At 34.0% G+C, this 72,089-nt stretch overlaps 2 protein-coding genes across 4 annotated transcripts; both read right to left on the minus strand.

The window, feature by feature from the left end:
* Positions 1-11,810: 11,810 nt before the first annotated feature.
* On the minus strand, positions 11,811-13,136 carry LOC113708271 (uncharacterized). Its single transcript, XM_027230734.2, has one exon. The coding sequence runs from the start codon at positions 13,134-13,136 to the stop codon at positions 11,811-11,813; it is 1,326 nt and encodes a 441-aa protein (XP_027086535.2).
* A 10,745-nt stretch (positions 13,137-23,881) lies between these two features.
* On the minus strand, positions 23,882-49,735 carry LOC140014755 (ABC transporter C family member 2-like). 3 transcript variants are annotated; one of them, XM_072066009.1, is made up of 29 exons: positions 49,409-49,735; positions 48,134-48,535; positions 47,039-47,217; positions 43,302-43,341; positions 42,482-42,638; positions 41,989-42,103; positions 41,795-41,875; positions 41,620-41,644; positions 40,667-40,723; positions 39,520-39,585; positions 39,086-39,160; positions 38,650-38,757; positions 37,208-37,342; positions 36,377-36,483; positions 36,205-36,298; positions 35,513-35,680; positions 34,797-34,937; positions 33,576-33,779; positions 33,344-33,442; positions 33,087-33,239; positions 32,279-32,664; positions 31,324-31,504; positions 30,771-31,094; positions 28,873-29,629; positions 27,774-27,895; positions 25,563-25,808; positions 24,934-25,354; positions 24,391-24,506; positions 23,882-24,280 (listed from the first exon to the last, which is right to left on the minus strand). In XM_072066009.1, the coding sequence occupies exons 2-28, from the start codon at positions 48,464-48,466 to the stop codon at positions 24,409-24,411; spliced, it is 4,872 nt and encodes a 1,623-aa protein (XP_071922110.1). In that variant the 5' UTR covers positions 48,467-48,535; positions 49,409-49,735; the 3' UTR covers positions 23,882-24,280; positions 24,391-24,408. The 3 variants fall into 3 exon arrangements, with proteins under 3 accessions (XP_071922110.1, XP_071922111.1, XP_071922112.1); XM_072066010.1 differs by lacking the exon at positions 49,409-49,735 and adding an exon at positions 48,628-49,237; XM_072066011.1 differs by lacking the exon at positions 49,409-49,735 and adding an exon at positions 48,734-49,075.
* Positions 49,736-72,089: the final 22,354 nt, after the last annotated feature.

Genomic DNA, 72,089 nt, shown 5'->3' on the forward strand with positions numbered 1-72,089 from the left:
ATAAAAGCAAGAATATTAAGGTCATAAAGTAGTGTTCAAGTGGTGTATTCAATCGGTAGCGAACGGTACAAGTCGGTTCACACCGTTTTTCCTTAACTCGCACGTACTAGGGTTTTCACTTATAATTCACTAACTTATTATTATTACTTCTAATCACACACTTTTTCTTATCTAAAACTCACTCTTAACCACCAAATTCAGTACACATTCCGTACCAAGTAATCACACTACCGAAAGACGTAAAAACCCTAATTTACCCGAACTATAAAACGAAGGGTAAAACTCTTAAATCTCTTATTCATTACAACTATTGAGTGAGTAAATGAGTAATAAAGATGTTATAAAGTAAGTTAATCAAAATAAGAGGGAATTTTAAGAAAATATAAGCGAATTTTCCAGTCGTCACATATGGGGTCCATAGGACACCATCTGTAAAATGTCATTGGTGAGTAAAATTTACCCATCCATAATTTTGGGTAATTATATTTAAATTTCTTTATTTTATTCTTATTTAATGCTTCAATCTAGAAAATAGGTATTCTAGCAATTGTAGATGAATCCTTTTCCAAGTCCAATAATAATATAAACATAACTGCATTAACGTGTAAAATCTAGAACTAATGATTAACCAACTTGAGGAAAAAAATAAAAATCATGTAATGGCACGTTTGAATCAGAAACTTGACGAATTGTTTTGTCATCTCTTATTGATTGTTATATGTTATTTTTTGTCATTTAAGGCCTCAATCTAGAAAATAGCCTTTTTTTAGTAGTCGTAGATGATTCCTATTCGAACTTTATTTGTAATCTGAACATGGCTGCATCAGCATGTAAAGTCCAAAACTATTGACTAACCAACTTTGGACAAAAAATAAAAAATTATGTGATGACAACTTTTAATTGGAAGTCTTACAAAACTAACAAGTATTCAATACAGGAAGTACATATAAATCGGTAAAAATAATTGGATATTGGAGAATCAATCACTTCAAAAATTCGTATGTTCTTACCAACATATCTGTTAATGGGACAAAAGAGAATGGATTTTGAAAATTTGAAGATTTCTAAGGACCATTACTCTCAACTCCTATCCCCCAATTATATCACAAAGGAAATTTCATGTTTCAACCTTTAACCATGTAATTTTTTGGGGGAAAAAATCTCTTCATGTCCAACGCTAAAAAAGCCAAGTATATTATACAAAACTTGATGTGTTTTTTGTGAGACCTCGAAATTTTACTTGTCTTTATAACTCTTATTTGAACTTACTTGCCTTAGATTCTTGGTTGTTTTAATGGTTGAATTTGAGCCAAGAGAGTGAATTTTGTTAAGAAAAGTTTCATAATCTCAAGTTGTTAGAAAATTTAGAAATTTTCGCAGGAGGCTCTGCGTAGCTTTGGGGAATTGGCTATAACTTCGTATAGGAAAGTTGGAATTGAGTTCCGTTTGTTACGTTTTAAACTAGACTCATAGGACTTCTTACGGTGTAAAACTCAGAGTTTGATTCAATGTCTAGAAATTCTAGGAAATTGGCAAAGTTGACTGAAAATTCTCCCCTGCACAAGTAAACATAGGAATGTTGTAGTAGCTTATGGCTCAATTTGGACCAACTTATGAACTAAATCTCTTAGAGGTGTCTTCCAAAGATTATTAGTATTTGAAATCTAGTTTTTAACAAGCCAAGTTGTATGAATTTTTGATAGTTATAACTCAAGTTATGATTTTTCTAAAGGAAGGGCATAGGTTAGGGATTTTTGTGCATACTAGGGTTTTTGGTGTTTTTTTTTTTTATGCATTTTGGTAGTGTGATTGTGAGGACTTGTAAAATCCCTCATATTTTCTTAAAAATTCTATTTTATTTGGAATCTATTAGTTTACAATAGCTTTACTATTCATTCACCCCCTCAATAATTGCAATTAAACATAGAATCAAGGGTTTTTCCTTTCGTTTTCTTGTTATCGTAAATTAGGGTTTTTGCGTCTTTTGGTAGAGTGAATAATCGGTGAGGAGTGTGTACTCAATTTGATAGTTAAGAGTGAGTTTTAGATGAGAAAAAGTGTGTGATTAGAAGAAATAATAATAAGTTAGTGAATTGTAAGTGAAAACCCTAGTACGTGCGAGTTAAGGAAAATAAGCTTGAACCGACGTGTACCGTTTGCTACCGATTAAAGATATCACTTGAACACTACTTTATTACCTTAATCACCTTGCTTTTATTTCAGGTAATCACCCCTAAAATATCCTATAAAACAGCCACCATTTTTTACCAAAAGAAAAGGAAGAAAGAAAAAAAAAACAAGAGGACCAATGGTGGCTTGACAAGTGTTGGCTAACCAAGTTTGACCAACAAATTTCCTATCTTCTTAACATTGTTTTGGACCAAAATTCCTGCACTTTTTTCTTCATTGTAGCCGTGAGTTTGGAGAGGGAAAAGAGAGGAGAGAAAATTCCATTTCCACCATAACAACCTTGCTTGAATCTTGAGGAAAGTAAAGTGAAACTTGAATCCACTCCAATTAATTTTTGGGAAAGCTTGGAGGTGAGCTTGGTGGAACTTTTGGGAGGAAGAAAGTTCTTGTATCACAACTTATTTTGGGGGTTTTGAGGTGTTATGGCTGTCTTCCTTTTTCTCTTCCTTAATCTTGTTTAAGTTTGGATAGAAACTCATATTCTTGGCTAATGATGGCTATTTAAGTAGTTTTGATGGATGTGGTGGATTTTTGAGCTAGGGTTTAAGTTATTCAGTTGTATTTCTTGTTGTTTATATAGCATATGATGTTTATAAGCTTGGATAGGGAGTTGGGATAGTGGTTTAAGACATGAATGAGAACTTTAAACCTTGAATTCATCAAATTTCCAGCTTTAAGATTGAAACTGTCCTGCTTCTGACCTGTTTAATTCGTCCATGTTAGAGGCCAAATCAGGCTTAGATCAAAATATGAAAGTTGTAGGAAATGGTGTTATATAGCTGTCTGTAAAATTTCAGCTCAATCATAGTACTGTATCATGTGATATGACAAAAAATACCCTTGATTACCAAATGTACTGTTTTGCGGACAGTTTTGAGATTTCACATTTTTAGCTTCGTTTTTCACTTTGATCCGTATCAAATCAGCCTTTGGTCAAAACATGAAAAGTTTATCCCATGTTTCATCTTTCCAACGCATCTAAAACGCCTCAATCGGAATTTTGTAGTTTGAGTTATTGTCATTCAAATCTAGTGTTCACAATCAGACTGACATTGAAATTCGGGATCTATAATTTGCAAATTCGACCTAGATTAAATGTGACCTAGGTTGACTTGTCTTTATTAAAGTTATAACCCTTTGTCTTAATTTCGAAATGGTATAAAGTGTACCCCAATCCGATAAACATAGCTCCAATTGTGACCAAAATGCTATAAGATGTCAAATCTGTTGTTTAGCCTTTTGTCTTCAAAACTGATTTCCGGTTGTATTATTAGACTTGTATTATAATTGGATGATTTTGGAGCCTAATTAAAGGGCTATGGTGGTAACATTGCTTGTGTGTGACTTTGGGGCTGATCTGAGAAAAATAATGAAGTCATAAATGGTTGGAAAATAGGTAAATACAAAAGGCGTGCTGCCCAAATTTTCATTCGAGGACTAGACGTGTGCACTTGTAGTTTGAGCGAAGAGTTGGGGTTGAATTGAGTTTGAATTGTCTAGGTTATTCAAATCCTCTTTCATGGAGGTATGTAAGCTAGAATTTGGCCGAAACTTGTACCCTTGGAAAAATGAAAGTAACGACTAATAGAAATACGTTTTTCTCATCACTTCGACTCAAATGGTGATTTCAAAGTTTAATCGCTTCAAAATTTCAAAGTTTTAAGAGCGAGCATGAGTCTTCTAGAACATGATAAGTAATATGAATATTCTCCAAATGAGTTTCAATTACTTGATTTTCGTTAAACGAAACATTTACGTGTCGAACCTTAGTTGAGTTTCAAAACTCTTAAACGATATTTTATCGCAGATTTGGACTCCCAACAAGAAATAATACCTGAACGTGATCCTTAGAAGCACTACATCTTTGGTGAGTGCTTCCAAATACTTGATTGAACATGACACTTGATTAAATGCTTGACCATTGTGGCCAGATGATATTTGATTGATTTGGTCGAGTAAGGGTGTACTTTATCGCACTTGCCCTAATGTGATATGTACGTGTTTATTGGTGCAATTGACTTGATATACTTGTGCTTGATTTGTAAGTGTTGGAGCGGCAGCATGTACTACACTCAATCCGAGTGGGAGGTGCCTCTCATTCCTGTCTCCGTACTTTAATTTTGATTCGGTTGATTGGAGATGTTATCTCATCGACTTCTTGGAGACCCCAAACCCCACTGGCTAGTTAATCGAGTCGAACCGGCAAGGGGCTGGTCGATTAGATAACAAACCATGGGTATCTAGTGTTGTCGAGTGGAGTGTTATCTCCTCGACTAATCGGTATGCTCGAGTATTACCACCAGTGTTTATTGAGAATTTTGGGCCCAGTAGGGGGTTTGGATGGTGGACGGAGATTGTAGCTAAGTGGTGCTCTACTGGACTGGTTACTTTGCTTGAAAGTTGACTGGAGTGTCAACTAATACTTGATCAAGCTCTGGTGAAGCAATGGGAACTTGGCTCCTGAGAGCCATCCGTATCCTTATACTTTGAAATGATTATTACTTATTGGATTATTGTTTCTTATGAAAAAACACTTTACACTCGCTCATCTTGAGATTTGCTACTTGAAGTGTTATTGCTCATTTTCTTGACTTGTTATGCTCGCTATTTTCCTATTCTGATACTTTCGCTTTTAATTAATGGTCAACTTGCTATTTGGAAACTCACTGGATTTTTAGCTCATTCCACGCCATTTGTTTTCCTTACAGAGGATACGGGCGAGGCGTGAGACTTGTACAGACTAGCGTAATCTAGTTTTTCTGAATTTTGTAATTGTACTCGTACTAGTCGCTCGATTAGGGTTGAATGTATTTAGAAATCCAATCTTTTGATGTATTTGGGGTTGTATGGATGTTTGAGACAGAGATGAATGTAATTGTACTTTCCAAAGTTGGTAACTGTTATTTCCTTTATTATTGAGGTTGTACCCAATTTGAGTTGGAGTGAGTGAGTGAATCCTAGTGAGAGTTGGGCAGGCGGTCCGCAAAACCCTGGGGTACGCCTTAGGGGGAGGTGGGGTCGTCACATTTTTTATATATAGGCTTTAAAGCCAATGAGGTCAAGAGAAAACCTTGGAATTTTTAAAAGAAAAAATTTCTTCATAGCAAAATAACCTTTGAGAAGGATGAAGGCCAAATCAAAGAAGATTTTTAATAAAAGAAGATTTTAATTGCCGTGGTTATGTCTTTTTTTTTTTAAATAGGGATGCCATCCCTTAATTTATTTATAACCGAAAAGAGTACAGCGAATTAGAGGAGGGCCAAACCTGACCTCTGTTAACCTAACCTGCCGTGGTTATGTCAAAAACAATGCATTTATGTTCTCAAGAATTAAGTATAAACTCCATTAACAAAATTTACCAAGTATCATGTACATAACAGAGTGAACATTTTGGTTCAATGATATTCTTAAACTAGGGATTAAAGGATCATTTTGTAAATATTATTATTTGCTGTATTTTCTAGGTAAAGTTTGTCCAAATTTTAGCATAGCATTAATTTTCTTCAAGTTCATCTCGAATTTGATAGATTAAAATGACTATATATGATGGTTTTTCTAGTGCAATTGTAAAAATAAAACAAAATGCCATATTAATATATTATTGTAGGATGAAGTTCAAAAATTCTACTCTAGCATGTTATCTAAAAGGGCACATTTACATATGAAAACCAGCAACTCTATGGGGACAGTAAAACAGGAATTAGTGCAAAAGAGAGACAAGTGAATGAGGGCTCTAGCTCTTATTAACATATTACGCTTTCTCCTAAAGAAGTAGAAAATGGACACTAGATTAAGAATATTTTGTTGGATGTTTGTAATGTGATGATCATTTAATCATGAAGTGGGACTAACAAACTCATTTAAAATGTCAAAAGGGAGTCAATATATCTCTTAGTACTACCAATATATTCTTAACCAAAACATCCAACAAAAAGTTCCAACCAAAAGTTCCAGAACACCTAAGAATAAGTTTACCCCTATTCTATTTCCTATGTTTATGAATTGCATAACTCCAAACTGTAGTTATTAGCTTGATTAAATGTAACGAAACTTGGTTTCCCTCTTATTGTATTATTAGTAACTTATAACTTATTTGTTTCAAATAATTCCTACCTATATTAGGGTGGTAAGTTCAGGATGATGTTAGCAGTAGAAATCTCATCAACTAACTGGACAAAACTGTTTCATAATCAAGAGGAATCATTAGAAGAAAACTAAAGAAAGGATTTGAGAAACAATTAAATTTGGATTTCAACTAAATTGGCGGATGGCTTCAACATATAATTGCAAAGAATAAAAGAAAAATAATAAGTACCTTATGATTACATCAATTTGGCCTTGGTTATCATTTTTCTGATTGGTGGAGACCATTTGTGAAAGATTCAGCATACACCCGTGATGAGCATGCATTGATGTGATTTATTTCTCATTTCAAATTGTGATACAGCATCTTACTTACCATGAGAATTTTTTTTTGCTTTCGTAGTTCTTATTCTATACTTTTGATGAAATTAACTAGTTTAGAATCTTTATAACGATAGAAATATTCAGACTCTAGACGTACAGCCAAAAGTGGAAGAAGTTTAGTAATGGTTTGGACCAGTCAAAGAGATGATAATGCTGCTGATGGTTGGCAATGAGAAAAACTGACTAGTAAGGGAAGATTAGGCTGTTTGTGTTATTCTAGAATTATATTTTGAACAGGATTCTGGCCGATAGTGGACTAAGAGGAAGATGAGAATACCAATTTGCAGTAAGGTAGATTAGGCATCACAAATAAAAAGGAAGAAACATGATTATATTATATAGTAATAGATTTTAAGAAGTCCAGAATCTTAGTCTCTCCCAACACTCCCTACAATCCCTCTAAGACTCAATCCTCTATTGAGAATAATATCTTAGGTATGTCTAGCACCAATGTTTTCAGAATCGGACCGGATCGGCCGGTTCAACTGGTAGGATCACGAACCGGACAAGCCACCGGTCTACAGCTAAAGCCGGATGGTAACGAAACACCACTAGAAACCGGATGACCCAGACGAACCGTGAAAAACCGCTTAGACTGTGAACCAGCGATTTTTGAAACTTTTCGAAAATAATGTCCAGATTGAGGCCACCAAGAATCAAACACCAAATCTTGTGATTACAACAAAGAGTCCTTACCATTAAATCACAGCCAGCGGACGAAATTGTTTTGTGTAGATATCTACTTAACTTATGAAGTGAAAAATTAAAAATACCCCAGCCCTAAGCCCGTAACTCCTAAGACACATTAGACTTATTTCTTTTTAATGTTCAACTCTCTCTTTCTCTCCTCTTTTCTTTTGTCACTCCCTTTTTAAGTAAAACTCTTTAGTTTTAATTTATTGATATTTTCTTCCATCTTTTAATTTTGTTTTGTCCATTAAATTGAAAAAATTAAAAAAGAATTATTCTCTTTAACCCTAAGACTAATTATTAAATACCATAATCATTCACTTTTATCTCATTTTTCGTTTCTTATCAAGTTTGCATTTCTATTTTCGATTCTCTTAACTTCCTTCAAACTCCAAATTTCTTTTTTTTTTTAAATTGCAATCTCTAAATCCCAAAAACGTAAATTAAAATTTAAACTCACAATATCTAAATTCTCATAGACGTGAATTTTGTATAATTTCAAAATATTGTGGTAGTTTTGGGTTGGATTTAAGATTATTTTTTGGTAGATATAATTGAAATTGAGATGAAATTTATTTGTTTCAACTTATAATTTAAAAAATTTATTTCTGAAAATCCAAGTTATTCAAAAATAGTAAACTTTTCATCATATAAAGTTTTAAATTAGCCCAATACATGTCTTATTTTGTGCATATATATATATTTATATAAATTATTTTTTTAAAAATTCATTGAACCAAGGTTGAACCGGTCCGACCGGTTGAACCTTGATCCGAACACTTCACCGGTTCAATTAACGGTCCGAGTTTTAAAACATTGTCTAGCACTGATGATGATTTAGGACCGTACCTGTGTTTTCCTATTATTCTTAAACACAGCTATCCCTAGTCCTATAAATATTTGCTGGATAAGGTGAAACATAAGTTAAAAGGATGGAAACCGAATCTTCTCTATAAAGGCAGTTACTCAGAAAGATATAGAAATGACAAAGGGAAGTATACGTATGTTGGGGCACCAAGTTGTGAAGCAACACTCAAATCATAGAAGAATGAAGGTAAGTACAATTCAGAAATGAAAAATTGCAAGTGATTGGCATATTTGATGCAGAAGAAAAAGAATAACTTGATCACTAATGTTCAAGAAAAATGTATCCTTAAAGATGACACTCGTATTGATAGCATACTAAAACCAAATTTCTAATTGTGTAAATTTCCATCAATGTGATGACAAAAACCAAGGATTTTAGCTCCTTGATCTAATAAGTAATGGGAAATAAAGGTACATTATCTATTATGCAAAAAAATCACGATGACTCATCAGTTCGTAATTGTAATTCAAGAGGTAGTCAAAGTACTTCAACAACTTTTGCCATCATAAAAGCAAAGCACCTACATGGTATTTTCTCATACATGTTCATATGCCTAATTGAGGGGTAAAACATCTTTTATTGCAATCTCGAAGTGACTAAATTTTTCATCAAATGAGTTGCTCTCACTAATTTTTCAAAGGTCATTGTTCAATCAACAGCTCAAAACATAGTCCACATTGTTTAGAAGCAAAGAGATAAGAGATTAGTTTGCCAACCACAACTCTGTATCTTTTAGACGCAGGAATAGCCACATTCTGTTGTTCTGATCAGTGAAGAAAACCTCACAAGATCCTAATTACTAAGGGCAATGTATGATAAGGGAAAACTAGTACTAGCACAAAACAGATAGAATTGATGTGTAAGGAACACAAATATTTAATTTGGATATACAGAACATTAAACCACAGCCACTGTAATAGAAGCTTGGAAGCAATTTACAAAGGTAAAAATGATTACTATACAGCTATCGTAAGTTTCGAGCTTATTTTATGTATTAGAGCCCCAATGCAGAACTCGTGCTCCTTTTCTTGGGTACTCTAAGGTGGTCTTAAGCACAAGTCTATGAAGGCTGACTCCAGCAATAGTTTCGTGTAGTTACTTGCCAAGTCGGCTAGGGGTTCATTCAGTATAAAAGAAATTGTGAAGCCTTTGCCAATAAGCCACAGAATACCGCAGAGAAATTCATAAGAACAACAATTCGTAGAGGTTTAGAATCAGTGGTCATTAGATTGCTTTTTTTCTCAGTTGTAAATTTTCTGCTACTCTCATGGTTTATCCCTAGTGACTTCTGATGAACTACAGCAACTACAAAACAAGCAGCGTAACAAAATATTGTGAACAAGCAGGGTAAAAAAAAAAAAAAAAAAGCCTAGAACATGTTCATGCCAAAAAAATTGTGAAGCTGTCAGAAGAAGAAAACTGAGTTCATTGGCAGCCGTTACACCAGATCATGTTGACCATGTTAGGGTCTAAACAAAAAATAATGCACCTGGACCAGCCCCCCTGCAACCGAAGTAAACACAAATTGCTGCTTTGATTTTCAGTAAAAGTGTGACAGGCACTGCAATTACTTATATGAAAACTTGGACAATTTGAATTCAGTATGAAGACTTTCTGATTTTGTAACCATGGTAGCAAGGATAAGAAACTCAAAATTTAATCACAATGCAAGCAACATCCATCAAAGCAAATGAGATCAACAAAAACATGCAAAATCCCTATGACTAAATTGAAAATGCATGAGCCTTGAGGCACGTTTCCTATGAGGATGACAGTAGCTATATCAGAAGCTAGAGAAAGCTGGCCAAGTATTGCCAACAAAAGTGATGTCTTTCCCTCTTCGGTGCTACCAACAATTGCTACTAAGCTACCACTTGGTACATCCAAGTTAACATTTGACAATATAGGTTTCTCTGCCCGGTATCTGTGGGAAATGCAAACAACAAAGGCAATAGGTTTTATTTGTAACTTTGCATTCAGGCCCAAAGAACTCTTAATTTCATCTTTTACATGGCCCTCTCCAGAGCCTTTCATAGGTCAGAATCATTGTGTTCGTTGGAAGGATCAACTTTAATCTAATTGTTCATACAGAACAAAATTAAGATGACATACTAGTGAAAACTACAAGATTTGGTTAATTCATTGAATTTTGTCAACTGTTCTAATAAAGCAATGGTTTTGAGTTGTACATGCTGACTAGCACAACACCAATCCTAAAGCTTTCATTAGATAAGGGCGTGCAAAGTCTAAAGTAGGCTTTCATGGCCAAAAGTATTCAGGATATAGGACTTAATAAAGGTTACACGTATGGCCCAAGTAAGAGAAACAAAAGAAGCATTTCTCGATCTTTCAAACAGAAAAATGGCCATATAATAGATAAAGGTGACTGGAGGATATAAGCCAAAGTAAAACTCCACAATCTGCTTCTACACCTATCTGGTTAAGCACACACTATAGAGCAATTATAGAACCTTCCTTGTTTTCATGGGTGGAAGATCTTCCTGCTGCATGATCAATATAAGAATATTGCCTCTCATTCCTAATGCAAGAAATAACAACGAAGGAAATCAATTTATGAACATGTCCATAAGCCTAAATCTTTTATCAGATAATCAAAGTGAATTATTATTAGACATTAGACAAGCACTTTTCTGCACTTTTCTTGTAATAGAACTTATCTAACTAGAGTAATTCCTGTAAGAGATAACACATCATGGTGTGTGCAAGGGCAACTGAAATGACCTAAGGTTCTAGCCTTAAAATTCAAAGAGTAGTGTTATCTAACAACTCTAACAACAGATATTTACTAGTCTCTTAGAAAGATTCCAGGGACTCAACTTTCACCCCGCCATACTACAAAAAGAAAAACACAAGCAATGAAGCTTAATACTTACGAATCTGACATACTCCGGCAAATAACCCCCCCCCCCCAAAAAAAAAAAAAAGAAGAAGAAGAAAGGCACACACACATGTATAAAAAAACATGAACTAGAAAATTTCGATGAAATAAGAACATTCCTGATTGTATCATCGTTTCCATCTCCCTCCAAGGCTAAGTTCACATAACTAATAACAAATTTGTAATTTGCATTAAAAAATCCTTAACATCTATGGCTTGAATTATCTCATAAATCTATGTAAGGTTGATTATCATACCAATAGTAGTGTTTTGATCTGTCTGAATTCATTTTTCACTCCTTGTGCTATTATGGTATAATCCTCTCAACATTAAATTAAACAATTGCATCGCGCTTCCAAATCTTACAAACAAATTCCACTTCCTCAAATTGTTTTGAGTCGTTACTTGCTTCAAAAATGTTGAGTCTTTATTAGCTTCACTATCATCATAAATGTTCTACGTGAATTATGTTGCAAAACGAATACTACATAACATGAAAAATAAAGAGTGAAATGTATACGACAAAAATTAATATGCTCATAACTCAATCTAGTAAAGCAGATGCTATGCTTTTGAATCATTAGCTGTAAAACAGCCAATAAAGTTTATTTACATCAACGTTGTGTGAAAAATCAAAAGCAAGACAAAAAAGCCAAAGACCCACAAATACTATCCAACATCATTAAACCTATACTCTTATGCCCTCTTCTTCTTCCTCTTGATCATATCACAAACAAATGCCTTCTCCAGCTTCTCCACCCTCTGAGTTAATGTATTCAACATCCGCATCTGCACTTCATTCCTCTCATTGAGTTGAGTCATCAACTTCATCATTTTTTCATTCTTCTCCATCATCATCTCCAGCAGTTCCCTGTTCCTCTTGTCATCACCTCCCCCATACTTTCTTCCTTCATTCCCCTGTTTGGCTCTGATCACATCCTCCATTTGCCTCGTCTCCAGGCTTTCCTCCACACATTCACTCAAAGCAGGAGTCCTTTCACAGGTATCTTCTCCATTATCCTCCATTGGTGAATCAACAACTTGGACCTCACAGCAATTCTGGTTTTTAATATTCTCAAGAGGCATTAGTTTGTTAAGACGGGCCTCTACATCCACTTTCATTTTTGAATCAATTCCAGCATCCACCTTCTCCACATCCTCAACACGATTGCCTTCCTCAGCAATCATTTCTAAATCGGCCCCAACATCATCCTCTCTGTCTCGTTTCGGAGCCCCTGATTCTTCATCATTTATCAAGCCGTCTGAAATCTTCCCCTCACACAATGGCTCCTCATCTGCTCCTCCATTATTTCTTTCCTCTGTGCCTTGACCAGACCCATTATTCCCAAAATCAAGAACATTACCATAATTTTGGGGAATTTGATCCTCAGAACCATCAAATTTTTCTACCGAATTCCTTGCAGCAGCAGCAGCAGGAGCTTCATCTTTGATCTCAAGAACCTGATATTCTGGTTGTTGATCCTTCTCAGCGAGGGTTTCAGATTCAGGTTCAACTAAATTAACATCAGCCGACGTAGAAGCAGCAGCAGCTGCAGCAGCAATAGCATCCACTCTTTCTTGCAGCGCAATTGCCTTCCTAATCACACTCTTTCTACAATCCCTAACCCCAGAATCCACACCGCGAACTGAATCCAACCTGAATAGCAGAGCCATCAACATCTCATTCACCTTCAACCTCTCCTTCCCGTCCTTCTCCAGCAACTCCACCTCCTCACTTCTCCAAACCCTAGCTTCGATCTCATCCACTTCCTTCTTAATCGCCATGATCTTCCTCATACTTTTCCTCACCAGAAAGCCCCTAAAGACCTTCTGGATTTTGGATGCCGACTTGGAGCAGTCCGGGCCGGATTCCGACCCGACAAATTGGACCGGGATCTGAACCACCTTCTGACTCCTGGTCGCTGACTTCGCCTCCTCCTCCTGAGGCCGGACAGGGATTCGAAAATTTCCGACAGAGGGCTTTGGCCGTTGCTGGCTTCTATAAAAGGGAAAAAAATCCATAGTATAATGGCAACTTTTATGATTTGGAAATATTTTGCTACTGAAATTTGGGGATTTTCGGTTTTAGGATTTGAGAGAGGGCTTTGGGCTATTTATACTGGTGGTTAGGAGGGAAAAGAGGAAAGATTTGAAATTCCAGAAGTTTCCTTGAGACCGAAGAGATTTGGGGCCTTCGGGAAAATTCTAGGACTGTGTGGAGTTTTCTCAATTCTGTAATATATGTAATTCTATTTGGCGCCTGCACGGCCAAATGTGTGCTCTTGCGTCATGTTTAGATTTTCGAGCAAAATGCAGTTTAAGTCCCTAGTGTTTGGGAATGTATCAATTTGGTGCCTACTAGTTGATGGAGAACACCTTTAGTCCTAAAGGATCAGTTTTGGCTAATTCATGACAATTAACATGTGATTTAGCCAATTTGGATGGAAGGAAGAGTGGCTTTGTGCCTGGTACCTGCCAATATTTCAAAAACTTGGGCAAGGGAAAAAGCTTTTCTCCATTAATTTTTTTATTAAATTAAGTTTTATTGATCTAAACTTTGAAAGTAAATCAAAAGGAAAAAATAAATATGTACGAGCAAAGTAAATATGTTTGAGCAATCTTGTGATAAAAATAGTCTAGGTTATTAAGCTTTAATGGCAAAGAAATTATTTTCAAGTGTTACAACTTTAAAATTCGAAATATGATTCCCAAAGTCCTATCTTTTTAAAGTTTTAATTGACACTCCAATCCATGTGATTCATATAGTCCTAAGAACAAGATAAATAATTTGTCTAAAACTGAACTAGATTTCCTTTAAAATGCAATTCTACGTAAAATTTCATGATTTTCAAAAATTTTCATATGGAACAATAAAAAGTTAGAACTAAATTCAATTTCCTGAAAATTGAGCTATGTATAAACAGTGTTTTGATTCAAGGAAATCGTACTTTTTAGCCAAAGGAAGAGAGTCAAATGGAACTCCATTTCTTCGACATCAATTTCATGCAAAACGAGTTATGTAAAATTTCCCGATTTCTAGGAAATTGACTTTCTCTCTGTTCTTTTCTTTAGAGAATGTTGAAATCAAAAGTGATTTCCTAGAAGTTGAGTGTTGTGTAAAACTCAACTAGATTTCCTAGACCTCGAGATCTATGCAAAAAAATATATATATATATTTCCATCAAGTTTTTTTAAGTAAAAACCTAATGGATATCAAGCTTGATGTAATTGCACAAATTATTGGAAATCAAGTCCTGTTTCAAATTTCTTTTTTTTTTTCTAGAAATTATCTTTTCCTAAAGTTCATCTTTAAAAAGGAAAAAAGAAAACGTTAGCTGAACTCAATTTTGGTAACAACACGTTCCGGTTAGGGCTGCAAACGAACCGAGCCGCTCGCGAGTGGCTTGAGTCGAGTTTGAGCTGGCTCGAGTAGAAATCGAGCTCAAAATATTAAGCCCGTTAGCTCGCGAGTCAGGTATATATATATATATATATATATTTTTTTTTTTCAGTATATATATATATATATATTTTTTAAGTATATATATATTTTTATATTTTTTATTTTAATAGTAAAATTATATATATATCCTTAATATTTTATTATTTATTAAGAAAAAATATTATTTTATTTATTTATTTAAAAATATATTTTTTATTTTTTATTTTTTTCGAGCTCGAGTTCGGTTCAAATCAAGTGGAGCTCGGGCTCGCGCTTTAAATTGCCAACTCATCGAGCTCGAGTTCGAGTTCGAGTTCAATAAAATTAAGTCAAGACTCGACTCGATTAAGCCAAAACTCGACTCGACTCGGCTCGGCTCGTTTGTAACCCTAGTTCCAGTCACATGCTACTTTTCGTTGCACGTTTGCACTTCTCCATCCAAATTACTGGTTAATGGTTAAACGTCCATTTTTCTAAATTGGTCAAAAATTAATATTTTGAGGACCGTCTATTTGAATTGCTATTTTTAAGAGTTTTAGAAAAAAAAATATACCGTAACGATTTGATATATATAAGGTAAGGAAAAAGTAATTTAAAAATGTGTTCACAGAAATATAAAAATTTTTGTGGGGAAAACCTCAATCCAAACAATAAATGTGCTGTGTACAAACCAATAGGGACAATATGGTCCGCCTCTAAACAAGGCGACTAAAACTGCTTTTTTCGTGAGGCTTATTAGCCCTATAAACATTACGTACTCCACTCAAGTCATCAAATCCTCAAATAATTGTTAACAAGTATGTTGGGCATCATTAATGATCTTGTGAATCTACTAATGATTTTGAGTGAACTACGTAGTTGGTGGTAATATCATTGTAGACATATTACATTTTAATTTATATGTTATTGCTTCATTATTTTGGAGTTGCTAATAACTTGCATCTATTTACTTATTGTAAATACTAGTACAATATTTAGATATCTCTACAATAAAATACTATTATGTTGCCTTGGTTTACTTTGTTTGGATTGTAAATTATTTGAGATATTTTTACTGTAGCACTTTTTTGATATGATGTATGCGAGATAAAAAGGTTATTGGAAAATGTGTTGATGATGCAAGCAAATCAGTGTGTGTAAATAAGGTGTAAATAAAGTGAAATAATCTTCAATCCAAACACAAATGTATACACCATAATCGTTAGATGTATGAAATATATTCAAGTTTTGAGTTTTAAGTTCAAATTTACATTAGTTATCATTCATCCCAAACTGAGGCAATGCTTAATAACGCAATTCATCACTTAAACTTAATCTATTTAGATCTTAATATATTCAGATGTGTTTAATAACCAAAATTGAACATCTGAATTAATTAAGTGCTACTGAATTTCTTAGGCAAAATTTGCTTCCAAAAATAAGTAATAAACTATTCACTTCTTACTGAATGTAATATTCACTTAAATATATTTGATTTAATATTTAATAATTTAATAGATTCAAATTTCAGTTTTATCAAACGCACAGTCACATCAAATATTGTCAGATGGTGCAAAAGTGGACGATATGGTATCCTTGCAACTGATGTAGACATTAAGATAACATAATTGACATATCATATCAAATATTGTCAAATGGAGACAAAGAAACAAATTATCATTCATTGGAAGTTGTATTCACAATCAGATCCATCTATTCAAATACAGACATATCTGTTATCTTCTTCAATTGTTACTGGATTATGGCATCTTTGAAGACTCCCCAACTCATCTTATGCTTACCTGTTGGGAAAGAATGGCATTTTGAAGTAACTAATTATGAGAAAGTCCAAGGACCCCTTTTTTTTTGGGATAATTTCAGAAACCTCCCCTGAGGTTTCTGACATTTACACTTACCTCCCCTGTGGTTTGAACAATTACACTGACCTCCCCTGGGGTTACTAATCCTTTACAAATTCAGTCCAAATGATTAAAATATTATTTTAGAGAGTGAAATTAGAATTTTGTATCTGATTTGTCCTTTGTGCCACATGTCCAATGAATGGCAAAGTATTACAAATTAATTAACAATTAAAAAACTTTAACGAGCGTAGTTTATAGGCAAATACATATTGCCTATTTAAAGTACCAGCTCTTTACATATATTTTACTTTCAAACATTTACTTTATCACAAATATTTATTCTCAAATACAGATTTGTATTTACTCTCAAATATTTAATTTTTGTTAAACACAAAACCTACCAGTTTTTCTTCCGTAGAAATATTAATATAACACTTTTTCAATTTTAGTTATAAATATTTATGTATTTAACATAAATTAAATGATTCAGGATAAAATATCCATAAAGAGCCAATACTTTACTCATGTAATGGATGAAAGTCATAAAAAATTAATAGTTTATGAGGCCATTTATTTTTTAAAAAATATTTGGCTCCATTTGGATTAACTGTTTTTGGGTTGTATTTCAAAAACAGCACTGTAGCATTTCGTTTTTGAAATACAAGTCCGTTTGGATTAGTTATTTTTTGAGTTGTTTTTCAAAAACTATATGAAAAACTTTTACTGTAAATGTTTTTGGGATTATTTTTAGAGGTATTTTTAAAACATATTTTTTGGGTATTTTTATAATTTATATTTTTATATACATTTATGTATTTATAATACATTTATAAATATTTATAAATAAATATATTTATATATTCGCTAAAAAATATATAAATGTATTATAAATGTATTATATTATATATAATACATAATACAAATATATTTATAAACGTATAAGTCTATATTATTATAAATGTATAAATTACAAATGAATATTATATAAATGTATAAATTATAATTTTATTAATATATATTAATATTAAGTATAATAGTAATATTAAGTATAAATGTATTAATATAATTAATATAAATGTACAAATGTATTAATATTATGTATAAATATAAAATTAATATTCTGTATATTAATATAAATGTATAAATGTATTATATTATATATAATACATAATATAAATGTATATTATAAATATACATTAATATATATATTATGTATAAATGTACATTTATATAAATGTATAATATATATAATATATAATATATGTTATATTATATATAATTTATATAACATATAATATTCATATAAATATATAAAAATATTTATAATATGTATAAATAAATATATAATATACGTTAATATTAACTATAAATATTATAATATTATAAATATGGTGTTTATATAATATTTCAATTTGTAATATTTATTGTATATTTCATTATATAAATATTCATATAATATAAAATATATAATTTTCAATTTCTATAATATACATAATATTGTATATATATAATATAATATACATAATATAATATATTATACATAATATACATTATTACATTATTACATATTATGTATATTATATATTATACATAACATTATTATACATTATTATACACAATAATGTACATAATAATATTATACATTAATAATGTATATATTATAATATAATGTACATAATATATTATGTATAAATATTTACACATTTATGTATACAATATTACATATTATGTATATTATATTATCTATATTATATTATATTATCTATAATATACAATATTATGTATAATATTAATTTATATAATATATAATATATATAATTTTTAATTTGTATATTTAAATTTATATTATATAATATAATATATATATTGATATATATAATATACAAATTGAAATATACATATGTAGTTGTTTTTGATATAATATTTGGATATGGTGTTTTTGGAGTTGTTTTGGAAATACACATTCACTGTAGCATTTGGAATGTGAAAAACAGTTTTTCAAAAACAACCCCAAAAACAAGGGATCCAAAATTTATATTAAATAGATAACCTACTGATTTTTTTTGCAAGAATTTTACTTTAACACTTTTTAATTTTTAATTACAAATATTAATATATTTATCATAACTTAAATATTTGAAAATAAAATATATGTAAAGAACCGATACTTTAAATAGGATATGCGTATTTGCCTATAAACTATACTATTTAAAGTAAGGAGTATAGTTTATTGATTTAAGTTAAGGAGTGTAGTTTATTGATTTAAGTAAGGAGTGTAGTTTATAGGCAAATACACATAACTTATTTAAAGTACCGGCTCTTTACAGGTATTTTATTTTTAAATATTTAATTTACAATAAATATATCAATATTTGTAATTAAAAATTAAAAGGTGTTACAATAATATTCTTGTAAAAAGAAAATCGATAGGTTATCTATTTAATATAAATTAAAATTTTAAAAAAAAAAAAGAAATGGCCTATAAAATGTTAATTTTTTATGGCTTTCATCCATTACATGAGTAAAGTATTAGCTCTTTATAAGTATTTTATTTTGAATCATTTAATTTATGTTAAATACATAAATATTTGTAACTGAAATTGAAAAAATGTTATATTAATATTTCTACGGAAGAAAAACTGGTAGGTTTTGTATTTAACAAAAATTAAATATTTGAGAGTAAATACAAATCTGTATTTGAGAATAAATATTTGTGATAAAGTAAATGTTTGAAAATAAAATTCATGTAAAGAGCTGGTACTTTAAATAGACAATACGTATTTGCCTATAAACTACGCTCGTTAAAGTTTATTAATTGTTAATTAATTTGTAATACTTTGCCATTCATTGGACATGTGGCACAAAGGACAAATCAGGTACAAAATTCTAATTTCACTCTCTAAAATAATATTTTAATCATTTGGACTGAATTTGTAAAGGATTAGTAACCTCAGGGGAGGTCAGTGTAATTGTTCAAACCACAGGGGAGGTAAGTGTAAATGTCAGAAACCTCAGGGGAGGTTTCTGAAATTATCCCTTTTTTTTTAAAGGGGAGATTACTTGGATTTACCTTCTATATATACTAATAATAAACTCTTAAAATAATTATTTAGGAATAGATCTTCATAGTGGTGGATCTAGAAAATCTCATTAGGGGGCACTTTCTATTTCATTGTCATAAATCTCGTAAGATTCAATTGAAAACTTCGTACACGCTTCTAATAGCCTTCACATGCATATTTAAAATAGGTATAAAATATGTAATTCTTGTTGTACAATTCACATTAAAAAATTTAACCAAATCTTAGTTAATAATTCAACATTTATAGAAATAAAAGCAAAACAATATTAGAACAAAGTTAATCAGCAGTAAACATATGCAAATCTTAATCTTAGATCTGGCAAACAAAAACAAAAAAATAAACATATGCATGGAAAATTCAAATTTTGTTATATGTTAACCTATTTGATAAGCTGTTCCATTTTAATTTTAAAATAATGTACAAAACCCCATATTGCATTAATATACAGATTTACTATCATAACCCTTCGTTGGGTATTATTAAACTACATCATAATCAATACATAATATAGAATATTAAAAAGTCACAAAGAGATACTATTGAAAATCGCAACATCACATTTAGACATGCATGATCATGACTACTTAATCCTTTGATTCTTGAGTCATATAGATGGTTTTTTCCTAAAAGAGCAATTCACGTTACTTATTTATTATTCTTTACCATGTATTAGTGGGTCTAACATGTAATCTTTTTGAACAAAGTGGAGGCACTCTTTGTAATAGTAAAAACGTTTCTTTAAAAAAAAATCTTTTCTATCGAACTCTTTGGATTTCCTGGGAGCCGGTGGGGTTCTGTGCCCCATGGCCTTCATAGTATATACTGGTATTTTCCCCTGCATTAGCACGAAATATTTTTTTTATTGTGATTAATTATGATTGAATGCAACATTAAATAATTCATTCACAATATTTTTATAAATTATTCATATTTATGTCAAAAATTTATTAAACTCCAAATATTTAAATACCATATTATCTTTAGAAAATTTTATTCGTAAATGTATTATAATGTGATAATATTCAATAAATAGTATAATTCATAAAGAAAGAAATAACAGGTATTCTTTGAAGTAGTAATTAAATTTTATCATAAATATGATTATACACCTACTCATATTTATTTTCAATTCAAGACAAAAGCAAAACTACAATAATCTATTTGTACATGAATGATATATTACTGTTTATCAAAGTTAATAAGTTTACCAGTGTAATAATTAAATTATGCTAAGCAAATTTGTCATATATTGAAAAAAAAATAATTCAAATTTATTAAATAAGACAAGGATTGTTAAAAGTGAGAGAAATTATAAATAAAATTGGTTGGTAGAAAATTAGATGCAAAAATGGGTAAAATCAAATATCCATTGACCTATTAATTTTTCAATTAGGCATGCCACCTTGAAAAGAGAAAAACTAAGCATTTGCCTCACAATGTTAGAAAAGAATAAATGTTTATTTTTCATTTTCTTGCAAATTTTTCTTTCCCGTCTTTTTTTAAAATTTTTTGTAGGTTTTAGGATTTACTATTACTTTCCTTGAGTAGACCAAATTTATTGAAAATCATCGGAACCTGACATTGTATCTAATATATAAAGCATGAGGAGGGGGTTTGGTGTTAAAATTTTGTCATTTTTTGATTTATCAATTTTACCCCTATAAAAAGTAAAGATTTACTAAGAATAACTACTTAATTTAGTAACTTCTAATAATTTTCAGACCCAATAGCTTCTATTTGTTTTTTTATTTGTTTGTCAAAAAAATTATAACTTATTTTTTATTTGCAAAAAAATTCTATTGATTTAAATAAAAACAACCTATTTTTTTTCTTAATTTGCACATCCAGTGGGCGTACTTTTCCAACTAGTTGTGAATAAAAAAGAGAGGCAATTATGTAGGTTAGTTTAAATTCATTGCTAAGAATAGAATAAAGGCTATCAAAGTAGTTACCTTTGATTGCAGAAAGTCTAACATTTCTAACCAAAGAGTCGAAGTAAAGGTATAAAATTGGCTCCTTAATCTATTAAGTGATTCAACTACCTAAATTAGCCGAACCCATGCAAGAAACTAAATTAGAAATTTGTCCTCCCCCGCAAAATTCAGTTCAATCTTTTGGTGTCCAATATCGCCCTGGAAAATATTCTCGTCCATGAAACTACCATTACAGTAAATAAATATTTTTCGATGTGTCCTATTACTCCTAAGTTAATTTTGGCTTATCTTCTAAGCCATTGCTTTTACATAACCCAATTTGTTCGCTTTTTGAGAAATTTTTTCCCTTCTTTTAATGTTTTGTTGGATTGGACCATATGCTTAGACTTACCCATTTTGTAATGTGGCTAATTAAATGTCTAAATCATGCAAATTGAAAGTATGATATTGTTCTAAAATGGAAAAACATGCAACAGTATGTGGTACTAATTTAGTCAAATATTGAAAATTTTATGAAAAATACTTCAAACTTATGTAGTATTTTATCAATAAATGTAAGTCCGCAACATCTATAAATAAGAAAATAACTTATGGATCAATGAAGAGTCAATTTCTCTTGAAATATCTCTTATGCGCAGTTAAGAAGAGAGAGAGAGAGAGAGAGAGAGCAGTGTGTACTATCTTATTTTCTAACTTATAAAGATTACAAAGTTAAATATTTTGCAACCTATTGATAATGGGTCAGGAACTGGCATTACCTAAAAAAGATGCAGTGGACAATCGACACAGCCACTGTTGCATGTCATTAATGGAAGAAGACACCAATAAAGTGCCCAAAATCAGTCTTAATTGAACCCAGAGAAAGGAAGCATCTCAAATCAAATTTATACATAACAATGATCAACCAACTTTGATCATCAGACAAAGGAATTACCACACGAAATTAATGAGACAAGTTCTTCAAAACCACGGCAGAGGTTTAATTTGTAAGTGTCTGGTTAAAATTGTAGTGGTGTACAAGAATTAATTAGTGCTCATATGGGATTGTGGTAGCTTATGGAGAAGTATTCAACTTAATAAAATTTTCGGTAGGAGGACTTATTAAGTTCTTAACTATAATGCTTGTATGCATGCTTGCAAAAAAAGTGACTTTTTATATGATAATTTGTGATTTTGAATTTTGTAGTGTTTTCATCTCTTTATTTAATTAAGAATTTACGATAAAATGGTCAAAATTTATCTTTTATTTTAAAAACATTAAAATTATTCTAAAAGCATTATTTTTTAGCTTCTTTTAAAAGTAATTTTGAGATAAATAAAAAACTCTGCTCCTAATTTGATCAAATGATGCTTATCAAACAATTGAAAAGTGCTTATATCACTTAAAAAATGGTAGAGGAAAAAAAATGAAATATAGATTCTAATAACTTTGAATTAATCATTTTAAACTTATCGTTTTAAATCAAAAAATTATTGGGCCAACTCAGTGGACCGAAGTGTTACACAACTACATTAATATTCGTATCCATTCAATCATTGAGCCCACCAACTTCTTTTGAAAAGTAGCAACAATAATCAAATTAAAGAAAAATTAAAATAGATTTTTTTTATACTGATAGCATATACACTATTAAATCTTTTTTTTTTAAGTATAATATAAGGTCTCAAATTCGAAACTTATCACTTACACTCTCTCCCTCCCTAACAAATCTAAATACATGCAACACATGCAAAATTTAATGTTTAAAATTGAATTGAGATGATCTGGCATGTATTCAAGTCGTAAGTGCATATACTGATAGTGCAAAATTAATGTAAAAATTTATTTCAAAATCAACTAAACACCTATGTGGACTTCAGAGGTTCAATATGCGTCACTTAATAGCAAAATTTAGCCAAGTTACTTAAATATTTACCAAATAACAATTCAAATCATGAATCCCGACTTGCACCCACCATGCAACGAAACATCTACAGCTGCAATTGATATCCAGACAACTGTGACTAAGATCACCACCATAATTGAGAACATTCCCCAAAGTTTAATCTTGGAGCAAAATTAATACTTGATTAACTACGTGGATGCTTTATTAGCCAATTCCTCCAAACTTCAAGTGTATTACTAGTCTAAAACAAAAACCCACTACATAATTGTCAGACGTTGAACGAGATGAAGCAACCCAAGCCAAAAAAAAAAAATAAATTGATACTTTGTACTAAATAAGAGGTACTAAACAAAAATTTCTAAATGCAAATCTGCTAAAACATGAATAGTGGCAAGCCATGGATTTCACTAGCCCATATTGGCAAGCCAATCCCAGTTTATTACCGTAGCCGTGAAAGACAAAAATAATAATTTTTCAAAAGCTTGTTAAATCCAAACACCAAAGCTATTGAGTGTTTGACCTGAATAAAATCATTAAAAATCTTAGTGACCTGTATGGTAAAATAAGTAAGACGGATAAAATTTGTCTGACAAAACATTCCTCTTTGTACATAACCAAGAAAAGTAGCTCAAAAATTGCTGAAAATTTGCTTAAACCCACAAAAAAACCATGAAGAGCTGTATGTGGTGAAAATAATACATCGCCGAATCTTTATGGACGCTTGCGCATTGTTAACATTGATACGAAGCAAGTTAAGTTTGACAGAGAAGACAAGTCGTCATAAAATACAGTGTGATCCACGAGCACAGATATGTGTATGATAGGCGCAGCAGATCATCTACTCATTCTGGGAGAAGATCTACTCATTCTGCATGTAATGGTACAATCGTTTATTAACTTTAGTCTCAGCAGATTATCTCCAAGTTACACTGGCAGCGGAACCAGACAGCATTGCTGAACATCTTTGGCTGCTTATCATCCTGCAAACCATACAACCATGTCCAACAGACCGTGGAATTAGCGTTGCTATGTAAATAAGAGAACCAACTGCTTTAGATTAAACGAAGCTGGTATTGCAAGAAGTCCATACATCATCATATCCATATGCCTACGTTGAAATGTTGTCCCAATCAATTGCTCTGTCCTCGAACTCAAATCCTGACTGATGAAGCCTGCTTCGACCCAACCGACCGATCACTGCAAGACCTGGGAAAAAAAGGATAAACAAACAGTAAGCTGGAGAAAACTTGGATGTGACCTTCAAGATCGAGAGGGACTGTGTGTATAACAAGCGTGCTGGTTGGATAGAAAGACTGCCTGTGCTTAACTTCCAATGGCTGGCTATCATCTCTCACTGTGTCTATTACAATAGAGTAATAGTTGATTTTACACACGCATTTCAATTGAGGAGATAAAAAGCGCATGAGTCATAGAAGATGCAACAGAAAATCTGATCAAGTACAAAAAATAAAATACTCTCCTTAGCCTAAAGCAGGTTGTAGATTAAAACAAAAATATACATACGTTACTATAAGAACCGTGATTTAAACTTAGGACCTAAAGAATCAAACAAATTAACCATGAGTTTTTTTATTGAAACTTTTCTGGTAATGCAACCATCTGCAATCCTTACCTTCAATCATTTTGTATAGGGCTGACCACCATCTTTCCCGGGAAACCTGGTATTGGTCAAGGGTTTCTTCAATTACTGTATCATGCTTCCCCTCCAAAACTCCTTGCAGAGTCATCACTGCATCCTTTGTTCTCTTGAGAATATTGTCATCATCATCAATTTCCAACTGAACAAGGTCATTCTGTGATGAAGTGAGGCTAACAGCCAAAGCAAACTGTGCAGCAGCAGCCCAGCGGGAAGAGGCAAGCCATCTCCTTTGGCCATCTAGCTGAGTTTCTCTCTGCAATTTGTTGTCCCCTTCTCCTCCAAATACTAGACTGCGAAGGTATTCAGCATTTGCTGCCCCCGTACTCCGCACCATCTTAGAGAACGCACTTTCTTCATTTTGCAATAGTCTCTCTGGTGTATCATATTCAAGGACCTAAAAGGACAACACAGAAAAATAAGGATATTACAGTTGATCATACAATATTCTACAACTATAAATCAAATGATGTGAGACATTAGAAAACAATCCCTCATTGTCAGAATAAGATCTGCAATGTTTTCTGCAGATACTTTCTTTCAATTTTTCCTGAAACAGTATCATATATTTGAAAATGAAAAGAGAAAAACAGATGGATACATACCCGACCAGAATCAAGAAGAAGAATTCTGTCGCAGTCGATAATGGTATTCAAACGATGAGCTATAATAAGCATTGTGCACGATTTAAACTCCTCTCTTATGGTCTTTTGAATAAGAGCGTCAGTCCTAACATCAACAGCTGCAGTTGCTTCATCAAGTACAAGAATCTTCGCACGGCGAAGCAACGCCCGAGCAAGACTAAGCAGTTGCCTCTGTCCAACACTGAAATTTTCGCCTGCCTCCGAGACCTTGAAACAGGAAAAAAAGGTTAGGGTAGAACTATATAAACTGTAGTTAACACAGCTACCAGGCTAAAAATTTAACTTTTTGTTAGCTTAGCCTCCAAGTTAACTTTACTCTTGTTCTCCAGGTTCCAATATGACTGAATTGAGAGATGCCAAGGTTCTCTTACCTTAAAAATTACTTAATCTTGAGTCTCTGTTTCTTATGTGATTGCAATACCTTTTCACTAGAATGTTGAATGATGAAAAATGGAATGAATGCACTGTTGAGATGTTTTATTGTCTTCTTTATGTATGCATGCTAATCTTTGTTGGTAAAGGCTGAAGAGTTCCTTGATCTTCCATTCTTTTCTCTTTCTTCCTTAATAATTGGATTCAACTTCTTTTCCCATAGTTTTAAAATCATGTTTGGTTTGATGACATTTTTGCTTACTACACTATTGCATCATTATAAATCACATCCCAGATATCAGATATTATCAAAATTGAAACAAGAAGCTTATCAGCAAGTCCTCATTCGTCAATTAATATGTTTACACAGCATGCATGCTTTACACTCCCTAAAAAATATGCATGAATCATTAATAGCTAATTCTTAGTTACTAACCGGAACTTAATGTTTCTAAATATCCATTCCATAATTTTGCATGTAGCATAGATAATGTAACGGATTTTATTGAGACAAAAACATTATACTTCAAATCTTATGCCAAAAGGAAAACTGCCAAATTAAGTGATCTACAAATAAAATGCCCATAAAAGCATTTTATTTGGCAATTTTCTCACCCCAAAGGATCTTTATATTCTCATTTATTAGCATGCAACAGACACAAAAACAAGTAACACCCCTAGCAGAGGGTTATTTAAAACATTTTTCAAAACAAAATGCTGGGCCAAAAGGACTTCAGCCACGTTATTGGTAGCCCACTACCTAAGGTACACTATCAACCAACAGAGCTGACCACCATATCAGCTGTGGTCCAAATGAGACTTGTCAAATGAACATCAGCCAGAACTTCTGTGCCGCAAGAATACAGGAGAAATCAAGAGAAGCGTCCATTGGATTGAATGGCAAATAGTAAGCATGACAATGTCTAATTGTAGATCAACTTTTATTGTGTTGATAATTAACCAAAGCACTTTCATAATGCAATATTTACCAACCCTAAGAATGTCTGCTAACAGTAACTTCATTAACACAAAGTAATAGGGAAGCTATGCAAACTAAAGCTTCTGTATCTGGAATAAATAATGAATCTCTTGCTTCACAACCCTACTTTTATTGCTTTTCCTCTCTCTATCTGGCAGAAAGTTGCTTCTGCTTTTAAATACATATACAGGTGGCGCTAAGACCAAGTATACAATATGTACATGATAGTTTGTCAAAGAATCTATCAGTTCAATGTTAGGCAGTCAATGTGCTAGCAGAAAAGAAGGGCATATTGAACTCTAAACTCTGGGACGTTCTCTTGGATACTATTCTTTCAGCATTTTGAGCACAGGTAATGGCTTTAAGTTAGACCATAATAAAGAATACTCCCTCCATCCCAGTTATTTGATCCTGTTTCAGAAATCCAACTTTTTAAAAATAGTGGTTTGATTGTGATGTTTGTGCTTCTCTTTCCAATTTTACCCTCACAAATTCAGATTTTGAATTTGAATGGTAACATGCATATGATTAAAGGGAGGGACTATATTGAAAAGAGAGACTAAAAGGTGCTTTGACTTTCTCAACAGAAGAAATGTTTTGGGACATACCAAAATGGAAAGTAGGACACTTTCAATGGGACGGAGGGAGTATGATGCTTTTCATAGTTTTTCTTTCGACTAGTAATGCGTCCCTTGAAACACTAAAATACTGTTTTTGGCACAGGGGACATATGAAAGGGAAATATTAACAAACTATTGATTTGCATATAAAGAGCCAACAGACAAATTGCAAACAAGAAGTGCAAAAAGTTTGATTTTTACCTCTGCATCCAGACCCAAAGAACTCCTCCTAATAACATCTTTCAAATGGGCTCTCTCCAAAGCCTCCCAAAGGTCAGCATCATTGTGTTCGTTGAAAGGATCAAGATTAAATCTAACAGTTCCTACAGAAAATAAAATGGCGGTCAAAAGACTAGCCAAAACTACAACATTAGCTTAGTTCACTGAATTTCATCAAATCTTGAAATAAAGTAAGTGAATTTGGTTAACTTGAAAGGTGCAAACCATATACTTGATAACTGATAACAAAGGATAGGAAAATTTTGAGTATGGTTTTGAGTTGTATATGCAGAGTAGCACCACAACAGTGCTAAAGAATAGATTCTTAAATAAGAGCATGGCAAATCCAACAAGCCTTTCATGGCCAAAAGCTATCAAGATATAAGGCTGATTAAAGGTTATAGACATGTATCAAGCAAGAGAAAACTAAAGAACCATTATTCAATCTTTGAAACAGGAAAATCGCCAAATAACAGAATTAATTACCAGACGATATAAACCAAAGTAAAACTCTGCAATTTGCTTCTACACCTGTGTTGTTAGGTACAGATTATAGATAATTTTAAACCACCCTGATTTTCATGGATGGAATTATCTTCCAGCTGCATGAAGAATACAAGAATACTGCCTCCTATTCCTAATGCACGAAGAAACAACCAAGAACACGAGTTTATGGACATGTCCATGAGCATTAATATTTAACAAGATAATTGAAGTTAATCACTTACAAATATTAGGCCAGCAATATACTTGTAACAGAACTTAACTAACTAGAGTAATACCTACAGGAGAGAACATATCAAGGTGTGTAGAGTTGAAATAACCTAAGGTTTCCGGCCCTATAATTCATAGAGAGTATTGTTGTATAACTATAAATGGTTACTAGTCTGATAAGATATTAGAGGATCAATGTCCCAGCTGTCACACTACAAAAGAGAAGAACACAAGAAATGAAGCTTAATATGGTTCCAACACGCTCCACCAAAATAGATTGAAAAAAAAAAGTTCAAATTGAAATAGAAACTACACGAAAAGTTTTTCTAATGTTTTCATCTCATCTCCAGGACTAAATTCCACATACCTGAGAACAGAACTGGAGCTTGTGGTATAATACCAAGGACCTTACGAAGATCTGTCAACCCAAACTTTGCTGTATCACAATCATCAATCAAGATTCTTCCTTTCTCCAGTTCTACAAGTCGGAATAGAGCATTAAGCATGCTGGATTTCCCTGCTCCTGTTCTACCAACTATACCCACCTTGTCGCTTGGAGGAATATAGAATGATATACCATGGAGAACTGGGGGAAGTTCAGGCCTGTAACGCAAGACAACTTCCTCAAATGTAATAGATCCTGACGAAGGCCATCCAGGAGGAGGGCGGTTGCCGTCAATAATTGCTGGACCTTCAGAAGGAAGCTCTATATATGTGCCAACTCTTTCAACAGCGTTAAGGCTGTTCTCAGCCAGACTAGCCAATCTAAGTACACCAGTCAACAGGCTCGTAATGTTCAATGCATAACTGAGAAGTAAACCCATTGTAGAGGCAAAAGCCTCCTGGTTTTCAGCTCTTCCATTCTGCATAACCGCAAAAGTTGCTGTAAGCCATATCATAAGCCCACCCAATGTTTCTAGGCGAATTGCAAGCCAGCGGTTCCCACTCATGGTTACAAGAGTGAACCTGATATTATTGTCCATGGAGTTACCATTGATATTTGCCATCCTATCATAAGCTTTGTATGCACGAATAGTTGATAAACCATTTAATGCTTCCCCAAATTGTGCATACACAGGAGATCTGCTTACAGAGTCAAGACGCTTTACTTCACGGGCTGTGCTCTGCAAGGAATGGTAACGATTAAGATACATTCCAGAATACATTTATTTATGTACTTGTGCAATAGACTAATGACACACGAAGGCTAAAGCAGACGGTTGTAAGTAGCCTAACATAACAAAGTTCTGATAAGCAAACTCGTGTGGATAAAATGCTTTAAGCAATAAATATGACACATTGGCATTACTATTCACACATATCATGGTTAATTTTCCATTTAGTTATCCATGGTAGTTTTACATCGTTTTAAGTTTACTTTCCTAAAGTTCTAAAGCTCTATGGAATAGTCTCTTCTCAATTCTTAATGTTCTTCAAGATTCCTTTCTCCGTTCAATAGAAACCAGGTGAAATACAGGTCCAAACTAATATCTGATTAAGCCAAAGGAGTCAAGTGTGACAATGTGTTCTGGCACACAGGTCATAGCTTGCAGAAAATTTGGGAAAACCCAATAAGCACGCACTGTGCAGACTAGAGACTGAAGCAGTTGTTCCATTTAACAATTGGGTATTCAAAGCAATTGGCTCATATCAGGTTGAAAACACAAGCAACTCCTACATATTGAATCAGTTTCCTCATTATCAAGGTATACTTTATGGATATCTGGAATATTGTTTTCACTCCATCATCAAAAATACTTGATCAAATTTTAAGAAGAAACATGATCTGAAAAACTTTTGCACTAAATATCATCCAGAGACTTGCAAGCAAGTGTTAGCTAGAAGACAAATAAATTGCTTAACAAATATTAGAAACTTTGAAACTTAAAAGTATCCTAATCAACCTTATGATTTAAATAGACTATGCTTCCCTTTCGAAATTGACATTGAGACTGATTAAAACACAAAAAGCACCTGGATATCTGGTTAATCATGAATGCAGGGGAAAGATGCAAGGACAAGTGAAAGAAAATATCCTATTAAATTTTCAAAAAGCAAATGGCCAAATTACTGAGAACCTTAAATATGATTAGAAGATAAATAAATTTAAATAAATAAACTCCATATATCTCAGTAGTACACTTAATCTCAATCAGCTTCAAAGGAATGTCCTTCCAGGATGTGTTCATATAACAGATTTCTGTTTGTTAATGCAGTTGGGCCTAAAAGACAAAAACATGATAAGAAAGTGAAAAGTACAAATACCTGATAGTAAAGATAGGCCACATAGAACAACACCAGCAGTGGCATTATGGCCCAAAGGGACATAGTGCTCACAATTCCTATTAGTACGAAAGTCGAAATAAGCTGTGACACTTGTCCCAGAAACATATTAACAAATGGGGCAACAAACCGATCAATATCACCTAGATCCTTAGCAAATCTATTTATTATCCTTCCTAGAGGATTTGTCTGAAAGAAGACCATTGGAGCTCTTAGTATCGAATTAAGCATAGCCTCATGCAACCTTCTCGCAGCATAGAGACTTGAAATAATCAACCAAAACGAATTCGTCAATGTCACAAAGACCTGCATTGCAAAAAAAAAATAATAATAATAATAACCATTGCAGATATATAAATTTCTCTTTTATTTCTCCTTCCTTCGGCATCATATTCTAACTGCTTTGCAAAGCAACAAAAAATCAATCTCCATCCTATTGAAATAGCAAAAGTAAACAACAACAGGTACATTACATAAGGGTGGTCTATGCATGAATAAAACCAAAATCTTGGCAGCATCAACAAAATTAACTTACCTGGCCAAGTGATAGAAGAGCATAGACCAAATTATAGAAAAGAGGCCCATGTGCTGATGAAGTGCTTTGATCTGTCCAGTAACTTAACCAAGTGCTACTTGAAACTCGTAGGACTTCAGTTAGGACATAGCACATGAACAATATCATCACTACCCACGTGCCACCTAAAGCATCGTTGTATCTGTGAAATGAAAGAGGGGGAAAAGAAAGAATACCTGTTAATTATAGAAAAGCCTGAGCCTGCTCTCAAAAGCCAAATTCTCACTTTCGACCCCTACCCATGAAAATTAGTTAATAAGCAAATACATTTTTCATTTTGTTTGCTTGATATGAGAAGGATCAGAACAATCACATTTTCATTTTTTTTATTCATTTTAGTTTTTCATTTTTTTTTATGCCTATTACATTAGAATTGTTTTCATTTTTCATTTTTCCTTTTTAATTTCAGTTCTCTCAATCCTATAGACCAATGTAGATGGATAACAATTCTAAGGTGACAGGCTTGATAAGTTGAAACATCTCCTCAAGGAAACCTTTGACTTGATAAGCGCATTGAAATACAAAGACAAATCATTCCAGTGACAAGACTTCTTTTTTTATTCTATCCAGTAAAGAGAGGATGTGTAATAAGATCAATGGTCTCTGTTATCTTGACAGCAGAGCATCAGAACAATCACATTTTCAGGTATTTGCCCATCACTTAAGCAAGAATTCCAAAGTGGTTTCAAATAAAAAGTATAAAGAATTTTACCCCCAAAAAACAAAAAGTATAAAGAAGAAATAACAAACAGTTGGGCCATCCTTTGGTAACCAGATGTACTGAAGATCACTTTCTTTTGGTCTTTTGATGGCTATGAGACTTTAACTTTGTACGCTTTACTCTAAAGGACAATACAGCTTATGGTGAACGCAATGAAGTTCAAATGTGGGTGAAAGGTTTCAAAAACTACTTTACCTTTTCAAAACTTTAATATTAACGACACCTGTTTCTCGTTCTTCCTGCTTGATGAGAACCGATTTTCCTCCTTTTCGTTTAGTTTTAGAGGTGGGATCCTCAGGCAACCCATTGGCCTCACCATTAGCAGATAGCTGCAAAGTTTTATCATCAATGTTTTGAACAGTTTCTTTTTCTTCCACATATTCTTCCATTTTCCCTGCATTTTCCATCAATCTTTGAAACAGTGGGCCGTTATTTGAGAGTTCTTCAAATGTTCCTTCCTCTTTCACCATACCATCATGCACCAAAATAATCTTATCTACTTGTGAGAGAAAATGTAGCTGATTTGTGACAAGAACTCTGGTCTTTCCTCTCAGTTCTCCCTTAATGCATCTTTCAAAAACCTAGTATAACAAAAGATACGCAGAATGCAAGAGTTTAACTAGATAGCACTTGAGATAGCATAAGACAATGGAAGTAATTAAGTGAAGCCTTCACGGATAATGCTAACTGTTGAAAATACAAAAGGAGGAGAAATAACCCATAACTACAGGGTACAACGACAGATATGCAAAACAAATGATCCAACTGATCTGGAAAAGCTCCAAGCTGACTCTTGTCAAAAATAGAGATAAGTAAAAATTCAAATTCTAAATAGAGTCCACTTTAGCATAACGATTAAAATTCTCAAAGATGAAAAACCCAATGCATGACAACCTCATTGTTGTGATGAAGCCGAAAAGAATTTGAGGAATGGTAGACAGTCCATTTTTATTTTGCTTTTTAAGTGAAATGTGGATCTTAATTTAAATTCTGAAGTGGTTACCTGCCGAGCCACATGAGCATCTAGAGCACTTAAAGGGTCATCAAATATGCACACATCTGAATTCGAGTACACAGCCCGTGCCATGGAAACTCTTTGCTTTTGCCCTCCACTAATGTTAACTCCTCTCTCTCCAATTTCAGTAAGATCGCCACCCTGTAGTAGAATTTGCAAAGCAGGTAAGCTAAATATTCAAATTAATAAAGAACTCAAAAACAACCGTACCAAAAAACTGGTATGGCAACAAGTCATATCCTTACAGGGAGCAGTTCAAGGTCATGCTGCAGTGAAGTCACATCTATTGCTGTTTCATATCTAGATGGTTCAAAGACAGCTCCAAACAGTATGTTGTCTCGTACCTGTAAAAAAAAAAATGCCTCTGATTCTTATTAAAGATGTAACAAGCACAGTGAAAAACAAAATGACTTGAAATGCAAGTGGCATCCACTCAAGGAACTAAGATCAGTAGAAACATGAAAAGAAATTCCCTACCGTTGCATTGAAAATCCACGAAACTTGGGGCACGTAAGCAACTGTTCCTCTGAGGACAACAGCAGTTGCATCAGATGCTGGAGGAAGCTCCCCAAGCATTGCTGAGATAAGTGATGTCTTTCCCTCTCCTGTGCTGCCAACAATTGCTACCAAGCTACCAATTGGTATATCCAAGTTAATGTTTGACAATGTAGGTTTATCTGCCTGGTATCAGTGGGAAATGCATTGAGCATACCATTCGTTCACAGTAAAAACTCTGTGCAAGCTTAACAATCTAGAACTTGAGAAAGCCAATTGGTAATATACAACAAGAGAAATATGCATATTAACTCTTTGAAGCAACATTTACCACCCTATAACTTCCAATTTTGTTAAAAAAAATGTTAAGAAACAGCTATAACCTCAAGAAGTCAATAGGAAAACTATGAACATAATCTCAAGCAGTTAAAAGCAAAACAGGTTGGTTTCTATGCCAAACAGCCCACTTGGTGATTTATATATATATTTTTAACAAACTATGCAATTTATCTGCATGCAAGAAGCGCTTCATGTGTAACTGGGAATTGACCAGTGATTAAACAAATTATCAAAATGGTTTACCTGAAATTGCTTCGGAGTTGGTCGAATTAGTTCACCTGTAATGAGTTTTAGGATTTTAGAGGTACTTTTGTCTATCAATCAATTGCTGGGCCCACATTACCATTTTTTCGATGTTAAAAGTACTCGGAGTAATAATCTTCAAGAATATAATCGAGATGAATCACTTGTGTAATTTAATTGAACAGTTGTGGCATTATTCTTCTAAAAAGAAGAAGATTTGGATGGCAATATACATGAGGTGTCAATTAGAAATGTTCAATTCGTATGATGTCTTGTTTTAACTGAAAGTTAGGTTATGGTTTCCAAACCTTCAGAGGAATTCTTATTTTTCAACCTCTTTCTACACTATATATAATTCTGACCAGTTAGGAAACTTAATTCGATCAACTCTTATGATTCTCCAACTAAGTTACACCACCTCCGGCTCAATTAGAACCCAAGACAACATGAACTGTCATTTAGATAGTTTTGGGAGCCATAAACAGGCCCAAGTTTCTCTAATCTATAGATTGCTATCACTATCAGTTAATCCCTTCCGGATTATGATTAATCTCTTGCAATCTCTACAATTATTAAGAAAAGGTAGAAGAACATAAATACAGAAATGTACACATAAACCACCTTTGATTCCCAGGAGAAGTATCCATTCTTGATTGAGATTGCAGGAACTTCTGGTTCAAGAGGTGGGTTAGGTAGAAGAATTCTCTCTTCTGCTAGCAGAAGTTCCTCCAAGCGTTTCAGAGACACATTTGCATTCACAACCTGTAATGACAGGAAAACATTCCCAAGAATGGTATTATGAACAATGCGTTGATTATAAAAACTGTCAAGAATACTAAAAATTTTCTATCAATAAAATTTTCAACTTGTAACCAGCAACATGCTATTATAAATAAAAATAAAGAAAATAAGCACTATAATCCCCATCTTTTTAGAAGAGAACCCATCAATGGCTCCAACCTCACATACAGGAACTTAATCAAAAGAATAATTATAAAGAGTTCATAATCAAGAATCCAATTAAGATTAATAGGGCTTCTTACCAAACTAACAAAATAGATACCATCACAAAATATATATATATATTGAAGGGGAATGATGCATCTGACTTTTGCACACAGGCTGAATTCTCAGACATGCCCATCCAACAAAAAGTGCAAAAAGGAACAAATACACAACAGAAGAGGGACAAGAATAAAAACTTTGTACAAACAACTCATTGGAAAAAAAAAAAAAAAAAAAAAAAAAACTATTCCCTGGTACAGATAGGAAGGTGGAGAAAACAATCTAGCTCTACATGAAATGATAGAACACAAATGTACAGAAGGAAAAAGAACCTGTGTAATTATATTTGGAAGCATGAATAGTGGAAAGCGCAGCACAGCAAACAAAGAAAGAGATGTGAATGCCCTTGCAGGTGTCAAATCCCCTCCAAGTAAAGTGAACATCCCAAATGAAACCACAATCACCACCACAGGAATGCTGTTCAGAATGAAACTGTTCAACTGCAAAATATGCAAAATATCAATGAGGTTTCATTTTAAGAGGAAAGAAAGAAAAGCATGGTGGTAATTTCACTTGTAAAGAGGGAAAGGGAGAGAATCTTAACAGTTAATCACTAAAAAACCAAGGATTACATTTCTACTGATGCACACTTGGTGACAAGCAGTTTAGCATTTATTGCAATCACGCTCTTCAGTTTGTATAGCTCTCAGCTATGATTACAGCTTCAAATGCCATTTCAGATTAGTGTGTTAATATTGTACTTTATCAGCAACAAATGAAGTATCCAGTGCATGAAGAGAGAGTGCAAAGAGGATTTACTGCAAAGCTAAGACATACAGCTCAATCCAACAGAGGAAATGAACAAAATGAGGAATGTCGGAATAATTATCTTATCCTCTGAAAGAAATAAATCCTCAAAACACAAGATGGAGAAATTTTACACACACTATCGTAATGTAAATATTGAGAGAATGAAAGGATACAAAACAAAACCAATTTCCCATATCAATGAACTCCAACATACCGCAGCTAATAGTTGTGCTCTACGGAACCAAGACAGTTCATCATTTCGCACATTTTGAACCTTTGACTGGAAACTATCCTCCCATGCATAACATCTGAAACATATGCAGCCAGCTATTTAGCCATCTAATATAGCATATAAAGGCATAAACCACTTATAGGACAAGACACACTTGACAGTATCCATGGCACCCAAAATTTCATTCATGAGTCCAATTCGCTTGTCCGTGCGTTGCAGCCCTTCTTTTGACAATTGCTGCATCTTGCTTATAATAAATGTCTGTGTCCAGAAGAAGATTTCATGATCACTAAACATGTATTCAGATAGCATAAGAGAAAATTGATATTGGTGAAACGTAAACAAACGCTCCTCATCTAGAGATAAAACAAAAAACAAATAGCTCCTACAAAAAAACGAGGAGAAGATCTGCAGAGTGAGAAATTCAAGATCCAGGTCCATTTACAATGACAAGCAGACAAGGGTGTAAAGCTTTACTGCCTGGGAGTCAAACTCCAAGCTTGCCACATAGTTTAACTTAGCCTTCCAAGTGTTTCGTCCTATTTACCTCCAAACCCAGAGGTAAATTGCAAGTTACATGATTCTGTTTAATGGCATCACTGTAACATCTAATACTAATACATTAGTTTCATCCTATGTTTGAGGCATTTATGTTGCCTAAATGAATAGATCTTCTCGTCCTTTTCAAACCCAATCCTTCAAGATTAAGAACTTTCAGTGAAAAGCTTTAGCTGAATTGATTTTCTTTCTAGGGACTTTAATTTATTAAATGCCTTTTTTCTTTAAAATTTTACTTTCACTGAGCCCTCCACCAACCAACTCTAAAGGTATATGTACTGAAATAATGACATAACATTGCACTATGAAATGGGCAAAGCAGGAAATTATAGATTAAATAAATAACATCAGGGATAAAGGTTAGGTGTTACATAAATTGTTTCTTTAAGGCAAAATATAGGAATGGTGAGGGGGAATAGGTCTATACCTGTATTGGGAACATAAGAACAAGTAGAAGTGCACCAAGTAGTGACGCAACACCCAATTCCAGGTATAGCAGAAACAAGGCAACTACAATTCGGAAAGGAGCCGACCACAAAGTGTGGAGTGATTGACATATTTGCTGCACAAGGAGAAAAATAGTTTTGATAACTAAAGTCCACAGAAAATGTACAGAATGTCAAGAGATACTTAAAGATGACAATTCGTGAAACAGCTTTTGGACATTGTAAATTTCCATCGAGTAATACATAAGGTTAGCATCTCAGCTCCTTAACTTGGTCATACAGATAAAGGTTTACTGTCGGTGAGTGCAAAAAATTCATGACTGCTCATCAGCTCCTAATTGTGATTTAAGAGCAAGGCAATGTACTGCAGTAGCTTTTGTATCATTAAGAGCATAGGAACTTCATAGTACTTTCTCACACAAGTCCATACAAGTGATGGCAAGGTAAAGTATCTTTTATTACACTCTCTATAATGACCAAATTATTCATGTAATAATTTGCTCAAGACCATTGTGTCTGGTAAGAGCTGGAATAGAAATATGATCCGTCTTCTGAAGCTTTAACCTACAAGTAAACCCTCAAAGCTTCACAAGATCATAATTGACAAGGGCAACATATGATGAGAAAAAGCCAGTACCAGCAGGAGAGAGCAAGGATTATTGGATAAGTAAACACAAATGTCTACTTTGATTATACAGAAAGTTAAACCACATCCACTGCAATGGAAAGTTGGAAGCAAGTTATCTAGGGAAGGGCGACCACTATACAGATATCCAAGTTTGAGTCATATTATCTCTAACAAAATCCCAGCGTTGGACACATTTTCTTTTCTTAGGTGCTCTGACAGTCTTAAGGGCAAGTCTATGAAGGCTGACTCCGGGAATATTTTCATGTAGTTGGTCTCCAAGTTGGCTTGTGTTCATTCAGGATTAAAGAATTTGTGAAGCCCGTGCTCCAAATTTCATGCTTAAAGTATGCAGAATAGCTTTAAGCAACACTTATTCCTCCTGAAGTTAGAGATATAATATCACACACGAAAAACAAACACAGAGAGACTTGCAACAAGTCATCGTCAGACATAGATCGGACTTGCTGATGGTCACCCTTGAATCAAGTCATGGATCTATGGTATAAGTTGGAGGGTGTCAAGCTTGGCCGGATCTGGCCTTTATCCACATATTGAGGCAATTAAAAAAAAAAATCCTTTTTCTGATGATTAGTTACAATCTAAACTAAACCTGCAACGAGTTATGACAGCAATGGCATATTATTAACAGGATACAGAAAAGTTAAAACCACTGCTTTATTCCATTACACCATGTATTTAGAATCAAAAGTCAGATTTTGGCATCTCTCTGACAACATAAAGATCACAGTAGCATTAAGAAACCAGACCATAGAGAAATTCATAAAGGAATCATGCCTGAAGAGCTTCAGCATCGGTGGTCATTAGATTGGTTATTTTCCCAGTTGCAAATTTTCTACGACTCTCATGTGTTAGCCTCAGTGACTTCCTGAAAACTGCAGCAATCTATAAAACAAGTTGCAGGAAAAAAAAAATCAGCAATATGATGATGCTCAAAAAATTATGAAGCTCAAAAAACCGTTGTCAGAGGAAGAAAAATAAATTCACTGAAAGCCCTTAAACCAGCTCATGTTGACAATACTAGGTGTTGAACACAAATATAATTTATCTGGACCCCTCAGCTCTCCAACTAAAACGTACATTACGGTTCTAAAGTGTACATACCCATATGAAAGAAATGAAACAAATCAATTACTCTAACATGCAAAGCAGTGGACAATAACAGCTCTAGTGATAAAATTGTCAGATTTTGTAAGATAAAAGTATATCTTACCAGGGTTGATCTCAATCGGTATCCGACGCGCATTACATTTTGGAAATATTGAGCTTCACATAATACTCCAAATACCTAAATCATATAAAATCCAAGCATGTCAAAGCACATAACCAGGAAGGATACCAACTTCAGATAACTCCTACCCCAAAAAAAGGGGAAAAAAAACTTGATTACAATAGTAGTTATTTAGGAAACTATTGACCCTCAGAATGAAGGGAATAAATGATAGATCTTTTCTGGTAAGTGCTCACAGAGAACAATGTATGACGTCCAACAAAGTCACAATATTGAAATTTAGTAAAAAACGATTAAGTCAAAAGTTTGCAAAACAAATAGTGGAAGGGCTTACATGCAACCTAAAGCATTTACCAAAAGCATAGCTAGTATGAAATTAAAATTCAGAACTTCAAATTCAAGGACTCAAACCATACCACTCCAGCAAAAATTGAGAATGCATAAATGTAACCAATCCAAGCCGGGTCTCCATCTTGCATGGACTGTCAAAAAGTAAATGAGATAAGAAACTGAAACATGAAATGGATACAATAAGTGAGAGTCAAAATATAAATTAAATGGAAAATAGGGAAATCATCGTATGTCTTCTTCAGACTGCGTTAAGTACACACAAACTTATTAAAGCAAATCTACTATCCTAGACTTGAAACAGATCCGGAACACATGGAAGATTTTAGAGAACCATCAACCTTTTGGTTGGCAAAAGCAATGGGATTAGACTTTACACTGCTAGGGAGATAATTCCTCAGAACAAATTGACCAGAAATTCAAGTCAAAAGTGGTAGAAGAAGACACTTGTGGCATCGTGGGATCTTAATTTTTTCTGCACTACTTTTTACCATTAAGTCCTAAAGCTATGCTTGTCCTATAAATGAAACTAATAGGAAAGTTTTAATGTAGATGGATTACAATCAAAGTTGAAATCTAAAGTGAAATACAGAGGATACAAACAGATGGAAGAACAGAAGTACATACTTCAAGGTGCAATTTCAGCATTTCGTTCAAATACTGCATATCTTTTATCATTAAGGATTCATTGCGCTAATTATCTAGTTATTTTAACCTTTTAGTTATCAATCTCAAATATCCTACTTTTTATGGCTAATTCCAGAAGTAAGAATGCTTCCCACTCTAACTTTGATTCAAGATAATTGACTTAGAAATTACCAACTTGGCTTAAGGAGATTGTGCTTTTTACCTTAGCAAGAATGCTTCCCACTCTAACTTTGATTCAAGATAATTGACTTAGTAATTACCAACTTGGCTTAAGGAGATTGTGCTTTTTACCATAAAAAGGCAAGACCACATATGTGGAGGTTAGAAAAGGAAAGGTACACTCTGTAAAAGTAAAGTGATTCAAAATGTTGAAATTAAACTTCAGATCACGTCCACATGATAAATACTTTTGTAGGGTTAACTGACTAAAGTCAGCATATCATTTAAACACAAGATATCAAGTCCAGCTGTTTCATTTCCAACTTCAAGACACGCTCAACAATACCCTCAAGTCATTCACATTTGGAAGCAAGTTTTGAAAGAAGATAAAGATTAGATGCAACTCACCTTTAAAAGTTGATTCAATATCATAGGCCCAATAAACTGCGAAACGTCATTCCAAATCTGCAAGATTTTCAGAGAAAAATAAAATGGATATACCAACTAATTAAGTTCTCAGTCTGCAAATAATGTTTTAAAATGGATGTCAATATGCCATGTTGACTCGTATGATAGACACTAGAAATTCTGGAGCATAACATACCACTGCTGTAATGAAATTTAGAAAGTATTTCTGAGAGAAATGTGTAACTTGCATACAATGAAAATAGATTCTTGATCACAGAGCCATGAGAAATTTTTTATCACAAAGATATACGTTTTGATGTTGATTAACTCTTGACTGAAAGGTAGAATCCAATTACAATAGTTACAGGACAATGTAAAAACTTTTAATGGCATAAGACAGTAAAATAACACTGTTTAAACCTATCTGAACAGATGTTCATTCAGTATGTTGAAACTTTCTCACAACCAGAAAAGAAAACAGAATTCATATCTTCAATTACAAGTATTCTTTGTTCACAGATAACTATAAGTTCAAGAGAAGCAACTGTAGTTGATTTAGTAGACCTCCATAATAGGTACTTCTACCTTTCCCAAACCAATTAGGCTGAATGCCTTTTTTCCCTTTTTTTATAATCCTAGCTGATCCTGAATCAGTAGTAGAACATTGATTTTTCCACAACAATGGAAGGAACTACTATTATAATGTTCAACAAAAAGAAAATGAAAACCAAGACTTTTCAGCATGAGCCACGATTGCTAGAAGAGATGAGCATAACCAGAGGATGGGCAGATCATATACACCAATTATTACGAATCTTCAAGTCTATTTCACGGCCAATAGAAAGCTTTCCAGTGATTCATATTATGACAATAATTTATTTGACTCACAAAACTCCTAGATATAATTGATTGCTAAAACTCTTAGATATAATTGATTGCAATCAGTTTAGTACCTTCCAAAAGCCTCCCCACCAAAATCTGCAGAGAAGAAAGGAGGAAAAGTGTGAGATCTTTAAAACTTTAACTATTTGAGCATTTCCAAATCTTGCAAGAATTTAAGATTGTGCAAAATTTCCGACAGATTCAACTAAAAATGACCAAAGTTTCAATCAATTTATCACCATGTACCTTCCACCAAGTGCATGATTTAATGCTCTCAAAAGCCATGGATTAGGCCTTCGAGACTCTTCAACCCAGCATTTCTGGAACCTAAACAATTCAACAAAGTTATTAATCTATTCTGTTCAACCTGACTGTTTTTATCCCCAAGAAGCAGCCTGTGCAATGCATATATGCAGAAAAAATCAGGAAACTCCACATACATGTTATTGAGTGTTTCCGTCCTGTCCCAATTATCCAATTTCCAGACATCCTTTTCTGTGAGAGGTCTTTTATAACCTAGTTTCATAAGAGGATTCACCCATGCAAAAGTAATTTCTGCAGCAGGAACAACAATTAGTTCTAGTACATATATCTATTTAGGGATTGAAAAAAAAAAATGTCCAATGGGGCATTAACAACGTAAAGGGAGTTGGATCAACATGTCTTAATGGTAAAAGTGAAGATGAACTAAGAGGATACAGGAAATTCAAGCCTAGCTTATGGATTCCATACAACTAAATACGCAACAATACTAACATATCTAATACCTCACCCTTAAGCATCAAAAATGTAAATGTATCATAAAACCAATACGGCAAGAAAGGTACAAGCAACCATAATCAATTGATAATAGTTAGTATTAACTAACTATTCCTAAGCCATCTTAAAATTTCTAAAACAGCACCCTTTAGTTAGTTAATGTGCTCCACGTACTAGAGAATATGTTGGCATGCCTCTCAGGACAAATCTGCTCTCCTCCAGGAAGTTCTTCGTAAGCTATGTTGTCCACAGATTCAGTTTGCACAGGCAAGTAGCCTGGATAAGGATCTAAATCTGGAACATAAAAGAGCAATAGCACCCCAAATACAACCTACAAAACAACAAACGCATTTGTTCATCTCATTCCAGGAACAGAAAGAACAAGTGGAAAGCAAGCATTTAACAGCCTCTACACATTTTCAGACCCAGTTTGCAGCAAAACATATGGAGTTTGCGTGGATCAGATTATTGGCTCGGCAGCACATACATCCATTGTTGTCAAAAACTCATGAGGCATTCGAACAGAGCTAACATATAGGGGGAGATTTTGCAAGTGGACTAACCAGCTCACTGGAGCATAGGCCTATACATGTTAAACTATACGTGCATAACATCAATGAGTACTAGGTCTTTCTTACACATCTGACAGAGCCTAGAGCTTGCAATTTTCACAAAGAAAAAATAAGCGAAAAGTAACACACTTATATGTGGTAAAGCAGAAACAAAAACAGGGAAAAAAATGTTGGTGCTCAGCCTCCCACAGGGTCACCACCATACCCTGTGACAACACGAGTCATGCAACATGGCACAGACAACTTTTAGACAATGTTTCCGTCAGCTATTCTCAAGTGCGACCAGTTTTCTGTTCTGGTCCAAAGTACTAGTTATATCTGATGAGCCATTATCATGTTAGAGATGCAAAGACAGACGCACAGCCAGAAGGAGAACTTACAAATCATGGCAACCTCAAAGCTAGAATATAAGCATGACAAACCTGGACAACAACCTCGCTGATGTAAAGATAGAGAACAGATCTGCAACATAGAATACAGCATTAAATAAATTGCAATAATGAGACACACGACCAACTTACTTTAAAATTCACACAGACCCACTCATCGGACCTCAAAGTTCCATAATTATGGTTCTTTAGAAATTTTATGCATTTATGTTTTTCTTGTAAATAAATAACATAATACTGCAAGAAAACATTGAGCACAACTTAACAATGACAAGAGACAAGGCAGGCATCTTGCTAGTCCAAAGGTAATAGGATACACATTTGTTGAACATGGATTTTCGACATAAAATACCACCAATGTTCCATAAGCAACTGGACGGATGACAGCACCTAGCAGATCTTACAGCAAAACACTGAGAAAAGAGAATGCAAAATGGAATTGGATTGGGCTGACTAAATTTAACACCTCCAGGCCTCAAATTGGTCATCATCATCTTTCAGATGTGAAACGAAAATGATCCAAAAGAGCAATTCTTACACAGTAATTAGTATCCGACCTTCCTCCTTGCATTTACAACAATTTTCTCCAAAAAGTTAAAAATGTTTCAAGTTAAAACATCATTCGCCAGAAATTAGAAATAGACTAAGAGAATCATACTTATTTAGACCTAAAACCCCAGAATATTTGCTATTACCCCTCCTGAGGTTAAAAAGCACTTAGACTCTAAAGACAGCTTTGTCTAATATCATTACACGTGTTGAATGTGAACACCCTTCTGAACAGTCTTACCCTCTTCCAACTGCTTCTTAGCTACAAACCATGAGGTCTTACATTCCTCCACCAGTCTGTTGTCCAGAAACTACGAGCCCAAATACAAGTATGTCAAACACTTTTCTGGCACACGTTTACCAATGTGATTTGGCACTCAAGCTTAGTAGCTCAAGTATAACTTTTGCAGACAACAAAGAAATGATGATCAAGCATTTGAAAAAATGAACTTTACAACAAAAAAATAACCAACAGAAATAGTTTGAGAATGGGGAATGATACTTATACGCCCCAAAAGTTTTTTGCACTCACCTACTATGTATTTGCCTACTTTACATGTTTGTCATTTGGCCTAAAGAAAATTCAAAGAGTGTGCAAGAACCTTTTTGGGTGTGCAAATATCAATACCTGTGAGAAATCACTTTCAACAATTGGACACCTAAGGCTATGCACATGGATTACACGTTCTAGAGAAAATGGTAACATCACATATGCCGCTTCATTACATGTAAAATTAGATAACAGAGAATGAGACAATTGAAGCAAAAACTCAAATTTGAAAACTTAGTATGGTCATTTGGCAAGATTCAGACCTAAACTGACCTAGAATGCCCATTAGACTCTTGTTTGATGTTTTCATTTTTTTTTTTCCTCAAGGGCAGATTTTGTTTTTGTTATGTGCAAACAAGCTGCTAGGGAGGTTCACTTCTAGCACATTTCCAATGAAATTTTCAAATGAGTATCAAGTTTGTGGCAATCTATTGCTAGCTACTCTTGGGAGGTAATAAAAGATTAGAATTCTAAATATTCAAAGTGATCCTACCATTAAAAGCAAGATGTTATTGATCAAATTTCAATCACCAGACATGATTATGTCTAATTTTAACATGTGACTCAGCATGGCCCAAGATTTCTTCTCTCACTTTCCCTACACTTCATCCCTTTTCCTCTTCTAGTTTCCTACAGCAGTGCTACTTGTACAGCATATACACCGTATGAATCCATGACCCGATGGTCATCAGACAGAAACTCCACCAAATGGTCCATCATACAGTCAATTTCTTCAAGCTGAATATCCATATCCATCTAATCTAGAAAATTCTTCAAGCATGAATAGTACTATCTAGCTGCAGATTTATAGTTGATCTGATAGTTAAATGGTCTACCTTATGCCTCAGAAGAAAAATTGGCATAATCCTATTTCTTGACATCTCATATAACCAGCAGATACATGCATAAACTGCAAATGTCAACATTGTGACTTCTATCAAGACATTTGTCACATTTCAAGACCACCTAAAGGATCAGACTTCACAGCGAAGGTTTGACAGGTTATGTAAAAACACACTCAGATATTTATGCATCTTCTTCAGACCAACAATTAGCAAAAGCAACTTTTTTTGTTGATTTTCACTTTTTTATATTCCAATAAATAGGGTCCTTCAATACAATGCTACAGGTGTACCATCCAGTGCTTGGAACAAAGTTTAATTTCAACTATTTTATTACCCAGTTTACTTCTATGAAGTTAACAATCCAAATCTCTGTTGCTAGTGCCATTAACTTGAGTCCTCATAGTCTTGTTGAACTCCAAACACTTAGTAACGCAACAGAGGTGTCCGCTTTAGTAAATTACCAAGCAGTTACTCGTACGAAAACCTTCAATAAGGCAGCAGACTAAGAAATCAAAAGCCTCAGATACCTTAATTGCAAGAGATTAGCTACTCTGCTTGTTATTTCTAATAAATACAAGCTTCAGCCCTCCTATTCACCCAGGAAACTATCTTGCTTTTTATCCAATATGGTATAGATGGATCAAATTTCAAATCCTGCCTCCTAAAATGTCCTGTCTGTCATATCGGAATAATCTATAGGCTTTTGTGCTTCTTAAATTCCATACTTAGCAAAGATTGACAACAAATTAGACCGCTACTTTTTTGGATCTTCAATTAATACAATGCCAGCTGGACTGTTTTCTAAGTAACTTAATATTCTGAGCCCATCTGTTTAGAAGTGAAGGCTCTCTTATTGAGTGCTTGTCAACTGTGCCAAATGGTTTCAGGCATCTAATAATTCATTGAATTTTTTTTTAAGGGAACTTCTCATATGGGACATATCAAAAAGGAAAGAATGACAACAATAGTTGATGTAACCTTAAAACTTGGCCCAAAGGGTTTGGCAGATGACTAAAATCTTTTCCATTCCAGACATTCACAACATATCCTTATAATAAGAAGCAGGACAAGATCCATAAAAAGAAGTTGGCCCCTTAAATCTTCCAAAGCTAATTTCTGGATCCAAAGCTCAACAGAGCGACCTGTGTTCTCCCACAAGAACTTTGTTATTAGGTTAATTGTTTCTTCCCCATTTAGTCATGATTAACAATACAAATCAACAATTTACTGCCTGAAGAGAGTTTAAAAACATATTCACAACAGAAATGTGCTATTATTATCAACCAGAAAAGTAAGAGCTTAAACTTTTCAGGGCATCTATTTCCAGCCAGAATATGATCACCAGCCTGGTAGATCATCATAAGATCAAGGACTGAATCAGTTATTTATGACCTGATGAACTAAACGAGATCTCCTAAAAATGTTAGTGAGCAATTGTTTCAGAAATTCTCCAAATAATTGCTTTGGCACCAAATTACTAGTTATATGAGTTTGGCACACATTAGAATCAAGTTTGTTATTAACTTGGTAGAAATGATAAGGACGAAACAGATTCGTTTCAGATGTGATGGAATAAAATGAGATTTATTCTAAATTTTGAAATGCTACTTCAGTAATGTAGCTACTATTTCTTCCTCTATCAATTTTCAGTAGTACCTCAATAAAAACAAATACCAAAACGCCACGTTGATTGCTTGAATTAGTCATGAAACTCTAATGACAACACAAATAACAAGGATAGCCCAGATGAGAAAATTCACAACACGTATTCAAATGAGACAGAATAAATCAAATAAGTTCATCAACATTAAGTGAAAGAAACTGACCGGTTGTAAAACTCCCCAACAGATAAGACAAGGTTCAGCATCACCGAGTCACCAACCAAAGCGAAAACGACTCCAAATCGGACATACCAGCGGAACTCATGAATGTAGATCCTTGTTTCCACAAAAAGCATGACCAGCATAAAGCCCCAAGCAAGAGCCTCGATGATTAAAGAAACAATCTGCAATATTGAATACACAATTTATCGGTCGCAGAATTTAGTGATCAAATACCATCACATAGACCTAAATGCAATCGATAGACAGACATAAAAACAAACAGACCATCATATAAGCATAGCAGGAAACATCACCAATTGCAAGAAAATATTCTCTGCAACAAGTCTCATCGCTCTCTTGACCTCTGGCCACTCGAAGATTCACTATCAAATTGGTTAGGATTAAGACCCCACAAATCAACTGATTACTAGACAAAATGATTCTACCACGAGCTATATTGGTGACGATCTCTCTTTACATTCTCACATTTTCAATTTCTTTGAGAAACATGCACTAAACTCTTCTAATCAACAGTTAGAATGAGACTATTTGTTTAGATGTTTGATAACAAACTATTAACTTTTCAACACTTATATACTCATGTCTTGTTCAAGAACATCCTGATTTGTGTTAATTAATGTGCCCAGTTACAGTCAAATAGGTGTTTCATGCAAACTAGAATCATCAGTTGAATTTTATATCCGCACCTGGTCACTTCGACAACCTAATCTTGCCATTTAAATGCTTCGAAAAACATTTGTATTTGGTACAATTAATGTTCTGTGAATGACTGCACCCAAGACCAACCTTTCCTACCTCCCTAATCCATTGCCCTCCCCCCTCAGAAAATGCGAAAAAGGAAGAAAATAGAAACACACAAAATCCCATCGCATAAAACACAAATATGCACACACTGCCGCAAGTGGTGTGTCCAGATTATCCAGCTCAGGAACAACATCCAACTAAATTTGGGGTAAGTTGATGTAGAATAATTAATACAGCATCCCATATCAGATTCATTAACTTCAATCAGAAACACACCAGAAAAGAAAGTTATAACTTCCCAAGAACACGCAACTGAAAATAGAGATCACATACCTCATAAGGAGCAAGACCAGACTGTCGATCAACATCAAAGGCAGAAATACCCATAACCAATCTGAACAAAGGTTCAGCAGTGCAATAAGCAGCCAGCAATCCAAGCAGATAATTGTAATAATTCGACTTCAACTGGTATCTCTGGACCTTTCCATCCTTCTTTGTAAGCCATATTCGGTACAAGCACAGGCCTAACACAACCAGATGGGATATGCAGATCACCAGAGCATCCGAAGCACAAGGAGTATAAGCTCCAAAGGCATTTTCCACTGCTTTTGACCATACTCCATTATTCACCGGCTTACAATACCATTCAAATGGCTTGGAAGCCATCTTCTTTTCCACAAACAACTTCACTCAACTCTATAACCCCTTAACTCAATACATTATGCTCTCTGATCCCTGCAAAATTTTATAACCAACACGATCATTCAGAAACAAATTAAAAACAGCATAAAAGTTCAAGAAAAAATAAAGGGACAATCCACACATACAAAATTTTAAGCATGATAGTGCTGTCTGAACTACTGAGTATCTAAGACAATAATCTGACCAAGAAAGCTTTTTGCCCAAGAAAAATTGGAACAAGGAGAACATTACCAAGACCTAAAAAGTCAGACTTTCAACCGTGCAAATAAGACTATTCACGCTTTTTGAAGCTGAAGATAGTTGACTTTTACCAGTAGGAAAACCATCCTCAAAAAACATCTTTTATCAAATTCAACCTATTTTACCATTGGGTTTCTGAAAAACCTAATTGCTTGCAATAATATTCTCAAACCGATAAAAAAAAAAAAAAATCTCTTCGTTTTTCATTAGAAAACCTCAAGAACAAACAGGAACAGTGATAGCTTCCATATTATTTTTTACTTCTCCCGCACTAAAATGGGTGACCCAAATCTTATTCATTCATTTCTTCCCTCATTAAATTTAACTTTGTCTAAATAACTAAATCCATGCACCAATACTTCATGACTAGCAAACATTTTCAGCTTCAAAATTAGAATTAAAGTAGCACTGCACATCATTTCATTAAATCACCAGCCTCGAAAAAAATTTTAAAAATTTAAAAAAAGAAATAAATAAATAAATAAACAAAAACCCATTAAAGTTCTGAAAAGAAACAACTAGAAATACCTAAAAGATTGAATGACACAAAACAAAAACCCATTAAAGTTCTGAAAAAAAAAAATTAAAGTTCTGAAAAAAGAAACAACGAGAAATGCCTAAAAGATTGAATGAAACAAAAACCAAGCTTTCTCATCTGATACGCACAACAAGGTTTAGCTGTGGGTTGTCCACTTTTTTCCTTTTTTCCCCCGCTCCATAAAGAGGAAGATGTAATGAAGAAGTTTATACACTTCTATACTGGAATATGCCACCTTTTCTTTTCTTTTTTGTAATTTTGGTCTGTTTTTACTTTTAATGAAATGAATGATGAAAAGGAGGCCAAAATGTGCATTGATTCTCTTTATGATTGTGAGACAAAAGATGGTAAAAAAGGACAATAATAATAAGTAGAATATGATTTGCCCGCAGCCAAGTCCAACAAGTGGCCTTTTCCCGTTCTCAGTTTCTGCTCTGGGTCTGCTGCGCCACGTCAGGGCTTACGACCAAGCAGTCCCATCATTTACCAATAAAAAAAACTGAAGTCACCGACTAACAAGGACTCAGGTTCGGCTGGGACCAGGGCTGCTAACGAGGAGCCGGTTCGCTCAAATTGCGATTCGAGGTTGATCAACATACGAGCGGGCTAACAAACGAGTCTAGTCGAATCAGTATCCAGTATACAAATTACTCGAATCATGAACTCACCGAGCTGGCTCGAGCTTGTATATTTTAAATATTTTATATTTTTAATAGTAAAATTATATTATGTCTCCTATAATTTAATTATTTAATTGGGGTGAAATGTCAATTTTATTCATTTTGAAAAATATAAAAACTATTTTTTGTTTTATTTGAGCTCGAGTAACCTTGAACTTGAGCTTGACAAAACTCGAATTGGAGTTTGAACTCGAGTTCAAGTTTTAGAATGAAAATTTTGATTGAGAGTTTGGTACAATTATCTGGTTGTCATACTTTTTACATTATACAGTATACATTTTTATAATTTTATTGTACTCATAAATTTGATTCATATACATCATATCAATGTATAAAAGACACCCACATTATACATGCAACACGGTAATCACACCTAACCGGACCGAAGCCAATGTACCTCCCTCGGTCCCGATGAACAAATAGTACACAAAATTTCTAGTTAAGGTATTTGGGTGCTCTAGACAGATTTTATAATTAGTTTTTAAATTGCACGTTAGAGCCCATTTGGATTGTTACGTTTTGGTAGAAAAAATTTTAAATTGTTCTCTTGACATATTTTTAATTATTTTTTTTATCTTATATATATATATCACATCGTTATATTATTTTTTTAGTAAATTAAAAAATATATATATATATCTCATCGTTATATTTTCTTTTCACTAAAATTTAAAAAAATTGCATTCGAAATGAGCTCTCGAGTGATACATTTTGGTCGATTGTATTAGACTTGTTAACTCTAACTGATGCATTACACACTGATGCTTGAAATTAAGTTATTACTTCTTATGGCTACATTAAACTTTGAAATAAGATGGAATAATCAGAAGATATGATTTCAGAAAATGAGTGAATTTGCAAATAAATACAAATTGGAGGTCTACGATACAAAAAGTGTAACGACAATAGAGGTTTTCTACCAATATTTTTGTAACCCTCCAGAAAAGACAAGGCAAGTATACTTGTACGACATCAATTTAATTTGCACAAATTAATTGTTATCCGAATAGTATAAGTCTTTAATGCAAGAAATGCAATGCAGTTTTCATAATAAATATTGAATGCTAGATTATAATGGTTTTTTTATTTAAGATGGTAGAAATTTGTGCAAGCATAGGCAAGGTTTCAAATGTTAAGAGTTGATGGTCTTTTCCGTTTTTTGGTTCTTTAACATTTAATTTACACAGAAATGTTAACATTGATACGGTTGGACATCATTTACAATGCAATGGTTTAGATACGGTTGTATCTTTTTCCTTATTAGATGTATGCAAGACATTTATACTTCACAACCTATGTTCTATTTCCTGGTTTTTCAAGTAATCTCGAAATTCATAGAATGCTCTACGAAATAAGAAGATGACACTTATGGAAAATTTTGCCAAAATTGCTGGTTGCTGAAGTAGACAATGGCACACGGCATAATTAATTTCAGAGGTAGCATGTTAGCATCATCAACACTTAGGGTATGTTTCATAAAATTGAAATCTAAAATCTGAAATTTAAAGTTTGAATCCATTAAGTTATTGAATTGTTAAATATTAAATCAAATACATTTGAGTGTATATCATATTCAGTAATAAGTGAATAATTTATTACTTATTTTTGGGAGTAAGTTTTGCCTAGTAAATTTAGTGACACTTAATTAATTCAGAAGTTTAATCTTGGCTATCAAACGCGTATGAACATATTAAGATCTGAATCTGTTAAATTTAAGTGTTGAATTGAGTTATCAAACAAGACCTTATTCTTACATTTGCTGAAATTCTTGTGTGGTTTTTGCCTCTCTTCGTCCCATCTATTTTAAGCTAATTATGCATGGAAAGGTCCCAATCCTTTTTACCACTAAGTTTTGCATCTGGCACATATTCTCTGGTAAGTCTCTCTTGTTCTGACTGAGTGGAGAATCTAATTTTCTATACGATACACGTTTATATGTTCCATAGTCCCCACTTCTTGACTCATTCTTTGTATTTTCTTGTGTACTTTCGCATCTTTTTCCTTCACTTCTTTCCTTCCCCCTCCCCCCCGGGGGTGCAAGAAATTTTGACTATGCTGATTTTATTTTGGGGTTTCCTTTTCTATTTTTGGCTCGAAAAGTAACAACATAATTGATTTTACAGTTGATTGCGTAATACCTTAAAGATTCTTGCATTATCCCTTTATTGTTTAGTTGGATCAATCTGCACCATATGAATCACAAATTTAATGAGAATCATAGACGTGCATAAATTGCAGAAAAGAAAAAGATGCCTTCAATCCAATCAGTAAAATGTCGATTTGGGAAATGGTTTAAACACTTGGGGGCATTTTTGTTCACAAATTACAATTTTTTTTGTTTTAGTCGAATATATATATATATATATGTATCTTTTTATTTTTATACATGTACAATCAGTCAATCACACGTTTCTTCGTAAAGTATTGCTTTTCATGAAAAGCATGTAAATTATTTTTGTGTAATATGTATCTCTAAATGATGTCCAACTGTATCAATTTAGGATGTAATGTATTAGTTGTATCATATTCACAGAAGTTAAAATATTTGGGGGCAAATTAATCCAATTGGATAATGAAGGGAACCAAGTGATATCCATATATTTTTTGAGAGTGAATTCCGTATTTAATCTTTAATTTTATTATCCATCCAATATAGAGTTATCAATAGTATGAGACTATCAGTATTAACCTTGCCAAGGCTCAGCACATTCCAAGTTTCTTCTTAGAGAGGGATGCATCCTGAGTTATCAAGCTTATATGCAATAAAGAGTAAGACCTCTCGAAAATTGGCCAGATAATAGAGGATGTTCGTCTTGCTTTACTATACCAATTATGTATTGATATTAGTTGGATTCCTAAAAATGCAAATAAGGTTGTATATGGCTTAACTCACTATGCTCCTTTCTTGGAAATCTCTTTGGAACTCTCCCTAGATTTGAACGATTTTCAGCAGTTTTATTAATGAAATTATTTTTTAATAAAAAAATTATAAAAATACTGTAACAATTTTTTAATATAATAGATATGAGATAAAAAAATGATTAAAAAATATGTTGATAATACAAGAAAATTAATGTATATAGATAAGGTGCAAACCAAACAAACTCACCTATTTTTGGCCCTGTTTGGAACTGAGTTTTTTACCCAAGTTTTTTAGCTACTAGTTTTTTAACAACTTTTGCTACAGGAACCCCAAAAAACTTTTCAAAATTTTTTACCTACACACTCCCAAAAATCTAATGCACAAAAAATTTCCCAAAAACTTTTCTTCTTTTTCCTTTCTCACTCAACCCACCACGCCAGCCACCAATAACTATCACCACCTCTCCTGGCTCCGGTCACCTATTCCGGCGCCGGTCACCTCAAAATTTTTTTTTTCTGTCCCTCACCCTCACCCCCTCTCCTCCCCTACCCTCTTCCCCTCTCCCTCCCCCTCCTGCTAGGTGAATCTGGTCGCGCGTAGAGCTGTCAACGGTCCGGGTCTAGACCCGGACCGGACCCGTCAACATTTTTCGGGTACAGGTAGGTATATAGAACCGAGACCCGGACCCGGACCCAGACCCATTTTATCTAACAGAAAAGCGGGTCGGATACGGAATATACCATTCCAACCCGTATTAGATCCGAACCCGTTTTAATTAATTAATAATTAAAAAATATACCAATAAATCACCAAAAGGCATACACCGTGTATTTCATTCCCCAATTTTTTGAACCCTAATACCCCCGCCGCCGCACATCTCCCTCTCATTCTCTTTTCTCTTTTGCTGTGCCTCGCTCTCCGCCAGTCCGCCGTGGAACAGGCGAAGCCAAATCCATCTCCAACGCCTGACGCTGAGGGTTGTAGCTCCAAAGAAGCCCAGCTCTTCAAGGCTTCTAGCAATTTCTGTTTTGCTCTACCTGTGGCTTCAACTGTGACCAGGAAAATAGGGAGAAAGTTGTCAATGCTTTTCGGGGGAGTTCTGTTTCTCGCGGGGGCTTTGCTCAATGGTTTTGCTCGGAAGGTTTGGATGCTGATTGTCGGTCGTATTCTCCTTGGTTTTGGTATTGGATTTGCCAATCAAGTAAAAATATAGTTCAGATTCTCTTTTTTACCCGGGAACAAAATCATCCTTTCTTTTGCTTCGTTTTGTCAGTGTGTGTGAGTTTCAGAGTTCCGGCGTTCCGGCGTTTGGTGTGCAAAAGTTGTGGAATTCTTTGCTTTCTTTGGGTTCGGATAAAGAGATTTGCATGTTTTGATGGTCCCCTTGGTTTGTTTTGTTTTGATGTGGTATGAGTTGTTTATACCGAACAAAGAACTATTTTTTTTTAAAAAAAAATTTCCTTTTTCTAAAAAATCGCATCTTCTAATTTTGTGGGCTTGTTTGGCTTTCTCAATATATTTTTTTTCAGTTTTTGGTTTGTTCCTTGTATGGTCAGTATAGAGGTTTTGAACCAAAAATTGACTTGCGAACTTACAAGTTGTTGGTCAAAAAGCTGTGTCCCAGATCTGATTCGGAGTTTGTTGCACAGATCATGCTGATGATGTAGCAAAGTTCCATTCCGATGATGTAGCAAAATCAGGCTTTTTGACGGGCCTTATCCGGGTAGGCCCGACCCGGGACCCGACGGGTGCGGTTCCGAGAGAAAGATTAAGAGACTCGTCGGGTATTTGGGTCGGGTCCGGAATTTAATACAGTATGACGGGTCCGGGTCCAGATTTATCAATTCCGACTCGGACCCGGCCCGTTGACAGGCCTAGTCGCGCGACCAGATCGCAAAGGGAGAGGGGGAGGGGGTTTGCGATCTGGTCGCGCGACCAGATCGCAGGCCCCCTCCCCCTCTCCCTTTGCGGTCTAGTCGCAAATCGCAGCTAAGGGAGGGGGAGAGTGGCGGAAGAGGGAGATGGGAAGAGGAGAGGGGGAGAGAAAAAGCTAAAAAAAAATAATGGTCCATGATCGGCCTTCCTTTGGCGTCGGAGTGCGAATGGGAGAGGAGAGGAGAGGAAAAGGGTGGCGGGACTAGGGATGGTGGGCAAAGAGGGTGGCGGGGGGAGAGGAAAGGGATGGTGGAAAAGTTTGGAGGTGGCGGGGGAGAGGGGAGGAAAGGGTTGGCGGGGGAGGGAGAGGGAGAGGGGGAGAGGAGAAAAGCAAAAAAAAAAAAAAAGAAGAGAGATGGTGCTGGAGGAGGTGGTAGAGATGGGAGGCAGAGGTAACGGGGAAGGGGAAGGGGAAAGGAAGAAGAAGAAGAAGAAGAAGAGAGGATAGAAAAGAAAAAGGAAAGAAAGAAAAAGAAAAAAAAGAGAAAGAGAAAAAGAAAGAAAAAAAAGAAAAGAAAAAAAAGTTTTTCACCTTACAAAAATTTCTACAAAATTTTTTCAAAAACTTCTATAGTGCACTACAGTAAAGTTTTAGATAAACTCCTAAAAAACTCAAGTTCCAAAGGGTAGCGGGCAGAGGGGAGAGGAAAGGGATGGTGGAAAAGTTTAGAGGTGGCGGGGGAGAGGGGAGGAAAGGGTTGGCAGGGGAGGGAGAGGAGAAAAGCCAAAAAAAAAAAAAAAGAAGAGAGGTGGTGCTGGCGGAGGTGGTGGAGGTGGGAGGCAGAGGTAACGGGGAAGGGGAAAGGGAAAGGAAGAAGAAGAAGAAGAAGAAGAAGAAGAGAGGAAAGAAAAGAAAAAGGAAAGAAAGAAAAAGAAAAAAAAGAGAAAAAAAAAGAAAAGGAAAAAAAAAATTTTCACCTTACAAAAATTTCTACAAAATTTTTTCAAAAACTTTTATAGTGCATTACAGTAAAATTTTAGATAAACTCCTAAAAAACTGAGGTTCCAAACTAGCCCAAATCAACAAGGCATGTGATATTAGCTACAAAAACAAGATATAGTGATTAACCATTCATTGGCATAGATGATATCGAGAAACCCCACTGGTGAAACCCATATTTGACTTGAACATCTTGCACAAGTGGAACATGTGTCCATAGTGAATAATCAACTTTGCCAGTTTGAACTTCCCAAGACTTTGGAAACAAAAAAAAAAAAATTGAAAAAATGGGAGTCCTCCGATTGTCTCGTGCAATGCACCACCAACTTAAAGCAGCTGGCACGATAGAGTTGGATACGGTTGTGGCGGAGCCAGACGCACGTAAGTGGGGTCAATCGATCCCAGTTAATTTGGGAAAATTAGTTTTTAGGCTTAGGTAATTTAGAAAATTTTAAAATTGCACCTTATTTGATCCCATTAAATTTTATCAAATTCTGATTCTTATCATTATAATAATTTTGAATTTATTTCAAGTTATTTATGGAAGGTAGTTTAAGAATCAATTCATCCAAAGTTTCCAAAAACAAGAAGTGAGTTTTTTTGAGTGGAGTGAGAATACCAATATTTCAAACTTTCCAAAATCAAGAATTTTTCAAGTGAATAGTAAATTTTTTATTTATAAAATGAAATTAAGTTATTATGATTTTTATTTACATGGTAAAGATAAATTTCGTTAAAAAAATCTCGTAGAAGATCAAGTTGATGGCGATTCATAAATTATTTCTAAAAAATCAAGAGGTTAATTTAGTTACATTGAAAAATGATTATTCGTATGGTTCAATTTTAACTTGTATGTAATATTAACAGTTTTTATTTTTTTAAAAAATAAATTTTACTGTACTAAAATTTGACTCCACTTAATGTGGGTCTTAGTTCCGCCCCTGGGTGGGGTACGATTGTTATATTTTGTTTACAACTTTGAATCCGTTTATAGACGCAATTCTATACATGTATTAAGTTAGTGTACAAAAAATTACATTTACAAGTACAATAAATAGAAATTTCAACTCATCTGCTCCTTGGTCCCCCTGCACGGCTGCACCAACGGGCAAAAAGGTCAACTTCTACTGCACCTTTCCTATGTATTTTCTTTGTGTTTAGACAAACCGCCATAGGTCTAAATCAGCAAATATAAAAATGAGAAATTCTGTTGACACTGACAACTCCTATGAGTAATACAAAACAAATTGCTCTTTTACTTCCTGTGCACGACATTGCTGCAAGCTCCACAAAAACAAAATTCTTTCCATACCCATTGTCTGAAAAATTCCTATAGAATATTCCTCCAGTTACTTTTTTTTTTTTTCTGGGTAAATGGCCAAAAAAGTCATTAAAATTTTTAAAATTGCACCAGTTGCTCACTAAACTTTTTTTTGGCCAAAATAGTCGCTCATCTCTAGAAAACGCGTCACTCGAGTCCTTTCGACGTGTTTATTGTCTAATCCAAGCAAAGGCACAATAAAATATGTGAACTAGTTTCTTCCAACTTGATTAGACAATAAACACGTTGAAAGGACTCGAGTGACGCGTTTTCTAGAGATGAGTGATTATTTTGACCAAAAAAAAAAATTAGTGAGCAACGAATGCAATTTTAAAAAATTTGATGACCTTTTTGGCTATTTACTCTTTTTCCCCCTCGTTAGAAAAAGGAACAAGTTTATTGCATTGCGTAAGAAGCCTTTTCTGAAGAGTGATTTTACAATATCAGTTGAGCCCAAAGAAATAGATAACACCATGCAACTTGAAGTTAGTTGGACTTCCTCAGAAAAAAAAAAGAAAGAAAAAATAGTTTGGACTATATGTTAACTTGAGTTATTAATTAGCTTCCACATCTCCATGACAACTTCCATGGTTTCTTCTGTCTACAAATTTTACCAACTTACTATTTCGTTTTAAGAAACCTAATCATGTTTGTCAAGTTCGAAAATCCAAAGGTGTAATCCATATTTAAATTTGTAGCATTCTTAGGCTTTGTCTTCATGATAATAAACAAATTGCATGAAGGTGAAGCAAGGAGTAACACCATCAGACTTAGGATATGATCTAGATATACATGCATCCAATTTCCTAGAGTCCTACTAATGTTGGACCAATTGCATTCAAAGTAGAGTCAAGGTTACACACACACACACACATGAATAACCTTGCAGAATTCGAAAATATTTGAAACCAAAGTTCCAGTATTGTTAGAGAAATTTCTTGTTTTACAGTGTCATTTAATTTATTTTTCATGTGTACACAAAACCCTGTATTCTATTTCAAAACTTAAAATGCCCAGAAAAATTTTATGCTCATCCATAAAAACCAACCCGTAGCTCCCATAATTGATGAGATTCCACAAAGAGCAGTCAAGCACTATATGCCTCTCTCGTGTAAAATTGGTCTTGTCAATTTCTTTCTCAGTCTCTAACTATGTCGATTTTATCTCATCTATAAGTCTGTATTTATCTTTTGACTTTTGTGCCTGGCCGAGTCATTCATCTCAAGTATAAAACTATATAATTGTCATCATCAAGGCTAGGTACTAAGACCAATTGTTAGTGGGACAAATAGTTATGAATTAATATTCATTTGTACATTGACGTATGAAAAGTATAGAATTAGTCATAAGGATGTATACATAAATTGAAACAAAAATATATACTTCTTAATTTTTTTAAATTTTTTTGGTTGTTAGAATTTTTTTTTTTGCATTCTAACCACAACCATTAATTCATTTATTGGACCAATAATTAGTCCAGTTGCTAATCTTTTCTAGTGGGAAATTATTCCAAACTAGAAGAGATGGAGAAAGCCATCCCAAGTAAAATAGTTATTGACTCAGTTAGGTTTCATTTTTTATAGCCGTAGTATAACGAATATACGGTTTGATTTATTCCTTTTATTTAGGTTTTTTTTTAATGATTTGGGGTTTTCGGTAAAACCAATTTTATTGTTTTAGAGACAGCGATCGAGAAAAGGATAAGATTAAACAATTTCCAAGAAAGTTGGAAAGTTGTTTTCCACAGTCTGGAAATTCGTCAACATGGTAAAGAGATGGATATTTCCTTAAAGAGTTTAATCCAACTTTATCATAGAAAAGTATCCCTTTTATTTCCACTAAACAGAAATATGGTGGAAACCATAATCTAATTGGAAACGCCTTGGCTGGTAATCAAGAGTAGTAGCCTAATAAATGGCTACAGTTTTTTAAATTTTATTACCAAATCTAATCTTTTGGGGGTAAATTACATTTATGTTATGTCAAGTTTGGCCAGATAGCTAGTCACCCGGAAGTTTGACCGAATTCTACCTACCTCCGATGTCAACAACAATATTGAGTGTGTTTGGATTGTAAATTATTCGAGATATTTTTACTGTAACACTTTCTGTGATGTGATGTATGTGAGATAAAAAGCTAATTGAGAAGATAAAAAGATGTATTAAAAATTATAATGATGATGTAAACAAATATTGTTGAGCAAATAATCTCCTGTCCAACCACCTAAAAGGGTCCAGAATAAAATGAATCAAACCATTCACTTTAATTTCCTTCAAAAAAACCTTTCACTTTAATTGAGAAGCAAAGGATGATACATTTACTTCAACAACCAGTCTTCCAACAAGCCCTGCAAGGATTTTAGGAAATCCTACTAACTATTTGAACAACAGATCCATCTACATGTTCACTAGCATAAATGCTTTAAAAAAATAAATAAATAAATAAATGCTTTAAAACAGTGCTAAACTTAGCTGAACGCTTTAAGTAGCTAAGATTATATGCTTAGCCACTAAAAAGGTTCAACGAGTTACATTGTCCGAATGTGCACACGTGTTACTATGAGGTTCTCCTCTTAAAATACATAAAGATTGTATTCAAATCAAGGTGCATATGGAGCTTGTCAAATTCTCCTTGCAACAGGAAGGTCACTTCCAGAACTTACGAACATGTTGATGGGCTCAATTTGAATATTGTCACTTTGGATGATGTGAAGAAGAATGACAAAATAGAATGGAAAAGTAAGTTAGCTTTTTGTAATTGGAATTTAAATAAATTAAGATGCACAATGGGAGAAAAATTAATAAAAAAAGTCTAAAAAGCCTAAAATGGAGAACATAAAAGTAAGAAAAAATCACTTAACAAATAGAGTTGTTAAATGAACTTACGGCTTGTGAGCTCAACTTGGATTGAATCATATAAAGTCCTATTCAACTCATTCGTTTTATTAAATGAGTTGAGCTCAAAAATCAAATTAAGCTCGTTTTCTAAATACGTCAAGCTTGGATCGGCATGCAAATAGTTGGTTTAAGTTCGTCTAGATTCGTTTGTACATTTATTCAAGATAGGATGACTAATTTTTCTTAGTAATTATATAGATTTATCTTGTCTTAGTTGTTTATAATTTGTTTTGTCTAAATATTAGGAATCTTCTTATATTTGGTGAAAATTTTCTCATTGAATAGGTAAATTAGATTGGTTATATTTTTTGAGTTGCAAAGTTGTGTAAGATGTTAGCATATTCGAGTTCAATCTCATATTGTTTATGTTATACGAATTGACCTCAAGTTTGAGTTTAAATTCGTGACAATTTTGATGAGTTGAATCCAAACATAAATTTCAACTTGTTACATAAGCAAGGCAAGCCGAGCTCGACTCAATAACTTAATGAGACAAGCTTGAAAGCCAAAGGCTAGGCTTAGGTATTTTCTTTTTTTCTTTCTTTTTCATAAGTGGGAGATCTTGAATTAAAGTCTCCTATTTACAACCCTTCCTACCTTACAAGTCAATCCAACCCTTCCCAGCTCAATTAGGCTTATTTACAGCTGGACATGGGGTCTGAACTGTTGTCAAGAAAATCGTTCGGGCTGATTTTGAGCAAAATGCACAAGATATAACTTTGTATGTATATGGTGTAACTCACTTTTAAAAACGTATAACTATAGAACAAAATTTTGTGGGTTCTACACACATGGTGTGAAAAATTATATACAAAATGCAATCTGAATTTTACATTTTTTTTGACCAAATCTTGACTATGAACCTTAAAAAATGGTTGCATCCTGCAACCGTTCCGTTCCTGCCCCTCCTCCTTTACAGCTCTAATAACAAACAACATAAATACAACATACAAGTTCTCTCCCAGTAGCCCACCACTAGGAATTAGTTATGGACTTTCACCCAAGTGAGTTGGGTCTCACAGTTGTTGGGTTAATCAGCTTTTAGGCCTTTGTCACTTTATTGGGTCCAGGGTAAGGGCAGCTGCACTTCAAGGCAAGCAAATTTAAAATCGCCTGACCACCATGAATGACATTCCTTAACAAAATTTGTTTGAACTCCAACCTTTCCATCCCCAAGCTCTAGTTATTTTTCTCAAGGCCTTTGAAAGCTGTCATACGCTTATTTCATTTAACAAAAGATTCTTGAGTTGGCATAATCATGGACATTAGAAAAAAAAAAAAGCAACTAATGGAAACATCTCGAGTGAAACTTGAAAATGTTTCTCAAGGGCCAAACTAAATGCAAATGGCTTGTAAGTGATGTTAGTTAAGCTAAAGAAGAAAAGGACCAATTGTTATACCCGCCCGTTCGAAAAGAAAAAAAAAAGAAAAAAACTGTTCTACCCTCCTTTTATGTTATTTCATTTTTATTTTTTTAAAAAAGAATCAACAATAATTTCTCAATTATTTTTTGATAATTTGAACCTGTAAACTGTTTATTATAGACAAAATGTATTACCAATTAAGATTCATTTCGTTCTATTCTTTATTTCTCTCAATTTTGCTTTCATATATAGTAAAGCCACACTTGGACTTTAACATTTTTGTAATATTCCAACTATATCTATCCAACACAAACAAGTTTGCAAGATATACCGTTACAACTAACACAGAGAAAACCATTATTTATGCAGATTAAAAGTAGAACAACATTTAAACTTTTTATTAGTACGACAAGATAGTGCATAAATTCAGTAATAACAAGTCTTACATGATTAAATCCTCTCCTATCAGCCTCTGTGAGGTTAGCAAGCCCATAAGGGGAGGGGGAGAGGGGGGAGTCCTAAACAAGAAATAAAAGGCACAATATGGCCTTAAAATCCTTGATTAACAAAAAGTAAAGGAGCCAAAGCTAATGATAATCCTATATTGGCCAAGTGGTCTGGATAGTGATTTGCTTCACAAGGGAACCCGTCATCTCCTGCATTTGCTGCAGAAGAGACGCAATCATCCACTAGACAAGCATATGGATGTAGGGGATGGGGGTATGAAGCGGCAAATTCAAAACCCCAAGGTGAATCTCTGACAGTGTACATTTTTTTTTTATCCTCTATGTTAAATATGGTTTGAAGTTTTAAATTGTGCTTAAATTTGGTAGTGGAAATCATTCTATTTATTTGAGTTTAGAATCATCGAAGAACTTATATATGGGTTAGGATTCATATTTAAGTCAAACACATGTGAAAATGTAAGAATTTCAAATTTACAATTCTTTGTTTTGGGGGGAGGGGGCAATGTAGATATAAAAGAGAATTTTATAAATTTTAATATTTCTTCTTTGGGGGGCATACTTGGACCTACATTAAAAATTTTTGAATTTTTTGAAAGCCTAGAAGTAAATTTTTTAAACTTGAAGTGGTTATTCAATAACTTTTAGCATTTGGATGCAAGTTTCTGGAAATTTTGTTAGAAAAATATATTGTATTGATATGATATATGTGAGATAAAAATATAATTAAAAAATATGCTGATAGAACTTTTCTACTCTTTCCATCCTATTAAAAGCATCATATTTTTTATTTTAAAATGTTTCAAAATGTTTGTCATGTTGAGAAAAGTAAAATATTTTAGTCTCTCATTCTTATATAATCCCTTTAATGATATACATGTTATTATTTAAATTCAAATTTTAAATTTATGGAGATAAGATTGAAAAAAAGTATAAATATTATAATTAAATCACTATTTTAAAAAGGCTGGATTCCTAAACATGACAAACAAATTGAGATGAAATAAGTATAGAAACTTCCAATCAAACATGTAGATATTTCTAGCCACCGAAATGGTTTAGACCATCTTTATGTGCCAAAAAGTTAGGCTGCAATGTTGGTGGTGCGACCAAGCTGATGACAGAAGCCAGCAACCTAATCCCCTTTGTGATGGTAGATTAGGCTATCCGCACTAGCTTGTCGCCAATAGTTGGTTTAACAACATTAAACTTAGCCGTCTTGTCAAATTGTGTACAGTCCCATCATCTCCACTTGTTTTATTCTTGCCTTGTCTGAACCTCCTTTCAACTTGATTTGTACGTGTTTTTCTGGCGGAATAACAAAGTAAAAGAGATGTACCAAATTGCACATGTGTGGTTATGATTGAATTGGACCACTTCAAAGTTTAAATGTGCGCTTTTAGGGCCCTGCTTGGATTCATTAGTTTTTTAAAAGTTAATTTTTTAAATATTATAAAAATTTTTAAAAAGTACTTTAAAAGTTATTCTAAAAAATAGTTTAAATTTTTTTAATATAAAAAAATTTCAAAATATATGTTAAAAACTCTACTACTCTTAAATATTTCAAAATATTTTTTAAAAATATTCTAAAATATACTCTAAAAACTCTGCTATAGTAAAATTTTTCAAAAATACCCCCAAAAGTAGCTAATCCAAACGAATGTCATATATAGGTTTTAACCCCAAAAAAGTAATAGCAAATGGAACAAAATGTTATCAAACTTTTATCTTTTATGGCTTTTCATCACCTAAAATTTTTCTTAGTTGAAAATGCCATTTAACCTTTTTCTTAGCAAAAAAATATCATTCAATTCTTTAAAACGTAACTTATTAATCATTCTATTGAGTCCGTTCATTAAGAACACAAGAAAGTCACACACCTGACTTGCACGAGTGATCATTGAAGGGTAAAAGTGTCCAAACTTTCTTTCAAGAACAATTTTGAAAGAAAAATAGCGTTCTTGGGTCAAACTTAGGATTCGTTTGGCTCATGAAATGACATGAGATTGGATTACCGATTCTATGTTATCCTATGTTTAATTGCATTTTATACAAATGATAATATATTCCATCTAACCGAATTAATCTCCCATAAGGGAGATAAATTAATCCCATGGGGGGAGGTGGTATGAGTTATCCCGAGATGAATAAAAGGTGGGATGAAGACAATCTGGACTTGTTTGCCTCTACTAGTAGAATAATTCTTTATCGTAACAACTATAAAAACTTACCTTCTGACTATAATAATTTTTAATTTTTGGACTAATTTACCTCTATTAATAACATAATAATACTTTGGACAAATTTTCCCTTACTAATAAAAAAATAAGTTTCGGACTAATTTGTCCATATTAATGATAAACCATAATGTTGAACTGATTCGCCCATACTATTAACCAAAATAACTTTTTACTCTTTTGCCCACATTAATGAAATAACTAAAATTTTGGACAAATTTGCCCCTTCTAATAAAAAAATTTATGTTTTGAACTAATTTTCTCATTTTAATGAAATAACTACATTTTGGACTAATTTACCCCTATTATTGATAAAATTAAAATTTTAACTAATGTGTCATTACTAATAATTTTCATTGATTTACCCCTAATAAAAACTAAGTTTGGATTTACTGAAACCAGATTAATACCCTAATTGTAGGTATTTCAAAGAGGATATTTTGGTCTATAAATAAGTAATCTCACCTCATCTTATCTCCGATCAAACTCAGATTGAGATTATTTTATAGGGAAAATGGCCAATTTAGTCCATAAACTTTTTTATACTGTCAATTTGATCCTTACTTAATTTTTTGGCCAATTTAATCCCTATACTTACTTATCGGTTCCAATTGAGGAACGCCATGGCGGCGCCACCTTGTAATTTCGATCAAGCTTCTAATTGAACACTTAAATAGGGGTATTTCGGCTACTTCACCTTGTAATTTCCATCAAGTTTCCATTGTTGGCATAAACCCTCCTCTCACCACCGGAATAACTACTACTCCTCTTCCCACTCTCGCTCCCAGCAAGTGAGCTGCCATCCCTAGAGTACCTCCCGCAACAATAGGCTATCAGGAAGGAAGCAATCACCAATATAGCCACAACAGTTGACATGATTATCGCAACTAGTGCTCCGCTACCAAGAGGAACATATGGGTTGTGGGCTCACTGCGGCTGAGGGTGAAGGAAGGATGGGGAATGGGATTAGAAGGGAAAGAAATTGAACTGGTGAATGATGAGGGAAGGAATCTGGGCGATGAAGAAGAAATTTGCCTAAAAAGACTCTGAGGGTTGGTGGTGAAATATCGGACTTGACGACTTGCATATAGGAGGAGGAGAAGCATGTTTATAGTGGGAATGATCAGCTCTTGGAAACTTGGTGTTGCTGTTGGAGCAAAAATGATGGTGCGGATGTGGCTGGGTGGTGTGGAGAGGAGATTTGTCTGCTTCCAGCGAATAGCGAAATGCTGATACAAAAATGTCCGGTAGGAGTGAGAGGTAGGGTTTAGAAGTGAAGGGTTGATTGCGGCGGTGGCAAAGGCGAGAGAGAAAATGGGAGGAGGAGGAAGAGGTTCGCATTTAACTTGTCAAATCTCAAAACAGCTAAAATCTTTGGAATCAGATAAAAAATGGAGACTGGAGAGGAGGGCCGCTTATGGTTGCCCTCAAGTGCTGCTGCTTATGCATACGAATAGTATTATTATTACTAATTCCTCTGCTCTGCTAATTCAATGCAAATTACTACTCTTACATGTTTGTCTTTGTGGCGGATTTAGGAATGGTCCCAGACAGGGCATTGTTCTGGAGGCTTATGGTCAGGATGCGGGAGAAATTCGAGAATTGGGAAGGAATGGGGCCCTTGAGGTTGTTGTTGGAGAGGTCGAGGCGGAGGAGGCGACGTAAGGAGGAGAGTTTCGGTGGGATTTCGCCGGAGATGTCGTTGCTGGAGAGATAGAGCTTGAGGTTGAGGCTCAGGTGAGAGGGCTGAGGGTACCATTAAGGCGGCTGTCGTGGAGGTTGAGGAGGCGGAGCTGGTCAAGGGAGGAGAGGGAGTCGATGGGGCATCAGAATTATCATCAGAAGTACCCGAAATACCCCTGCTTAAGTGTTCAATTAGAAGCTTGATCAAAATTACAGGGTGGCGCCGCCGCGGCGTTCCTCAATTGGAACCGATAAGTAAGTATAGGGATTAAATTAGCCAAAAAAATTAAGTAGGGATCAAATTGATAGTATAAAAAAGTTTAGGGACTAAATTGGCCATTTTTCCTATTTTATAAGATATCTTATCTAACATAAAACTAACCAAACAGTATATAATAAGATTACTTATCCGAGGATAACCCAATCTAGGATAAATAATCCGAAAATAAGTAATTCCCTTTCATCTAGTTTGTGAACCAAACGCACCCTTAGTATATTAAATGATTAAGGACTTCAACTAAATTACATGAAAGTCCCTAACCTAGATCTAATTTTTGAAACAAAGGCCCTCACTCCAAATTCGAGCCATTTGCACAAAACCTAATGATGCCTAAATCTTCACCTAAAAAGATGAAAATATCATCCAAATCGACTTGAGAGAAGTCCATGCCGAGTGCAAGCCACTTGCTCTTATGTTTTCTATGGACATCACGTAAGCCACTATGAGGAATCAACACTGTAGAAGCTAATACTATGCCTAAAGAAGAAAGATGACGAAGTCGACCATTTCTGTGCATGATTTTTTAAATACTTTTTCTATTTTGTTCCTGGAACCTTTTGCCCATGTCATGCATGTGATTTTCGGGTAGGGTTTAATGTCTAAACTCAATAGAATGACCAAGAAGTTGCATTTTTAATGATTGGGTAACATTTTTGGCTAAGAAAAAAGTTAGGTGACAATTTTGGCTAAGAAAAAAGGTTAAGTGATGGAAACCGAGAAAAGGTGATAGTTTAATGACATTTTGCACTGTTTGCTCTAAAAGTAAACCAAACTAAAAATCTTTCCTTAATAATTGATTTCAATTCTGCCAAGGATTACTGGATTGAAAAACTACATGCATTCAGACATATTTATTTCAAAGTTGGGTGATAAACCTGTGATCAAGCTTTTAGTTTTTCAGCCTTTTATAAGTGGATAGATTCTCTATGTATGGACAAGAGAAACTTCTCATTTTTACTTAACATTGCTTTGTGAGGTCGTTTAAGGTTTCAAGCTGTCAATGTATTTTGATAACAATTTTTAGGTTTATACTTGAGAAGATTTTTCTTTTCAAGTTTGACATAGGAAAATAAGGATATCAACCATTTTGGGTGGGTTAATTATACATTATCCCCCAAACCCTCGTTTTTCCAACTTATCCATTCCATTCCTACATTTAGTATAGTTTATTTAAGTGAGAAAATTCTTTCTCCCTAAAATGCTCATTCTAACTTTTTCCTGACATCCCATTCTTCATAAATATTTAGGAAAAGTCTTTTCTACCTTCATCCTAGAATACCTAAAAAATAGTATGTTATATTATAGTTCAAAACTATCATTCATCTGTCTAGTTTTTAGATTGAAATTATATTATCGTTCAAAACTATATTTTAGACAAGGACAGTGGGTGTCATAGGCGCACTAGAAGCGCATCTACACTTACGAGGGAGCGTTGAAATTGCAACGGAGGTTCAAGGCTCAACTGTCCTTAAGATGATAAAAATGTCAAATATTGATTAACCCATGGATGTTAGGCGTAGAGATGACTTATCTTCGTGCTTTAATGCTAAGATCACTAGGATGGCTAAGCACTTGTTTCTCAATTACATGTGTATTTAAGCTTGTCAGTTGCATCCGAATTGGCATGTATTCATTTTGAACTCTACCTTTCATAGGCCGTTTGTATGTAGATTTGGCGTAGTAAGGAATTCGGAAGCAAAGTGTGATTTTACCTTAGTATTTATATCTTTTTGTGACTCACTGTTCATTCAAAAATTCCAAAGACATTTCTTTGGTCCAAGGCCTTGCAAAGAAGAATGGATTATCTAAAACATAGATAAATTTCTTGAATGTACAGTCAATATGGATGCTAGACTCGCTCTACCAGTATGGAGTGTTGGATTTTTGGGTATTAGCCTTGATATCTTAAACGGCATTTGCCCCTGGTAGCATCTTTTGTGTTTATTTGTTATATGTATCTCTACAAGAATAGGTTTTTGGTGATGTTGTCCAGTGTACTGTTTCGGTTCTTTTAGTAGTCTGGATCAACCATGTCTTGTTTCCTCCTATTTTTTGATTCTATTCGTGTTGTTTAAAATTTTCAGAAACACTAGAAGAAAGGAAAGAGTTGGATTTGCTATTTTACCTCTGCTTTTCCCTTCAGATCTCTACTTATTTTTCTATTTTGATCTTATTGTATATCCAATATGTTTCTCATGATATTATTGGTGTTATATCTCCCCGTTTTAATGTATTTATGTACCTTATGTGCAAAGTAAATTGAGCTTGTCCTTAAATAAAGACCTCCAAAATACTCCCAAAAAGTAAAGAATAAAAAAGGGCAAATTACATTTTACCCCCCGATTTAGTATTTTTGTACATAACCCTCCTACGGTTTCAAAAGTTATACATAACGCTCTCATGATTTGGATTAAAATGTCAAAATGACAGAAATGATCATTCATAGCGGAACCTTTAAAAATGTTGAAATTACACTTGTTTAAAAATTAAAATGGTTGAAATAACCAAAATATATAAATATAATATACACTAACTCCGTATAGTTTTATGTTTTACCATATAACCCTCTTATGGTTTAATACTTTACCATATAACTCCCTTATGATTTTCAAAATATACACATAACTCCCCTATAGTTAATAAATAATTTTCAACCTTACATAGGGGTATTTTTGACATTTTTAAGTGACTCCGTTATGGATTGCAAATTCTGTTATTTTGACACTTTAATCCAAATCATGAGGGGGTTATGTATAACTTTTGAAACCATAAGGGGGCTATGTACAAAAATACTAAACCACAGGGGAGTAAAGTGTAATTTGCCCAATAAAAAATGAATAGGGAGTTGAAATCATACCAGTGACTTTTCTCCTTCTTTCTTTCTGCATTACTTAGTAATGGTGTTATAAAATGATTGAGATTCTTTATTTATAAATTTTACTCTTTGTGAATTTCTGCTCCCCATCCCCCAAATTTTAGCAGACTGAACTTGAACTAATCTACAGGGATCAGCTGCTGATTATTTACTTCTCAATGTCTTATTCAGTACTATTTTAGCATTGCATTAGTAATATTGGAGTTAAAGATTTGAGGATAGTCTTTGCATATGGACATAATGATAGAAGTCCTTTATATGGTTTTAGTAGTTCTCTGAGTTTTATTATTTGTATTACAGACTTATTTGAAGTAGGTTTGTAACAGTAAATGTCAAAACTTTGACAGCATCGTACGACTAAAGGTTTGCTTGAAATTCATTCGCTGATTGAAAAGCCTAAACTCTAATAAGATAAACAAATGAAAGGCTTCCTTGACATCGGACAGTTGATAACATTTTGAAACTAGTCCGTCAGGTTTAATGGCTTGTTTGTGTAAAACATAATAAATTAGCTTTAGATAATGAGCATAAGTACTTAAATATTTATAGTAACTCTCTTGATCTTCATTCTTGTTGATTTTTTTGGCTGTTCAGCTACTCTTAACTTTTAACTTCTAATTTAACTTGCTGATATGTTTTACTGAACATATCTATACTATATATAAAAACTGAAAAAGAGGTTTGGAGTTAACATTAGGGTTAATATATATCTTTACTTTATGAATTTCCTTTTTTGTCCTTATAAAAACTACTTTTATTTTAACTATCTATAACTACCCATAACTATTTTTACTTTTAACTATTTAAGGATATGTTTTCAACATAATTACCCTTAAACTGTAATGATCCCACCTTCTCCTAGGACATACCCTAAAAGTTAGCGAATCGCCTGCCTGGCTCTCGTCAGGTCTCACTTCAATACGATTAAGCAAGTAGTGCACATTTCACTATACAATCACTTTCATTAAGCAATTGGGGAAACATTTCACTAAACAATCACTTTCAAAAGAATACGGTGCTCGCATTAGAGCCACTTCAATGTCATTGAGCATTCATTTCAGTGTCAAGAGACACTCATTTCACTGTCATTGTACATTCATTTCAATATCATTGTATATTCCGCCAATTCACCTCCTTATGTCCTTCAAAACAATAAACTATCCCCTACATTCAATAATTAGTTCAATAATCTCCCAACCTCAAGATAATACTCGAGTATATCGAAACATTTACCCAAAGCTACCGTCCTACCCTACCAAACCCTTTGCTGACTCGAATAGTCCGTTGAACAGAAGGTTTTGGGGCCCAGTTCATCCAGTGTAATAAAGTACACACACGGCTTATAGTCATGCACACTTATAATATCACTTTATCAATTATCAACCTTCAAACTCAACTAAGTCGAGTGCGATAAAGTACACTCCCGACTTAGAAGGCGAGGGACAATTGAGATACACTTTGCAATGAATCACTTAGCAATATTTCATAATAAGTACATTTGTCACATAATTTCACTCAAGTACACATAAACAGTTAAACACATAAATTCGGAAAATACTCACCAAAGATTCAAATGAACTATTCGCGAGTCTCGAGTTTGTTTCCTGGTTCACAGCTACTTCATGGGGCAATTTAAAAATTTCAAAGTAAATATATAATTTGTAGGTGATCACTTATCATTCTTACTTTATTATTTAAACTATTAAAATCAAGTTTGACCTTAAAATACGAATATATTCTTTATTTACTATTTATCCTACATTTTATTTCGAACTTATTAACATTATCGTTTAAACCAAGAAATATACATATTTCCCAAGAATATAATCTATAAATATTTAAATTAGAATCAAACCATTTTCTACTCTATATTCTAAGGTTAACGCGAATGACCTTTTTATCCTTCCCGTTTTAAACAAATTAATTCTAAGCTGCCTATGATTTAAGTTTGCCATAAGTCCTTAGCTTTTAGTTTTTAAATTTCTTATTTGCTCACGAGTGTAGTTTTGTAACCAGGTAGCTAAAATGTAAGATTTCCTAACAATTCATTTGTCCCTTAAATCTTTCTTTTCACTCTCATGTTCCATCTAGCCAAGTTAGTTACATTTAGTAAGCTACAAGGTAGCCTTAAGTAGAACGTGTAAAGTTGACAACTAACTTAAACGTTGCTCAAGACTCTCACCTTTCTCTCGGCCATAATATACTCCAACAACCTAATTCACAGCTTTCACTTTCTAATTACTTCAGTTAGCTCTAACCTATGGTGCCAATATGATTACTAATCACAAAGCAGCCTTAGCTATCACCCTTGAACGTTTACTGATGTAGAAACTAAAAGAAAAGCAGCTCAAGAGTTAATTTTCCTTTTTCCCAGCATTACGGCAGAATGTCTTAACTGGTTTTCCCTTTTCATTCCTCCTCAGTTTTCTGTTCCAGATTATTGTACAAAGTATATTGATTCAACTTCAAACTAGCCTAAGCAAAACAGGGCAGTTCATGTCCAAAATTCAAAAGGAAAGCTGACTGAAATTGAGCTCTGCACAAGGCTGCAAAACTGAGGTACCGCAGCTTGCATCAGAGTTCTTTCACGTACGGTTCTCTCCACTTCACACTCACTGACCTACGACTGACCCCTTAAACTGAAGAAGGAAAAAAATAATCTGTTGCATGCACCTCATAACGTTATTAACCCAAGAAATTTTGACATCAGTTGCAAGTTCCAGCTCAACACTCAGTTTCTGCAATTTTTTCTGAGATCACAGTTGCTGCCCGACATTCACTTCAGCTACAAGCTCAAATTTCTAGCTAAAATCAACATGTAGCTGGTGTTTAAAGATCTTAACTCCTCCCCTTTAAAGTTTGAAAAAAAATTGCAGGCTGCACGTTTGGTTCCTGCTTCAGTTTCCAAAGCTGCACCAGACTCAAGGTTCTACGGTCCCAAGCTGGAAGAATGCAGCTAGCTACTGTCTACCCTCTCCTCCTCACTCTCTCGGTCGCAACTGGATGCAAGAGGGAATCAGAAATGTTTCCTTTTCTCCCTCTTGATGGTGTACTGAAATGGAAGAAAATATGGCTGAGTCTCTCTCGGTCTTGCTCTCAACATTTGGTTGGTAAGAAAAGAAGTGAATTGCGTTTCTTCATTCGGCCACCGCCTAGGTAATGTCACCACTGTCTCCTTTCTCCCTTTGATCATTACTTCACTTAGCAATTGAATGGCAGCTATCATACAGGTGTTATTCACCACCCAAAGCTAGAAGCCAAATCCTACTG

The sequence above is a fragment of the Coffea arabica genome, chromosome 9e (genome assembly GCF_036785885.1).
Source record: "Coffea arabica cultivar ET-39 chromosome 9e, Coffea Arabica ET-39 HiFi, whole genome shotgun sequence".
Classification (NCBI taxonomy): Eukaryota; Viridiplantae; Streptophyta; class Magnoliopsida; order Gentianales; family Rubiaceae; genus Coffea; species Coffea arabica.

Bases quoted from the DNA above. Each gene is read 5' to 3' on its own strand.
- LOC113708271 (XM_027230734.2), bottom strand. From the start codon at position 13,136: ATGGATTTTTTTCCCTTTTATAGAAGCCAGCAACGGCCAAAGCCCTCT.
- LOC140014755 (XM_072066009.1), bottom strand. From the start codon at position 48,466: ATGGCTTCCAAGCCATTTGAATGGTATTGTAAGCCGGTGAATAATGGA. The intron at 40,724-41,619 runs GTACTAAACTGA...AAAATCTTGCAG, and splicing joins GGTGGGGAGGCTTTTGGAAG to ATTTGGAATGACGTTTCGCA. The intron at 31,095-31,323 runs GTAAGTTAATTT...TTTGCAATGCAG, and splicing joins CTCTTCTATCACTTGGCCAG to GTCTTTGTGACATTGACGAA.